The following is a 67,604-nucleotide window of genomic DNA, read 5'->3' on the forward strand; positions in this document are numbered from 1 at the left end:
AGCACAAGAACTTAAGCCTCCAGGACAGAAAAAGGCAAATGGTTATTAGTGAGGTAAAGAACACACTAAACCCATTTACAATTCGTGATGATTCTTTATATTGTCTCAACACTGGGAAGACGTGTCTGAGAGTGTGAAAGACAAAGGTTCTGCATGGTATCAGGAATTTGTAAATACCTGAAAAGATGATTCTGGATGATCTGAAAGGGCAAAAAAGTGCAGTAAAATGAAAAAGTTTCCTCAAGAGGCACTAAAAAAAGAGTTCACTACAAAACACAAACAGGCCCACGAGGCAAAATGCACCAGAGACAATTGGAAGGCTGCTGTACCTAGCAGTAACACAAAGGATTGGCCTTGCTTTAGTGCTTTATCTACTCACTCCAGCACCATTATCATTGTGTCACATCACTTGCGACATAGACAAGACCTGCTTAAGTACATTAATGGACGAGTTAGCAACAGTGGAACATCAAATGACACAGCTGACAAGGCCGATGTGTATATCATTGATCATGTTCTTCCTTCGTACTTTTAATCTACCTGCTACCTTTGGAGCTATGGCAATGAGCATCTTCCAGCAAGCCTGTAGCAATGCAAAGATTGTACGTGTGTGACACTTATCCCGATTTTAGTGGACAGTCTGGAATTTCAAAAAGGATCACAGGCCCTTCATAGAAACAACCACAAGATGTGAACACTGCTTTGCACTCAACAAAATTTAAAATGGAGTTTTTGATATTATTAAGAGATGAATGGACCTCTCCTGAATATGCACCTACTCCAAAAGTGTACCATCTGCACTTTAGGGTGGAGCATTAATGCTACCTCTACTCAGAAGATAATGGCATTGTGGGTAGGACTGAGATCCATGACTTGCAAAGTGGGTATGATGAGGCTGATACATGCCTAATTATCCAAGCAAACTTTATTGATGAAGTTCATCATAAATGCAACCCAGTCATTATCATCTGCAGAAATGATACTGATACCTTTTTACTACTAGTTTACCATACCAGACACCAGTGCTAAAATTTAAATGTGTGCAGGGGTTAACTCAAAGAACACAAGGCGAATGATAAATATTACAGATTTGGCCACTAAACTCACCAGCCCTACAGTATATAGGATGCCCTGCCTAGCTTTCATGCAATAACTTAATGTGATTGCACAGCTTCATTCTTAAGAAATGCCAAGTGGAAGCCTTTTGTAATCATAAAAGGGCAATGACAGGTTTATTGCAGCCATTAGCAAACTTGGAGATCCAGATTTGACAGACAGATATTTCTGCAACAGTTGTAGAATATGTGTACTGTACATGGAGTTCGCGAGTTAGTCAAGGTCAATGATGCCAGACTTTATCTTTTTAGGATGCTGTATGCACTCAAAAAAGCAAAAGATCCACTCAAAAAAAATCAAGGCTTCAGACTCATGCTGTCTGCACAGTGCAACTGAGCATTTAAGCAAAGATTGCTAAGAATAAACTTTATAACATAAATGTGAAAAAATGAGAGAAATTCCAAACCTGTGACACTTGAACCCGACGGACATGGGTGGAAAGTTGAAGGAGATAGACTGAAAGTAATCTGGTATACAGGACCAAATGTTCCTACCAACGCTGTTTTGAAGAAACCTTTTTGCAGGATGAATCAGAGGATGAAAGTAATCAGACGAGCAGTGCGTCCGATGAAGAGGAGACTAATTCTGAATGATTCTGTACGATGTATGAGTAATCCAAATTAATGCCGATTTCCACTAAATAAAATTTTGTCATAATATGTCTATATCACTGATACTAGAGAATTAAAGTTTTTTTGATAGTAATAAGGGTAATTAAGATACACTCCTGATATTAGAGAGGCATGGAAGCATACCTACTTGGAGATGTAAGAATTACATCGCCAGATTTAAATTAATGTCAAAATAGAAGGGCATATCGGGCATTAGTCCCTGCACGATTGCTGTGGGCACCAAAATTTCCAAAAACTGACTAGATGTCTCATTTTTATAATTAATGAGGTTTTTAAGGTATTGGCACCACCTTGGTTGTAAAATGAGGAGAAATATCTCCGTAGTCCAAATTTTAGAGCATATCGAGAAACCGTTGAGCTTTTGACTTCTGTTCTCTATGTGTTGTACTTTATTGAAATAAACTGATATCAAAAGAAGTCTGTTTGTCCACATAAATATCTTGATGTTTAGATATCCACTTTAAAATAAAAATGGGAGGGAATGCAACACTTTTCTCTTACCGGAGCCCAACATTTTTAAGTAACTTGGGAAGTTACATTTCGATCAACAAGGGTTCATAAAAAATCCAGACCCACCACTTTCAAAATGTTAGAGTTCCAGTTTTGAATATCGCAATTTATACCCTTTTAAAAAATACCCATTAAACATCTGGCCATTTCCGGGAAATAAATTGTGGTGGGTTCTTGTACTATAAGGAAAGAATTTGAGTTCTGCGGGATGGAGATAATGATTTTATGAGAGGTAAACAATAAAAAGAAAGCGGAGTTTGGTCAAAGTACAGCTAGAATGTAATATGACTGAACAGCGTTCTGTAAATTTTGCTGCTGTCGGCTATACACGAATTCTCTCTCTCTCTCTCTCTCTCTCTCTCTCTCTCTCTCTCTCTCTCTCTCTCTCTCTCTCTCTCTCTCTATTGAAATAAGGTAAATAAATGTTGCATTGCACTCGAGTTGTTAAAGAAAACACAGTGGTGAAGTAAACAAAAAATTTCCTTACAGCATTTTACACAGGTTTACCATTCTCTTCTCTCCAACTTATGCAATTTAAAAGATTTCGCAATCAAATATGTTAGCTGAAAATAAGAGCTGAAACTTTCATTCAACATTTTGCGTTGAAGGAAGCAAACGAACAAAGAATCTAACGAACTATGTCAGCTGATTGGGATTCAACAATCAGGAGGGAATTCCTACACCTGACAGGTAAAATCAAAATGATTTAAGGATTCGGCTGACCCTAAGCAGTGTTACGAAGAAATTCCATTGTGAATATGGACTAAAAAATGGAAATAAGCAAAATCTTGCCAGGAGGTTAGACCCAGAAACACCGAATCATTCAGCTAGTTTAGCTAGAACGCTATAAGTACGGAATTCCGTTATCTGTTATATTCAGCTATCGGGGGATTATGGAATTCCACTATTTGCATGGCTGTTAAAAATTAGCAAGGGAATTCCTTTGCCTGGCAGGTTTGATAAAAATAAGTAATGAATACTAAAAGTATTAAATTAAATCATAAGAATTGGAAATTGATAACTCTCTTGAGCTAAGTCTTCAACAAGACAATTCGGACGTACAGAGGTACAGAATGCATCCCTCACTAAAGATGTTACGTTGGTCTTTCTAAAGAACTTGCTCTCTGTCTAGGTAATATTCACGACCCAATGTAAAATTAAACACAATTTCAGAAACCTAATAATACACACTGAACCCATATTAAATTTCGGGGAAATCTGGGATATCACCAAAGTTTATTAAATTTACGTCGAAGTTCAGAATTCTGGTACTATCCACAGATTCCGTTTAGGTTATTTTCTCAATTAATAAAATGAATAAAACAACTAAGGATGCTGTAATGACAGAGGATTCAGTACAGAATGTAACGTTTGAAATGGTTAAGAGAATCCTCGTGATGATGAAAAGCTGAAAACCTAATAAAACAAGTAAAAAATGCGTCGTTCTCTGTACAGCGTATAGTCAAGGCTACCGAAAATATATCTGTATCTCGGTGGTCTCGGTATAATGCTGTATGAGCCGCGGTCCTTGAATCAACCACGGCCCAGTGGTGCCATGTCCTATGTTGTTTCCAGACGCACGATTATGGCTAACTTTAACCTTAAATAAAATTTTTTAAAAACTACTCAGGCTAGAGGTCTGCACTTTGGTATGTTTGATGATTGGAGGGTGGATGATCAACATACCAATTTGCAGCCCTCTAGCCTCAGTAGTTTTAAGGTCTGAGTGCGGACAGAAAAGTACAGACGGACAGACAAAGCCGGTACAATAGTTTTCTTTTACAGAAAACTAAAAACGGAATGGGACCATGAGAGAGGGAAAAGGTAAGCCAATACTGATGTGAAAAAGAGGAGAGAATACACTTCATGGTGAAATTTACACTGAAATAAGATTAACTTACCAATCAATGACGATCTCGGAAAAGCTGTGCAGAAGGAAGAGAGCAATTTAGCAAACCTAGGCTTGTCTGTTTAACTGTTTGCTTGGGAAGTAAACAATAAATGCAGTCATTATGATAACCAGACTACAAAACAAGTGCCATGCACTAGAAGACATTTTACATTGCATATTTGTTGATCAAGAAAAGGCATGTGGCAGAGGACTAAGTCAAGGAATTATGAAAAAGGACCAGACAGACTCGCTGAGCTTATGACTTTACTGTACCAAGGCACGACATTTATGACAGGACAATGGCAGGTATATCAAAGAAAGCAGAAAAACAAATCAGGTAAACACTGGTGTCCGGCACGGATCAGCGTTGAGTCATTTGTTTTACCAGAGTAAGAACCTATTCACACAGGGGAGTTTCAACAGCTTGGATCCGATCGAGCAGTTGCAAAGTTACTGACAAAGCACAGAGGCGTGCACACACTCCATGGTTTTATTAACCGCCTAGGCTATCGCACCATCCGAGTTTTCCCTTACTACCGTGAGGCAGTTCGGCCATTCGATATGCACGTGTTGATTGATAATGGCTACTAGAACTGGCGTCACAACATCTAGGTTATTGACGCCATGGTCTCTTTAACACCAAATTTTGGTGAAGTTGAAAAACGTCCACACATTCGGGACATGAGATCAGATGATCATAAGAACAAAGTAGTCAGGCATATGCGTTGGAAGGAAATAGCTGGATCTTTTTCAACTGTGAAAACTCTGGACAAAAAATTTTAGTTAAGTTATTTACACCTTTTATTAAATTTCTAAGTTAACACTCTAGGTACATTTCCTTCAGACACATTTATCAATGGTGCTTGAAAAAGAGTTAACTTCGTACTTCTAACCAACTCTTATCCTTACATGATTATACAAAATGCAACATGCTTGTATTATATATTCTCAGCAAATGACGTGTTAAGATTGAATGGAGTGTAGAATATAATCCAGCACACACACACACACACACACACACACACACACACACACACACACACATATATATATATATATATATATATATATATATATATATATATATATATATATATATATATATATATATATATATATATATATGTGTGTGTGTGTGTATGTGCTTATATATATAGTGCTACGATTCTGCCTTAGATACTTACCGGATTCTGGGCTGCAACGGATGCTCACAGGAGTTCTTACATAAACAAGAAAAAAACTACTATATTTTAACTAAAATCTGACTAATAAGACTAGTTAAGGCAGATCTGTATATGAATCAATCAAAGGAAGAAATGCTGGCTTAGGGCCTTCATTATGTGAGGAAAAGATTATGTAAACTCAAAGGGTTCTCTAAATTAATTATATTTACATAATAAACACAGATCAGAAGCATGACGACTTACAGAGCAAGTAAAATAATTAGGTCCTGCTAAATGAATGAATCCTACACAGGAGAAATATTCTACGCCGATGATGTCTTCATAACTGGAACATCACAGAGGGGTAAACTAAGGGGTGGCATAAGGCCACTGCACATGGGATAGAGCCAAGATTTGGTCCCACAGCCAAGCCGATCTGCAACAAGATGTAAGACGGTTTCTTGCAAAAATAATAACTCACTCAAAGGGAACTAAGTGTTAACTTAGACGGTGCCAAACAACTCAGTTCAAACACTAAATGCACAATTACATTAACACTTAACATTTCAACACAAATTCACTGAAGGAAATTCCACAAAGAAATAGAAAATAAAGATAAATCAGGCAGAGGAATAACAGAATTGTAACAGACTAAAGAAACCTTATTCTGGTACATTACCTTCGTCAGGATGACGTGTTCTTGTTCAATAGGGTATTAGCTGTTGAGGGAGGAAAATGAAGGGATGCCACTTACAAAAGTGTACTGGTTCGAGCCTCGAGGTCGAACATGTGGAGGGAGTACAATGGACAGGCAAGAGGGATGGACGGTAAGAGTACTCAGTGAGGTTCTGAGCGCTTCTCCCCTCAAACTGCTGTGTCATGGCCCATATATAACATCTGGGGATTATGCCTGGGCATCTTTGTAGATGGCGTGGAAGTCAACGTCCACCTTGTTTTCTATAGGGTCATGCACGTGGGGTCCTCTTCCCAGGCGTCATGGCTGTCGGCACATGTTTAGGAACTATGGGCAGGGAGTTTTCTCTTTTGGCTCCTCCTTTGTCGGTTGTCCGCCGCCGACGAGGATTTGCATCATCGAAGGCTGCACCTAGGGATAAGGATCTTAGGCAGTCACTTTGAGCAATGGGGTATTAAGGGTTTACCCATATGGGGAATGAGTGAGAGAACTGGTGAAGGGGCAAATGGAACCCACAGTTCTTTTATTTAAAGCTAAGTAAAATGAGTTTCATTCTTTTTATCTCTGACGTTATTATTATAAAAAGCTGTTGAGGTTGCTAGGAAAAGAAGTTATATATATATATATATATATATATATATATATATATATATATATATATATATATATATATATATATATATATATATATATATATATATATATATATATATATATATATATATATATATATATATATATATATATATATGTATATATACAGATTATATATAAATAAATATTTATATATATATATATATATATATATATATATATATATATATATATATATATATATATATATATATATGTATATATATATATATATATATATATATATATATATATATATATATATATATATATATATATATGTGTGTGTGTGTGTGTGTGTGTGTGTGTGTATAAATAAAGATACAAATAAGTCACTGATTACTTAGTACCAAACCCACTGCACGTGGGTCTATAATAAGTATAATTTTCTCAAAAATATTATGCAAAACCTCATTATACTTCCAAATACTGACTCAGATTGAGTAGGCATGGTTGCCACAGCCTATATTTGCGTAAAGATCAATATTAATTTAAAACTTATGTGTTCCTGCATATGTACAGGTTACAAGGCATATACGAAAATTTTTATGGCAGGCCTCCTGACAAAAAAAAAGAATCAAATACTTTGCAAAATTCAATATAACTGCCACGAGACGTTGTCAGATTTTTTACCATAATTATTTCAGATACAGATTTTATAGTATAATTCATAAAATTTCATCCTAATATTTTCCTTTAGATTTTTTATATTTGTCACTATAATAATAATAATAATAGTAATAATAATAATAATAATAATAATAATAATAATAATAATAATAATAATAATAATAATAATAATAATATTCAAACAAAACCATAGGGCTATTTGAAGTTCAAATGATCATCACCTTATTCGCAGTGTTTTGTGTGTGTGTGTGTGTGTATGTGTATGTGTAAGAACAGGTGTCCATTAATTTTCCCCTTAAGGAACATAAACAGTTCAATTACATAAATAGGACACAGAGAGGGACATTGTCACAACCCGTTAAGGTTAAGATTTCAATACTCAAAGGCAACGTTGTAAAACTCTTCTGCAAAACGATGGTTCTCAGTCGATGGCACAGAGTAAAGACAGGTTACCCCTGCACTTCTAGTCTTTTTTTTTTTTTTTTTTTTTTTAGGTTACGGCTGAGGCCGTGCCAAAATATAGAGCTCTTCCATCAGCGTCCTGATTTTGTTTGTGTTATTATCTTCTATTCTAATTCTACTGACGTTTACTTCATTATTTCTATAAAAATAAGAGACTATTCACATTTAATTCTAAAGAAATATTCTCACATAATGACCAGAAATGAATACTGATTAAAAAATGTCTTAAATAATTCCTTTTCTGTTCTAAAATTCTTTGTCATGGGGCATTCCTTTCAAAATAGCACCCAGCGCAAGGAAAATGTATCCGGATAAGTTCTAAAAAAATTAAGATTTGTGAGGTATTATGGGGAACTGACTAATTTTATTGACTTGCACTTCCTGATTTTTTTCCAAAGGTAACTACTTAAAAAGTTTTTCATTAAACTACACAGTAAAAGACTAGTTAATGACTTATAAAAATACTCAAAGACATTTTCTTACGCAAGAATTTTCATTTAACAGGTCAAAAGACTGCCAAGCACTCTCTCTCTCTCTCTCTCTCTCTCTCTCTCTCTCTCTCTCTCTCTCTCTCTCTCTCTCTCTCTCAGTGGTAATCAAGCTCGCTTCACAATCTAAGGGACATGTGTTCGACTCCTGAACTGAACGAGGAGAGACGAATGGGTGAGTTCCCTTAAAACCAGCGTGCATCCGTCAACCCAAGCATGAATTTGATAAAGTGAGTGGTCGTTGCTCCGTTAAAATGTAGCCTAGACCAAACGTCCAGACCTAGATAAAGGAATCCTCGTCCCCCTGACGTGACTACATTCAAAAAATATTCTCTCTCTCTCTCTCTCTCTCTCTCTCTCTCTCTCTCTCTCTCTCTCTCTCTCTCTCTCTCTCTCTCTCTCTCTCTACGTGTGTGTGTGTGTAAGGAGTGTAGGTGTTTCTCCTTTATATATATATATATATATATATATATATGTGTGTGTGTGTGTGTGTGTGTGTGTGTGTGTGTGTGTGTGTGTGTGTGCTGAATGCCCCTCTTTACATTATAACTGTAGATATCCTGATGATGTGACCGCAGGTCGAGAAACTCGTCGACAATAAATGTATGTACTGGATCTATATATGTTCCTGCGCCCTTCTGCCTACTATAGTGACCCCTGATGTATGGATTATATATATATATATATATATATATATATATATATATATATATATATATATATATATATATATATATATATATATATATATTGCTAAGAGTACTCATGAATACTCTTACTGAGCCCTCTGCTGTTCAGCATTCTTCTTCCCAACAAGTACATATCAAGCAGACCACACAAGAAGCAAGCAGACCTCTTCTGGGCCGCAACTCGCGCAATTACCAAGACCTCTCAATTGTCCCATTTCCTGCTGAATCTTCCTTTCTGCCGAGATGCTCTCCGTATTCCAGGCAAACCGAAAAAGAAGGACAGAACACCTGAATCGCCGGAAGGCCCAAGTAACAGGAATCACGCATCTTGGACCCAAGCTAAAAAAACCTGGGAACCAAAGGCATATAAGGAAGGGGTCAGAGGTCAAACAGAAGCAGTATTAGGCAGACCTCTATAGGAAGTAGACTCCGTGTTGATCGGCCCTTGCCGATCACCCACAGAGAATCACTCTATTCTTTGTTGACCGATTCAGTGCCGCATTTGCGCAAGCCGTTGGTGTCCATATTGGCGAACTCCCCACTGACCCTATCTTCAAGACTTCTTGTCCCAGGAATTCAGGTACTGTGTGGTTTTGTAAAGTTATTCTGGCGGCACCTTCCCCATCTGTAATACCCACTGTCCATCTCCTCCCTTGCAGTCCTCTTAGGTCTTAACAAATTGGTGTTAACATCACATGCGTTAAATTGCTTATGAGTATCACTCTCAGTCTGCATTATATTTTATCTTGAATGACTCCTTCTCTCAGCCTTCAGCGCTCTAAGTAAACTTTACCAATCTCTGTAACAACCCAAAGTGATCGTGTGCATTTTCTATTTTGCAGAATAGGTGCATGTACTGCTGTATCCCTCTACTTTCCCACGGTGCCTCCCCTTTCATCAATCAACTAGTGGCTCTCCACAACCTTGAATTAATTGTTAATACATTCTTGTCATTATCTTAAGACTTTCCCTGATAATTACTTGTAGAATTGGTTGATTGAATGATATGGCTGCATGTGGAAGCATGGTCAGATGCGACCTTCCCTTTCCCTGTGCCAATGAAATTAAGAGCCACATTCACATACAGAAATATATACATATATATATATATATATATATATATATATATATATATATATATATATATATATATATATATATATATATATATATATATATATATATGTATGTATATGTATATGTATGTATATATATATATATATATATATATATATATATATATATATATATATATATATATATATATATATATGTATATGTATATGTATATATATATATATATATATATATATATATATATATATATATATATATATATATATATATATATATATATATATATATATTATATATATATATATATATATATATATATATATATATATATATATATATATATATCACAATGGTCCCGTGGCATATAAAAATAAAAGTGCTCGCAGGAAAAGGTGAAAGGAAAAATCGTAGATCCTGAGCTTTCGTCTTTATCTCAAGACCTGATCACAGTACCAGAGAGGAGAAAAAGTACAATACTGTAACATTATATTCGTTTGGTAAAAAAAAATTACTTACATGAACAAGAGTCAAGATCAACTATCCAATTGCTAGTATTTACAAATTTAGTAAGACATCAAATGGCCCACTGTTATGAAGAGCAATTACTATGTAGTCTTACGAGGGAAAAGGCTCCCTTAACTGTTGGTTCTTTAAATATCTCTTTTTTCATAACATTATCAACTTTATAAAATCCAGGACTGAGGTTCATATTATCAATTTTATCAATAAAACATGATTCTATTATTAGTCTTTCTAAAACATCGCTAGATTTATACAGTGTTGTCGTATCACTCCACTTTATTACATGGCCTTCGTCTCTCACATATATAAAAATGATACTAGATTGGTTACCAGATCGTTCATTATAACGATGCTGGGAAATCCTTGTGCAACAAGATTTCCTAGTCTGTCCCAGGTACACGTTATCACAGCCTGTACATGTAACACAATATACACATCCTACGTCACTTTCTCTAGGTTTGTTCTTTATCAAAACGGCTCTGCTACAATTATCATATTTAAAAACAACGTTTACGTTCAAATATTCTCAGTTTTAAACTCCTTCCTAATCACTGAACCATAAAAACACTTCTTTGCCGTCCTTAATGCATCGTCTAAAAATAAATTGGGTAACATAACTTTTTACCAGTAGCATAGATAGTTGGGATTTCCTGGTCCAAATATTCAGAGCCACATATTTTCAGTGCTGTAAGGAACATACTTTTAAATACAAATAATTTAACAGATGAATGATGGTTCTAGAAATAATACACATATTCATCAATTTGAGTAGGTTTAAGGTAAACTTTAGATTTCAACAAGTTATTAGATTTAATTACTAATACATCAAGAGAAGCAATACAATTATTATTTTCTTCTTCTATTTTGAATGTAATGGAAGGCACAAGGCTATTCAAACGCTCCAAAAATACCAAAGGGATTCCATTTCATGGCCAAAGAACTAGAATATCCTCAACATACTTTATCCAGAACAAAGGAGATCTACATGTGTTTTTTAGGAAATATTCTACGTTCGAAAAATTCCATGTACAAATTGTAAGTACAGGAGACAGGGATTCCCCATAGTCATACCAAATATACATTATATATATATATATATATATATATATATATATATATATATATATATATATATATATATATATATATATATATATATATATATATATATATATATATATATATATATATATATATATATATATATATATATATATATATATATATATATATATATATATATATATATATATATATATAGTATACATATTGTCGTAGAAGATTCCGAATATTTCACGGTTATATAACCTGAAAAGACTTTATGACGTGCTGTTCTTTTCTTCAGGTTTCTAGGAAGTCATCAACGCACGAAATTTATGTTTCCATTTTATGACCAGAAAAATCCGACGATAGTGAGAGTCCGAAGGTAACCAGTGAAATTCCACTAAAAATACTCTCATGAAATGACCGTGGCCAGTGCCATATCTCCAAGCACTTCTCGCAAAATTGTTATTGGAACTCGTATATTTTGAGTTACTTGCTTTGGTTTACTTATGGCACTGTAACTATTAGAGGATATCAGGTCTGGAGAATTTGCGTATCTATTCTAAGTACATTAACTAGGAACATAGCAAAGGTTTTATCTGAAATAAACATACATGAGACTGTTAAAAATATATACAGTATGTAATATATATATATATATATATATATATATATATATATATATATATATATATATATATATATATATATATATATATATATATATATATACATATATATATATATATATATATGTATGTGTGTGTGTGTATGTATATGTATATGTGTATATATATACATATATATATATATATATATATATATATATATATATATATATATATATTTTATATGTGTGTGTCTTTTTTTTAGTTAAAATAAATTAAGAATACCCAGAATTTGATTGTAGAGATTAGTTACAAATCCAATTTCAGCCATAACCATTATACTATCAAAATGGTAAAATAAATCATTCATTTCTTTAGTTCACATTCCGGATGAATAAAAAAGGTAATCATTACGATGTTAAATCGTATCTAAACTTATTTGACGGGTCAGTATTGCGTGCAGGAAGCAATGAATAATTAATTTGTTTCTGGTATTTCGTTTATGATATTCAACATCCGGTGAATTTTAAAAGACTTTGATGATGATGAGAAAATTCTGGTAGATTTACTTCTTCTTCTTTATATTTTTCCATTTCACTTTACGATGTCATAAAAGCCACGCTGGCTTGGAAAGACTACATTAGAAGGAAGTTTATTGACTCCATATTTTGCAGCGGAGTCATAACCTGGAACATACCAATTTCCTGATTGATTGTGGCTTCATTTTTATTTCAGTGTCTTTTTACTTTTTTTTTTTTTTTGCTCGTTTCTTTCTCTAGTCAAGCTGGATCTCTCATGAAAAAATAAGTCTTTCTGAAAAAATAAAGTTAAGCTCAGGATGTTTTAATCCACCTTAACTTCCACCTGGAAACTACCGAGTGGAAAATAAGCTTGCGTGTTGATCACACTAAACCCAAACTCTCTTACAATGTTATGTAAATCACATAATGCTCAATACACAAAATGACTTTACTTATATTTTCTCTTCATGTTTGTGTTCAAGAATCTAGTTTTAGCAGCCTCACTTGGAGTGATAGTTTGATCGGTGGTAACTATTAACAGTCTTCTAAATGCGTGTACGTCGTATGTTACCTAGACTTTTACATAATATTATCTCCAGGATGTAAAATACACCATAATTTTTCCTTAAAAACAAAAGTAGCATTTAAGACAAAATACATGAGTTATTAACTCGCTTTAAAAAAAAACAAAAACTAAAGGAGAGTCTTGAAATGCGAGGTCTTCAGTAAAGAAAAGAGAGTTAGAAGTTTCTGTAACCGAATGAATGAACTAGTGTTAAAACGTGCTTCTTATCATGAATCCCTGGGGCAAAATTTAGTGATAAGAGCTAAAGTCCTAACATTCACCCAGAATTAATGGGGTTAGAAATAAAGTAAGAAAGGTATTGGTTAAGGCCATCCTTTACTCCTCCGGATTATGAAACATGAAATAACTAGTGGTAAATGAGCAAAAGAGAAATTTCTGTTGAAATATATAACATCAATAATTCAGGAAACAATTTTTTTTCGGGAATTTCAGTTTTAAGAGGGGATTGAGCATACCGGCTGTACATGGAGTGTAAAATTCCTTAATATGACAGAAATCCAACGCACCCTACCCTTCCCCCCAAAAATAAGAGATTTTCTTAACGGCAAAGTAACTGAAATATGGATATTTCCATTAGGAAGATGAATGAACAGCATATTGAAATATTGTAGGTTAGAAATGTCCGAACAGGATTTGATCATTTCAGTATGGCTGAATAAAATAGTTTACATTATTTCATTAGGAAGAGGATATCAAAGCCTTGAAACTTCCATCAACATCAAGCAACAGATAAAAATGCGCTTCTTTTATTAATTATGATGATAATAATATAAATGATAACATTGGCGATACTCATATGCAATGCCATGAGTGACATTGAAATTAAAAGTGGCAAGGAGAGGGACGATTGGAATCTCTAATTGATCTTGATAGGATTATCGGGTCTCGATTCCCTTCTTCCCTTTGTACAGTAATCCCAATTAATCGGAGTGATGCAATTACATGAACATAGCAGCTGGATCTGTGTGAGGAGAATTTATTATAGGATAACATTATGTTATGATAGACGAGGGTCAGAAGATTAAACAAAAAATACTTCAGTTCGTGAATGACAATTTCATGGTAAAAGAATGGTAATCGTGTAATTCAGTTAATCATGACTGAAAAACGGACAAATGACCAAAATCAAATTATTTTGCAACATGCGTTACATTTGATAGTCAAGGTGAGGATGATAATAGTCTGAAAAAAAAGGAAGCAGATGTGACATGGTATAAAAAAAAAAAAAGTAGGACAAACAGAACAAATATCTGAAAATTTAGGTTTTGGTTAAAACAGTTCTCCTCGGTGGAAAGGAATTTCAGTTGGGAAGTTTATATTGGGAATTAAAAAAAAAAAAAAAAAAAAGGAAAGCATATTTGGTGTCAGAAGTGGAAGACTCATAAAGTGTACAAGGGAAGTCAAGGTGTGATTCGCTGATCTTGTTATATAGAAAGAAACCGAAAACAAAACTAATCGACGTTTGATTATATCAGTGATATGCGAACAAGGATAAGGAATCAGAAAAAGTATGGGACAGATGACGTGGCGGAGGCACAATAAAGAGGAGGCAGTATACGAAAAACTGTAAAAGCATGCTCACCTTAGTAGCTGTGAATGGTGCAGGTTGGTTCACATTATCCTGGCCTACGCAAGCACAAGCCCTTGCCCTTTGGCAGCCATAAGTATGGCAAGGTGTAAAATAGGTCGGAAGCCTGATGTGGACTTCCGGATTATTCCAGCCAACAGAGAAGAAAGTGAATGGTAAGCCAACAGAAAAAAAAGTGAATGGTATTTGTAAAAAGAAAGGCTACCAAATGGAAATTGATATGGTTCCACTAAAGGTTTAAAGTAATTGTTGACCTGTGGAAGCACTTTAGAAATGAACACCTGGTTCATTAGCAAAGAATAAAAGCATCAATGTCTCTCAATGTCAAGGGAACCAACCTTTGCTGAAATGGTGTTATTACCAATCAGTTCAAGCTGAGAGATTTTTATCACAACTGCGCCACGCTTTCATGGAGTAAGTAGCCAGATGTAGAAGAGGAACGACACTAGCCTTATAGTAATGATACAAAAAAGGGAAAGTAAAGTTCAATGCAGATTCTAATTTCTAGTGAGACTTTTTGAAAGGAATAACAAATATGATTCCAGAAAATGATAAATTGAGTCTCGGACTCAGGTTCTAATCATTCAAAATATCTTATACGCAAGTACTAAAGCAAGGTAATTTTGCCCTTAAACCCGAATTATTTTCTAATAAATCCTAATGGCGAGCGAAGCTGAGTCCGTACGAGACAAGTTTCAAAATCAAAGCTTCAAGTCTTTAGGAAAATAGCAAGAACTTCTATGAAAGCATTGCCCAAATGAATAATTTTGATGTTGCAGTTGTTACCAGTGATAAAAATCAATGCAATCTGTTTTAGGTCATTTGTCCTTCCTTTATTAGAATACTTTTCTCTGGTGTGGGTGTCTGCTTCTGCCAGAGTTTTAACTTTTAGAGAGAGTTGTTCGTGATGGTAGATTTCTGTTTCCTAATATTAGTAGTTATGACTTGGACCGTCGACGGTTGATCTCTTGTTTGTTAATCATTCATAAGCTGATTTTAACAGGGATCTTTAGCATTCACAACTGATCCCTGACCCTCTATTCCTGAAGAGAGCAACCAGATATGCTGAACAGCAGCACCAATATGCATAAACGTGCCTCGCTGTCCAACTTCTCAGTTCCAGAGAGTCTCTATTCCCCACACCGTTGGACATGAGGATGTTGTGCAACTGGAACTTCAAAAGTTCAAACCAACATGCAACGCATTGTTATCCTAAAATGATCCTACTTGTATTTAAAAAATTTACTTACACTTCCATCTATTTATTTACTTATTTGTGAATTTACTTTTTTTCTTTTCTAATAACTGATCTCTTCTTTCGGTGTTTTGTATTACCTTCTGTCATTCTTTCAAATGAACTCCATATTCGTTGGAAGCTTGACTTTCAAGCCAGTGGCCCCTTTGGCTTGTTCCATATGAATAGGGCTCATGATCTGAATAATAATAATAATAATGATAATAATAATAATATAATAATAATACTGTCAAATCAGCATTATAATCAGCATGCTCGTTTGCCATTTCATAAATGCAATAATGCCACAGCGAATGCTCATTCTACCTCCATTTGCGGATTATGATACCTCAATTGCAAGACATGAGTAAAGAATTAGGATCACTCCGTCCTATCCTGTAATGTGAAATATCATCCAACTACTGCCTCCTAATATTAGGAGGTACGGAAACATAATTGCTAATGTTAGTGTTATCTTTGCCATTAATGCGGGTATAGTCATCGACCTGCTTACTCCAATATCCTTTGTAGTTTGTAATGTTCATTTTTCCAATTATTATTATTATTATTATTATTATTATTATTATTATTATTATTATTATTATTATTATTATTACTTTATATCTAGAAAGAATGGCCGTATGGATGCCGTTGAGTATATATATTGTACTTTCTCAATCTCTAGAATGATTTTCTTTGTACCAGCAGGTAAATTTTTTAACAACTGGCCAAAGGTCATTTATTCCTTGATGTTTTGGTAGTTTTCTCCCATTTACAGAAAGGCGAATAAAGCTTTTTTCGCCTCTCAGTAAATGTTAGAGAGAACTACCGAAACGTCAAGGAATTAATGAACTTTGCTCATTTGTAATATAATTTACCTGCTGCTGCAAAGAAACTCATTCTATACTCAACGGCATCCAGACTGCCATTCTTTTAATGATGTCTGTTCGAAAGGGTCTTCTTCTGAGGTATTATTATTATTATTATTATTATTATTATTATTATTATTATTATTATTATTATTATTATTATTATTATTATTATTATTATTTGAAAGAGCTTACAACACAATTGTTCCATTCATATTTCGTTTTCCAGGCATTTGGTCTTTTCACTCTCTTATTTTGTTTTTAAATTTCATTTTACCATAGACAACTGCACTGCAGAGTAACAAAATAATGCATTTCCTCTTACGCTGCTTTATTATAACTGCCTCTAAAAGCAGGTCATCCGACTTTTAAGTAAGTCAAGTCCACACACATTTTCTTTAAAAAAATTTCTCGTAACTCTGGTAACGCTAAGACTAAGATTTATTTTGGTAATTATAATCATCTCAGTCTACTTAATATTACAATAAAGTAAGTCTGAAAATAACTCGATATTTTCATGGTACAGTAAAAGGTGACTTTCAAAAGGATGAAAAACTAGCTTTAACTTTTGACATTAGCTGAAATAACTATTTATGAGTTCATGTTAAGAAAGAGATCAATAAATCTCTATGATATGATGATATGACATTGGAGATTTGGTATGTTTCATTGTGGTACATAGATTTAAGTCTTGTTTTGAAAGTTACAGTGAACATCACAAATAAATGTCCTCCAGAGTTAATGCTACTTCATAATGCTACTTTTTAATATATGTGCATAAACTGTATTCCCATTAAAACTCTCTGTTACTCTGATTTAGGTCAGTAGGTAAAATTCAAAATATAGCATAGATATAAGGGGGCAAGTCCCTAACAGAAAATCAGTTCATTAATTTAGTCACTTTTGTTGGCGGTTCCTTCTTTTACATCTTTATTATTATTATTATTATTTTTTTGCAATACCAATACAGTACCAATATTAAATGAAAATGCAGATAATTTGAAAGATCTTGTGGATGACAAAGAGAGAGAGAGAGAGCAAGTAAACTGGTTGTGCCTTTGTCAGTTTTAACAAACACATCATAAGAGCAAGGGTGGAAAGAAAGGTTGAAACTTAACACCAAAAGAATATCAAGATCCATAGCTTGAGTAATCTTTGGCACTGACCGCCAGTGTCATGGAGTGGCATAACGTGCGCAGTCACTTCTTTACAGGAGTTTATACTTGGATTGAAGACGTGGTAAAGTTTCATGTGTACAACTTGAAGTAGAATAAGAAACCTTAACGACTGAGACTGGAATCAGACATTATGTGTCAAGGAGAGTGAAAAATGTGCCTCGCCTGTAACGTCTTCAGCCCGGCATTAGATGGAGGCTGACTGAAACCATTACCTATTCCCTTCAGGTTTAAAAGCTTCTGTTCACAGGGAAAGTAAGGAAGCTTACTCTAGCAATTAGGCATTTAGCATTTTGGAGTGTGGACCAAAGACTTTGTGGGTTTTCAACGTGCGTGGCGCATTGCTTCACTTATAAAGATTTATGTTCCCCTTTCCTGACCCCCTCGAATAGTCACCTCAGAGGAACTTTGCAAATATTGGTTATTAGAGGCAGTACATGTCTAGTATGAGAAATTCCCGTAACAGCGTTCATGATAAGGACATTTTTCGGGTATCTACACTTTGGAAGCCAAAGTTTATAACTTCCTCTTGGGTCCTCTTAGTGTCAGAAAGAATTAATTATGGTTTGAGTAGTGCAAAGTGGCATTCATTTACAATTCCCGACTGTTCATATCTGTTGTTTATATCTTTCTAACTCATAGTTACCATGTTTATAAGAGTATAGTTGTAAAAGTTAGTACATCACCCAGATCGCAAGGGTAATAATGTGTAAACTGTATGTTGAATTATCATTGGGAACGACTGAAATCGAGCTTAATTTTTATTTCAGTGGTAACTTGTGAAACCAAAGTATGAAGACTCCAATTAATTTACAGTGAACAGGCAACATCTCGTTTTTTTCCTTAACAGCCTCATCTCGTATTACAACTAGTGACTCTCAAATGCAAACAGTCATAAACATGCGAGGAAAGTTCACCGACCTTCTGCACCTGTTTGTCTCTATTGCGTTGAACGAAAAAGTTCATGAAATAATAAACAAAGACCCGTGCTTTGTGTGAACAGGAGATAAAATAGAAATCGCGCCGCAGTTATTTTGTGTAGTTATTCACTTAATGCTAAATCAGTGCTTTTGAAATCAGTACAAAATTAATAACGTCTTGTGGCATTTGAGAAGTGAACCTATGGTTTCTATTAAGGATAAGTTTTAATTCAGGGTAATTTGTTCTGCGGTTACGCATAATTCCATTACGTTGGAATATGAGATTCGTAATTTTTAAGACTTAATAATGTGCTGATTTCAGAAACCATCATTGAAAGCAGGTTTTTTATAGTAATTATTGCATTTTACAGCGAACATAACTATGTTTTGTATGTACCTAACGCATATTTGTTTCATTAGTACGTAGGTGAAATTATATACATGTGCAATATTCAATTATATACATGTGCAATATTCCATAATGTATCTTCTCCATGCTTCTTAGTTTTATTGAGCATTTTAATCAACGAAGAATTCGAAATCTGTTTGGAATATTCATATCCAAAGATTTTATTTTGAGTCTAGATCAAAATAAAGACGTCCTAATGGATAAGAATTAATTGAAAGTAAGAATCACATCAACAAAATATAGCAGCTCTGAGTAAGATATAGAAAAAAACAAGTAAAAAATCCTCCATGTGACCATGTAATGTTTTGCGGCATTCATCGCATTTCAGTGCATAGGTGAATGCCTGAAGATCTGCGGGCTCAGCACAGGGGGTGATGAACGAATGCCACCTTAGATACAACCATGTCAGCGTCTCGTGAGCGGAAGTGCTCTTCAGCATTTTGTCTCGAATGTTCTGGAAGCAGAAGTTCTGGAAGCTTTGTCTGGCTAAAACCCGAATATGGGTGTGCCTTGAAGAAGGGTTTGTGCATTTGTGTGAAATGAGGAGAGGCTTTTAGGGTGAGTGCTTAGAGCTTCTGTAGAAATCCATACAATCGTTTTGGAGGAGCCGAAATGTGAAGACTCTGTGGGACAGGTTCCCTGCTGTAAGGGTGAGTGTTAAAGGTAAACGGTAAATTCACATTTTAGTGGCTTATCATTTTGTTAACGTTTCTTTCTATGTGGTGTAATGATCTTATTGTGAAGTAAGTTGGTGTTATTACTAATGGGAGATGATTTTTCTCTACAGAAGTTTCATGGATAGTCTTGTTCATGCAATCACACCTACAAATGAACATGGCCACTATAAGGCATAGCTACTTAAGTGAACTGGTGACATAAAGACACAAATTAGAATGGAGACTGAATAGTGATTGGGGATTGAGATGGGAAGAATACCAACTATAGTTCTTATTACTAATAAAATGTTTGGGAAGACATTCATTTACCTTTTTTTTTCATTTTAGTATAATGCTTATTTACCATTTTTAACCTGTCATATATGAGATTTATAGAATAAACTATTTTTGTAAACACGGTTTAATTTCCACAAGCTAGATATAGGATTTAGCATTCGTGAGAGAGAGAGAGAGAGAGAGAGAGAGAGAGAGAGAGAGAGAGAGAGAGAGAGGCAGACCGCTTGATTACGTGTACCAATCCTACAGGTAAGATAACTGTAAGATTATTCTGTGTTACATATATATACTATTAGAGGTGGACAATATGTTACATGTATTATTAGAGGTGGACATAAGATTTATGTATTATTAGAGGTGGACATACGTTAGATGTATTATTAGAGGTAGGCATAACTTAGCTCTATTATTAGAGGTGAACATAAGTTATATATATTATTAGGGGTGGACATATGTTACATGTATTATTAGAGGTGGACATAAGATTTATGTATTATTAGAGGTGGACATACGTTATATGTATTATTAGAGGTAGGCATAACTTAGCTCTATTATTAGAGGTGAACATAAGTTATATATATTATTAGGGGTGGACATATGTTACATGTATTATTAGAGGTGGACATAAGATTTATGTATTATTAGAGGTGGACATACGTTATATGTATTATTAGAGGTAGGCATAACTTAGCTCTATTATTAGAGGTGAACATAAGTTATATATATTATTAGGGGTGGACATATGTTACATGTATTATTAGAGGTGGACATAAGATTTATGTATTATTAGAGGTGGACATACGTTATATGTATTATTATTAGGAGGTAGGCATAACTTAGCTCTATTATTAGAGGTGAACATAAGTTATATATATTATTAGGGGTGGACATATGTTACATGTATTATTAGAGGTGGATCAAAGTTTGATGCACAGGTATTATAAGCGGTGGACATACGTTAGATGTATTATTAGAGGCAGACATAAGTTAGCTGTATTATTGGAGGTGAACACAAGTTATAAATATTCTTAGGGGTGGACATGCCTTTCATGTATTATTAGAGGTGGACATAAGTTAGCTGTATTATTAGGGGTGGATATAAGTTAGATGCTTTATTAGGAATGGACGTAAGTTATATGTATTATTAGAGGTAGATACAAGTTAGATGTATTATTAGAGACAGACATGAGTAGTTAGCTGTATTATTTGGGGTGGACATAAGTTATAGATACTATTAGAGGTGGACATAAGTTTGATGTATTATTAGGGGTGGACAAAAGTTATAAATATTGTTAGAGGTGAACATAAGTTATATGTGTTATTAGAGGTGGACATGAGTTAGCTGTATTATTAGAGGTGAACATATATATATATATATATATATATATATATATATATATATATATATATATATATATATATATATATATATATATATATATATGTGTGTGTGTGTGTGTGTGTGTATATATATATATATATATATATATATATATATATATATATATATATATATATATATATATATATATATATATATATATATATATATATATATATATATATATATATCTTGAGGGTACACATAAGTTAGATGTATTGTTAGAGGTGGACATAAGTTAGATGTTTTATTAGGGATGGACATAAGTTATACGTATTATTGGTGGTGGACACAAGTTAGATGATTATTAGAGGTAGGCATAAGTAGTTATCTGTATTTTAGGGGTGGACGTAAGTTATAAATAACATTAGAGGCGGACATAGATTTTATGTATTATTAGAGGTAAACATAAGTTAGCTGTATTCTTAGAGGTGAACATATTATATGTGTTTATGGATGGGCATAAGTTAGATGGCTTATTAGGGGTGGACATAAGTTGTATGTATTATTAGAGATGGACATAAGTTTGATGTATTATTAGAGATGGATATAAGTTATATGTATTAATAGAAGTGAACATAGGTCAGCTGTATTATTAGGGGTGAACATGAGTTATATATACGATTAAGAATGCAAATAAGTTAGAAGGGTTGGTAGAGGTGGGCATAAGTTAGATGTATTATTTTGGGTAGAAAAAAGTTAGTTGCATTATCAGGGGTGGAAGAAAGTAAGATGTACTCTATTATCAGTGGCAAATGTAAGTTAGCAGTATTATTAGAGGTTAACATAAGTTATATATATTGTTAGGTGTAGACATACATTACTTGTACTATTAGAGGCAGATATAAGTTAGCTGTATTATCAGAGGTAAACATAAATGTTATATATACTGTATATACATATATATATATATATATATATATATATATATATATATATATATATATAAATTATACATTATGGGTGGATATACATTATATATATTATTAGAGGTGGACATAAATTAGAAATATTATTAGAGCTGGACATACATTAAATGTTTAATTAGGGATGGACATAAATTATACGTATTATTAGAGGTATACATAAGTAGTTAGCTGTATTATTAGGCGAGGACATAAGTTATAAATATTATTAGAGGTGGACATAAGTTTGATGTATTATTGGGTATGGACAAAGGTTATAAATATTATTAGAGGTAAACATATGTTATATGTATTATTAGAGGTGGACATAAGTTAGCTGTATTATTTGAGGTGAACATATTATATACATTTTTTTAGGGGTGGACATAATGACACATAAGTCAGATGTATTATTAGAGGTGAACATAAGTTATATATATTATTGGGGTGGACATACGTTCCATGTAGTATCAGAGATGGACATACGTTAGATTTATTAACAGGGGTGGACATAAGTTAGATGTATTATTAGAGGTAGACATAAGTTAACTGTATCATCAGAGGTAAGTATAAGTTATATATACGATTAGGGGTGGCCATACATCACATGTAATATTAGAGGTGGACATAAGTTATATAAAATTATTAAGGGTGGACACAAGTTAGCTGTATTATTAGGGGTGGACATGAGCAAGATGTGTTATTAGGGGTGGACATAAGTTAAATGTATTATTAGAGGTTGACATAAGTTAGATGTGTTATTACAGATTGATAAAATAGCAAATAGATTTTGGTAGTTTGTTTTGTCCAAGTGTCCCAAAACATACGTGCGGAAATTAAACAGCACTTTGAAAACAATCTGTTTACATTGGCGTTGGGATTTAACTGTCTAGGCCACATATTGATTATAATGGTAAATTAAGTGTATATCCTAAGTGGTACCATTTATTATCGTTTTTATCGTGTAAATACACTCATTTTTTGTGCTAAGGTTTTTTTTACAACATGCCACTAACTGCAAATAATCATGTTATTATTCAAAGAACTTCGTTCACTTAAGGAAAGAATCTCTTTCACCATTCAATGGGATTTATCAACCATTCGAAATATCCATTTTTTATTAATGATGGTTATCAGATGCAATACAAAACTTTCAGATCATAAAACCAGACGCTGTACTGCTAGGTAATGAGAAGTCAAGCTGATTATACTAATTACCAGAGCTCCTACAAACCTTGGAGAGAGAGAAAGAGTCATTCGTGTTAAGATATACAACACATATACGTTTTGAAATCAATTGAAATCAACTAAAATTTACCACGCCCTGCTGAAACGTTTACTTTATGGTTGACCGACACTTATAAATCTTATTTTATACCTAAGCTAGGCTCAGAGACAAAGTTACTCCTTTTCAATATATAATGAATGTCATGAGGCAACCCTAGGAATCGTTTTGTTTTAATCTTTAATAACCATATTAAACCTTTGGATGCTTACACTTAGCGGTATATCACAGTATGATTTTACGAACTTAAATTTTCTTTTTGCATCTTACATTGCTCATGGAGTTTCACTTGACCTCTTTGAGTAAACTTACGAGAAGTGTGAGGAGCCGTTTGGTCAGTACTATTTGAGATGGATGTAACTGTAATAAATAAAAAGAAACACGGCCAACCTATTCCTAAAAAGGGAGTATGTAAAAAGGAATTGTAAAAAAAAAAAAGAAAAGTCACGAAAAAATGACAGCTTAGGGCTCTTCATTTTCCATCCCAAGAACCTAACAAAATTTTGATATGTCGAGTCCAGCGTGACGTGCGTTACTAGGGGTTATACTGAAGCTGCATTTTCCTCCTCTATACCTCCAGGCTTTACAAAAGCATGCAAATATTTTTCTTGTAAAATCGCAAGACATAAGCTGATGTATTTGAAAATACGCAAATTTGTTAAGGATTCGTGATTTCAGCAAACATTATTGCAAAATAAGGGATAAACAACATCTGTTATGCTGACTTCATAATCTTGAAAATAATTGCTCAACTTTTCGAGATCAAGGACAATAATGATAATAAAGAAATATAGATGTAAAAGAATATATATATACTAGCAGATGTTAGTGTTTATTCCTTGCTTTTCCAACAATTTTCTCATTACTGGAACTGTTACAATGTTCAAAATTATGGGTTGTTTCAAAGATCTGTCAGTTAAAGTTATCAACACCATAGCACACACAACTAAACTGGCACTCCAAGGATGTTTTTTCAAGGTCTTGGTTAATGGCATATCATGTCTCATTATTCAGAGCCCAGTCAAAGTCGTTATGTGCCAAGTTATATAAATCAATAATCAATTAATGAAATTTGTGCGAAAAGGGTGTGTATCGCTCATTAGCGAATAGTAGATGTATCTACGTTTTTTATGTAAGAGATGTCTCATAACTATGACTGAATCAAAACCATTTGGCTGTTTTTGGTGTTCTGGTTAAATTTGAATATTATTAATAAAGGCGCTTAATTAAACAGTAATCAGTGAAATTATGCTGGATTGGAACATATACTATATCCAAGGTAAAGTACATTATGTCCTCAACATAAGCTGTTTATGATTGATGAATGTGTTTCATAGTCATCATCATCATCATCTTCTTCTTCTTCTTCTTCTTCTCCTTCTTCTTCTTCTTCTTCTTCTTCTTCTTCTTCTTCTTCTTCTTATTATTATTATTATTATTATTATTATTATTAATATTATTATTATTATTATTATTATTATTATTATTATTATTATTATTATTATTATTATTATTATTATTCAACAATAACCTCTTAACGTCTTTATTTCGTGACTTTTAAATTGACTTACTAATGCGAACATTGAATCTGAAGCTTATCTTTTTAGCGAAGACTCGAACACACACACACCCACACACACACACACACACACACATTAGATTGACGTCGCCTTTGTCTGCATAGTATTATTATTTTCACTGCTGTTGTTATTTATCATTACCGTAACTAGACGCTGAATCGGTCATCTTTATTATTATTATTATTATTATTATTATTATTATTATTATTATTATTATTATTATTATTATTATTATTATAGTTGTTTCCATGGCATTTAATTTATACGGAGTCTTTCTGTTCTTCTTATTACCTTTTTTTCCTCAGCCTATAGCTGGTAGATCAGGTTTCCCGAAGACGTACAAAGATTTCTGTAAAAAAAAGATAATAAGAAGGGTAGAGAAGACTCTGTATAAGATAAATGCCGTGGAAATAACCATAATTTTTAATGCAACTGCCCTCAGAGAAGGTCTCCTCCTTATTATTATTATTATTATTATTATTATTATTATTATTATTATTATTATTATTATTATTATTATTATTATTATTATTATTATTATTATTATTTTTTAAAAATTTATCTAACCCGCCTATCGTTATACACGTCGCATTTATGGTTAATATTTTCAGATTCTTTGTGAAGGGCTCTTGAACATTAGTAAGCAGCTTTTAAGCTGATTAATTCATGAAAAATACTTTCAAAAATTATTATTTGAATTAACTACACATTAAATTTCAATCAAAATGCATTTTTGGGGGTGTAATTACGCTGTTCAAAATATGTATGAGCTTTAATAATATTATTATTATTTTTATGTCAACCGTGCTTGTAATCGTCCCATCTCATAAAGCTTTACACTGTGATTTTATTTTCCTTTTTGGGACATTATTCTTATACTTAGAACCCTTCCACCTCTATCTCTTTCTCGATAAGACTGACTCATGGATATTTTTTTTTCTTAATTCTTCTCATTCCTACACTTTTCTCTCTAGCAGTAAGACGGTTTCTCTTTTAATTCTCTATATGTAAAATTTTGGCCATTGTCCTCTCGATATAACGCCCTCGGTTTCTCGACATATCTAGCCACCACAAAAAAAGCTAAGCTCCAAAAATCAATATTCTCCATTTGCGATGGACGAAAGCGTAACTACCTTTACGTTTTTGTGTTTTTCAGTCTTCACATATGTAACATACTGTATATACAGAGAGACATATGACAATTTGTTCATAGAAACGTAGGTTCATGCATTTGCGCTATCATTCCACGGCGTCAATAACTTAGATGTTGTAACGCCAGTTTCAGTAGCCATAAATCAATCAGTTCTTTATTTTCCTGGAAACTACTTTGGACTCGAAGGATATGAGGACGTTTATATGTCTGTCATGGTATCATTATTGAGAACGTGCATTCTGAGAGGAAAAAGAGAGAAGAGAGAACCATTACGCAGTATTAATGCCATGAAAAATTCAACGCTTATTATTCAAATCAGATACTTAACTCGCAAACGAAAATTTCTACGTAAGTTTTCGCGTAGAGGATCGCGTGCTAATGAAGGCCATTTGTGCCACAGGTGTTGGGGATATTCTCAGAGTACGTTCGAAGTTACGTCATCAGTCTGGGTCTACTGCCAAGTTCCATATAAGCAGAATCAGCAACGATCTATTCTCAGAGGAAGAGGATCCTTCTGCTGCACTCCTGAGGCTGCCTGGTTTGAGCAACCCTCCGAGAAGATACCTTAGTAGCTTGACCGAAGCCGCGATGGACTCGGTTAGACTAACTTTGGCACTTATTTTTTTGGTAAGTAAGCATCATTGCCTTAGCCATTTTACATGTGCTCAGGTTTCTAACACAGAACATTAACTTGTTTCTTGAATAACTTCAATTTTCGTTCCTGACTTTTACGAAGTTACGCAACGGAATGGGTTTCATATTGAGATGGGTTAAATTCTGTATCAGTAAGACAACACATTTATGCCTTGATTAGATGGAAACAATATAATTTCGTTATTCAACATTGTATTACTTAATGTTTAGTTTTTTATACTTTGTTGGCAGCTTCCAGTCACTGACAATATCTCTAACCTTTGTCGATGGTATAAGTGAAAATATATAGCATAATGTGTATTTAGAAAAAAATAACATAAAACACTGCACTGCACTTTACTGAGTCACAGTTATCATTGTTTAGCTCGGCAGTGCACATCAAGTTTATCCCAGTTCCTGTTTGATCGTAACTTCTTATTACACACAACCAACTTCGGAAAGTCATACAGGGATCTTGTCACCCTATTTCCATAACTGGGTGAAGTAACTTGTTACAGAAGGACCAGCTTTGATATTCTAGAATTAACTTCGGGGCCAAATAATTTTCAAATCGAATAAAATGACCGCTCAGTTGTTAGCCTGTATACCCAGGTATCAAGACATTGATATCCTGTGCTAAATGACTGCCATTTAACAGTAGCTTAATCAACAACAAAAAAACAATGTTTATCAAACGGAAAAATGCCTCTTCAAAACCACTGAAATGTTTTTTTTTTTTGCAGTTTTTATAGAATTTGTGAAGTTTACCTGTCTGAAAAAGAATACCATGGCAAGGAAAAACTTCAGTGATGCCCTATTCTTAAAATGTTCTTATATTATATATATATATTTGTTTTTATTTGAATCATTTAAAAGCAGAATATCTGTTGTTATGTCTATGCTCGTATGTGTGTGCATTGGTAACAACTGGTCAACACTTATGTCAATGTATCATCTCGAGGTCATATCATTATAACTATTTTGCATGCATCATCCGATTTTATTTATCCATCCTTAAGGTATGATGTTGCACATACACACGCCGGTGCAAACATAAATTCCTTCTAGCCTACTTGACTGACTTCATATTTTCAAAAGAATTTCGAATAATGTAGATAGAAATCTTGCTTGATTTGTTACGGCTTCACCATTAACAGACATACAAGAACGCTAAATTTCTTTTGACTTTTAATGTCTTAAAAAAAATTCTGAATTAGATTCCCTCAAAAAAAAAACCGATTGGTCACGAAAGTAAGTCACTTTAGCCTTCTCGAATATTCGATCTTACGCCATATAAGAACAGCAAATTAATGTACCCTGTGTGTTCAGGAACTATGCCCAAGTGTCTTAATATATGCACCCTTAAATATTCCATTATTATAATTCTCTATATGATCTTCCACAAGTGTGTTTTTTAAGGTCTTGGTTAATGGGTAATCGGGTCTCATTATTCAGATCTATGCCAAGGGAGCCCACACGTTTTAGGCTTAAGAGGTTCTCCATGACCACTAGCTCGAGTTGTTTATGCAGTTGTTCTTTTCCTAGTCAGTGTTACCTTAAATCAATGCAATCTCTTGCCTAAATTCTGCTGCCAATAAAATCATGTGCGATCTTGGTATTTTTGAAAGCTAAGAACATTTTAACTGAATAATATGTTATCATATTGACTATGTTCTTGATTCTGCTATTTATCTAAAGAACCAATCGTAACCCAGTCCTCGTGTGGCAATAATGCCTTAAAATTCTTCGATGAACAAAGGATGGTGAACAAAACAAAATTAGACAAGAAAGAGCGACTGTTGCCGCCAATATTGCATTAACGTTAACGGTCTCCGGATGGCCGATACTAGAATTTGTTCATTCCTTTTCAAGTAAAACCTATGTTTCGGGTAGTGATGTAAAGTGCTTTTATCTGACGAAATATCTTCAGGAGCACTGATGACCTTCAGTGTAGAATTCTTAGGGGTTGGTTATGGATCAAGGAGGAATTAATTAGTTTTTTTTAATAAATCACCACCATTAAAGATACCATTTTCATTTACAAATTACCATGTAAATCGTCCACTCTCAACGAATGCTATGAACTCCCTCAGTCTGTTGGTTTCACGCATATTCGCACAAATTCGGCTTTAAAAAGAAAAAAAAATTATGGTGTTCTCGTTATTATAGTTCTGCATTCACTGATTGCTTTCTCGTCATGTTTTTCTTTTTTCTTTTTTTGTACTACTCGTCTTACCATTTTTTTAATAAAGGGATATCTTATTCTAAGGAAGCTTGCTTTGGAAGTTGAAGGTCACTTTGGTATAATAATAATAATAATAATAATAATAATAATAATAATAATAATAATAATAATAATAATAATAATAATATAATAGGCAGACAGGCACCTTGTTGTACACATATAATGTACATAGAGTTCAGTGAATAAGGTAGCCTTTCAATTCTTTGATATGATCGTCTTTACCAAAACATAAAACAATCAGGCAGTAATGTTATCCATTGACGCGTCTGAATACATGAGATGAAGTTTGAATCTTATGTGTGAAAAGATTTACCATAAAATCGCATGGCCAGAACTGATTTTTAATGAGGTTAATGTAGTTGTTGCTGAACACGGTGGTTAAAGTTGACTGATGATTCAGATGATTAATAGTCTGGTGATTGTTGCTCACTGGCATGAGTGTTGCCGGCGTGAGCCAAGCGATTGACTGCAAGGGTGCCTGTTCACTATATGCTTGTAATCACATTTTATAAGCAGCATACCTGATCGATTTTGACCTGTAATTACTTAGACACATATGGGTAAAACTTGCCAACATGCCACAGAAGACATCAGGCACTCGGTAAAAGAAAATTAACCATCTCAGTTGACTGCAAGGCTGCCTGTTCACCAAAACTTGGTGTCGCATTATATTAACAGCACACTTGACTCGCTTTGACTTGTAATTGCTTAGACACATTTCGGTAAAACTAACGTACAACAAGACTTTCAAGCAATGGGCTAACTCAACAGAATGTGAATAGCAAGTCTTTGTCAAGTAATTTATAAGTACTAGTTCTTGGGGTTCGAGCACTGGGGGTCTTAGTCACGTGAGTTCGATGCCGAGACAGAGCTTATGAGAGGTGGTCAAACAGAATGTTTTCCTGTGGTGGTCTTAATCACTATTATTACTGAAAAAAAGAGAGGATCAATGTTTCTAACACTCTTGTCCAAATGGTATAAAAGGGATTTTATATTTTGTTACGTTTCATGCATTCATGAGTAATTCGATTCACAGGGTGTCTGTTGCATTGGCCGCACTTCCGCCTCAAAAGGAAATGAAACGTGAGTAAAATTATTGTTTTAACTTTATTTCCTTAGCTTAAGAAGTTCCTCACAGGTTCATTATACACACATTTGAAGGAAGTAAAAATAACGCAAGAGTTAAAAGTTCAAACATGTTTTCAACATTTTCCTTTTAGGAATAAATTCTGAGTGAATCTACGTTCAGCTCATTATAAGTTCTCAAAGGTGTTAGTTTATAGAGAATGTAGCAAAATCTGAGCGACTGAGACAGAACTAATAAAACAAGAAAAAGCAATAATAAAGAACACCAGAAATCAAGCACAAAGAAAAGAAACTTCAGGAAAGGATACAAAAAATTACAAAAGCCAAGTTGAAAATTTCAACAAACTTTTCCTCGGTAAATGAGAATTATTTGGAACCTTGTACTCGATTCCAAATTAGGAATGTGGTGAAAGGACACAAGGTTAGATCTCTCGGCAATTAGAATATCAGATTTAAGTGTTGCACAACTTTTCACACTTGAGGGTATTGACAGTTTCAGTTATTTTGCAGGTGTTGTGGACTGGGACATTAGGAGGTATTTAACGAGAAATTCTTTTATAAAGGGTATTCGTATCATGTTTATATCACAGCATCATAGCCATTTCTAATCTTCTTCCACATCTCTACTTATTTTCTTTTCTTTTCTTCTTTCACATGTATACTTATTTTCATTTATCTTCTTCCATATCTTTATTTATTTTATTTTCATATCTTCTTCCACATCTCTACTTATTTTCTTTTTTTTTTATCTTCTTCCACACCTCTACCTATCTTCTTTTCTGATCTTCTTTCACATCTATACTTATTTTCTTTTCTTATCTTCTTCCGCATCTCTTCCTATTTTTTTCTTATCTTTTTCCGCATCTCTTCTTATTTTCTTTTCTTATATTCTCCCACATCTCTACTTTTTTTCTTTTCTTATCTTCTTCCACATCGCTACTTATCTTCTCTTCTTTTATTCTTCCACATCTCTGCTTATCTTCTTTTCTTATCTTCTTTTCTTTTATTCTTCCACATCTCCACTTATCTTCTTTTCTTATCTTCTTGTCTTATCTTTTTTCACATGTATACTTATTTTCTTTTCTTATCATCCTCCACATCTCTACCTACTTTCTTTTCTTACCTTCTTTCACATCTCTAATTATCTTCTTTTCTTACATTCTTCCATACCTCTACTAATCTTCTTAAAGGTCACATTTAGTATTCGGCGTCAGTGACCCTGGTAGTTGTGACGCCAGATAACCCACGATTAATCAGTTAATCAATCTTGCTTCAGGTGGATCATGCGGCCTTTGGGCAGAGGATCGGTTGCCCAGCAGCGACGAAATATCTCACATGTTCAGCCCAGGTGGACCCTGATGCCTCGAAACTTCGAGTCTCCCACAAACCAGCCAGTGCCCAAGGAAGGTATTCTCCAAAACTTGAAGATTATTATACCACAACCAGAATAAGTTGATTAAAGAAACACGAATTACACGAACTTCCCTTGACCTAAAATAAGTTTAAGAGGGAGCAAATATCTTTGCGACGTAAAAAGCAAGGTCTTTCAATATATTCCGGGGAAGAATAGATCCAAAGACAATTAAAGTAGTGGACCTCGTCAAAACAATATTTCGTAATTCCCCTGTTGGCTTGGACGAAAAAGAAGCTCCTTAAAACGACATAAATAACCTTTCAAAAGTCAGCCTTACAGAAAATATTATCAGTGAGAACAAATGAAAGTACGTCGTAAGGAAATCAATACCAACATGTATAAAATAGTTTAAAATTCGTAGATTATCAAGGAATATTACTGATTGGAATTAAAATTTTGTGACTCGTTAGTTTTAGAAGCTATAATTGACTGAGGGAAGAGTATATGTATATATATATATATATATATATATATATATATATATATATATATATATATATATATATATATATATATTTGTGTGTTGTGTGTGTGTGTGTGTATTTTTAGTCTGCATTTGGTTTTAGCAAAAACCCCTGTTACTCTATTTCAGCTTTTAGCTACTTGAAACATTAAATTTCCTTTTCATATTAGTTAGCATATTATTTCCTGTTATAGTCTGACATCACCATTTCAGTTAAAAAAATATCAGCCTGAACTCCGTACGTGAAATAAGTTACCTATTAGACTGTAAAGACGAGACAGCTGTAGCATTTGTTCGCATCTCATAATATCTCTTCATTTGTGCAGCTGAAGCAGTGAGCTAGTTATTCCGGATTTCCTGGTAACGCAGTGATACCAAGTCACTCTCGTTGTTATCACGCCTACTGTGTATTATCGGGGAATTTAGTACTCACCTTAGAATCTTGAATATTGCCATTCACCTTTATCCTAAAGGTTTTGGTTCATAGATTTCTGATTTCGAAGAACTGAGAAACTCGTTCTTAAAACTCTCTTGTACTGAAAATTTTATCCTAAAATTTATGGACTTACGATTCAGTTTAATAATCTTAATGTTAGCATGCGATTGAAGCACCGTTATGTACTTTTCCTCGGCTTAGGCATTAACTTTTTTCAGGTCGATCTACCTATGTCTCGTGTGGCTACCATAGTCTTGAACCCGGTCAAACAGTCAGTATCAAATCGAGGAATTTTCCCAGAAAATATCCAAGGAATGAGAACTGTAGATGGACTTTCGAGGTTTGTTTTGTGATGAAACTTTGAATACTGAAAACTTATGTAATGAATAACTCAAGTTAGCATAAACCATTTATTTTCCATATTCTGGAATGAATCTAGCATCAATTCACTAGAGCCACAATACGTTATAGAAAAGGCGTGTTATCACTTAAAAATGACCGTAAAGGCCCCCTAGCAAATATCTGCGTTGGAACGCTTTTCCTTAGCATTGCATTTTTTAGTGTGTTTGCATGCGCTCATTTCCATATATCGTATTACGATGCAGTAAATTGATTGCTGGACACAGTTAGATAGCGTTTTTGGCTACAATAATTTTCGACTAAGATGTACTAATGCTTGACCTCAGTTTATTCTGATACTGCATATGAAATATATAGTACATTACAGAGCTAATGTCATTTTCTCCGAAGGCTGAATTTGTGTTTTGCAGGGAACCTCTCCTGCCTCTACTATAAGTATTTCATGCAGCACTTTCCAGTTGATGGGTTGCAGAAAGTCGTATCTCAGGATTACTGGGGGAAATCTCTATGAAAAGTGAGTCGCTATGTTATGTTCATTCTAACACTTTATCATGTGTTTCCTAGATGTGCCTTAAATGCATATAATTACCCTTGTTAGAGAACATCTTCATAACGCACAAATTATGACAGCGAAGAACAAGAAAAGATTAAAAGGCTGCTCCTCAACCTGAGGTTGCAATTATAGCGCAGAAATAAAGACAAAGATTACCCTAAGTCCTCAACAAAGTGACAACGTGAAACATTTACTTTGGTCATTTTCTACCTTAATCCATTATGAACTTACATCCAATGCCACTGCTCTAACCAGATCAACAATTTTTGGAAAATTTTATTCAAATTTTCCTTTAGTAGTGTTTAACCTTCATCCACGTTAGTAATAATATTTACTCTTAAGAATGGTGTTACTCACTTATCAGGCCAGTTTAGGAGTAGTTATTATTCCAGTCAGTGAGAAATTTGACAAATTCCTTATTATATAAAGAGGTCCTTCTCCATCGGAATAATTTCTTGCAAGTTGCTGGAATAGCAAAATATTAATTAAAAAGTAACAATAGTTTTAAAAATTGCACTTATCACTAATTACCAATATTTTATATCTACGTATATTTCTTTCGTTTTCAGTACTATTTATCTTAGTCACTGATAATGAATTATATTGTATTATCTCCAACCCATATTTTGGAGATGATATTATTATGCATAACCCTTCTACCATAAACGTACATATCACCATCATAGGAAATTTGCACTTTCTTCATTTGCTCTTTTATTTAGGAAACGTCTAAATGTTCGAATTCTCTTTTATGACAATGAAACTGGCCGTTTCTTATGCTTCCGACTCAAGTACTACAGTGGATTTCTATATATTATTGAATTATATATATTATTGGAGACCTCCTAGGAATTCAGATTTTGAATATACAAAACGTGCATCTCCCCTAAAATGACGGAGTCTTTAACAGTCGTAAGTTCGAACTTGCTACCTTTCGAGAAACAATAAAACTGACAAGACCCGGTTTTTACTAGTTACTGATATTCACTTCTGTGCTGAGTTGTAAAGAATGTCAGAAAATATGAAACAGAGTTTTAAAGAATTTGAGAAATATTAAAAAAAAAAAGTGGCATATAATTCATTTAAGTAATACCGATTTTCCTTGGATTTTTATCAAGGCTTTTAAATTGTTATCAGAGATAGGGCTTGTAAGGCATTCTCCAGCATGGTGAAGTTTACTTATCGTCGTGGATAATTAGATCTATAGTTATTATTGCTACTGTTACTATTTATTTTATTTCATCATTCACAGAATTCCAGCTTTCATACGGTAAAATCCTAAAATGTCGTTTTCTGACGAAAGAAGATGTCACAATAGGGAATATCCTTACTTGAAACAAATGAAAAACAAAGTACAGAGAGTAACAGAAAAACAAGAAATATATATTTTTCAAGCGATCAACCAAATACATCCATAATAACACTGATGAAAGAATGTATTTTCATATATGATGAGCAATACCTTTGTCCATGGAACAAAACTGACTTATATTAAAGTAACATGAATCCTCACCCTATGTTGGAAGTAAAGCTTATTAATTAACTAATAATATCATGGGTCATAGGTACTGCGGGGTAATTGACGGACTGACGGCAGCGAGCAGCAATAATTACATGGGAATTCTCTTTAGAACGGGAAGAAGTCGAAGACGAAGAAGCGGTTTCTCCTGCACAGTGTCTGCCTCAGGTGAAGATAACTATCTTCTACTCTTTTTCCTTTAAAAATAAAAGACGTAAGTGATTTAGGCCAAGTGGAATGGACGGTCATGCGTTGTTCCTGTTACTCTTAAACACTAGTCTTCTGCTTCCCGGAGAGCTTGTGATCCAGTCTTTGTATTCAATATTCTGTTTCAGGAGGGACATTACTACAATTTTTAACAGTCAAAAGCGTAATACAAGTTCTGAAATCCGTCTCTTGCTCTCACTTTGTCATTTAATTTTATTTTCTCTAGATTCTCCTGAATCACTTTAAACAATACGTACTGGATTACTTTCGCTCTTCGTTAAAATGGGTCCTAGAAAGGTGCGCATTATGTATTAAACACAAATTTCCTGCCAGAGCTTTGTAAGTCTCCAATAGTATTACTGTTATTTAGTAGTGAGACTAGTAGTACATTGCAGTTTAAACAGATGTCCTAAGACTTGACCACTAGCTTCCACAGAATATATATTTTACATTTTAAAAACCAAGAGGAAGACAGCAATGAATGACATTATAGCTGATAAGAAATATCCAGAACAGATGGCGACGTAAACACCAAAATTTAAAAATGTAACGTAAAGTTGGATAAATGAAGCCCAATAATGTAAGACGCTTCGATATAGCCCAAGGATCGAGACACTGAATACATATGTAATGTCCATTTTGTTCATTTTAGAAGTGCCAACAACAACCACCAAAGCGCCTGCCCCTTCAACAACCACCAAAGAGCCTGCCCCTTCCACATCAGGTTCATCGGTAACAGAAGTAAAGTCTTGTGGTAAGGAAAGTGCTACAACTTTGAGTCAATTTGGCAATAATAATTTTATGAATTATAATATGTATATATATGTATATATATATATATGTATATATATATATATATATATATATATATATATATATATATATATATATATATATATAATATATATATATATATATATTCGTTCAATATCCCTGTTTAAGCTTCAGCAATTCGTCTGGTTACTCAGTAATGAAAAAAGCTCTCTCTCTCTCTCTCTCTCTCTCTCTCTCTCTCTCTCTCTTCTCTTATTAACAGAAAATTAAGATTATAAACAACATTTTATCCACTTCCAATCTTCTTTTATATCTGAACCAGAGCCTTGTGGTACCGTGAACCGTGCCACCCGAATAGTTGGTGGAGTAGAGACTGAAGTCAACGAGTACCCTTGGCAGGCAGCTATCGTTTATGCTGGAACAAACACCGTCTTTTGCGGCGGTTCTTTGCTCAACAATGAACTTGTACTAACGGCAGCACACTGCGTCGATGCGTAAGTTACGGAAGTTCTTTAGAATCCCAGTAGTTACATGAGATTTGGTCATACCTCAGCTTTGTCCAAATTCAACGATGTGTAAAAAAAAAAAGATTGTTTACTCCGAGAGTAGGTGGAGTTGGTGTACTTCTTTTGTTGTGCGCAAGAGTGTTTAAATTGTTTGGTTGCATACGTGAGGTTTTTTACCTAACCTTGATTGTTGACTTATTTATCAGACTAGTTGGAACAGTGCTAGTGGCATCTGCCTTTAAAATCAGCAGAGTAATATGTAAGAGACGGTAAGAAAAATACAACAGCTTAAAGATGTTACTTTGCATAACACTAAGGGCAATTTGAATGATAGATCCGTTGTCTAGTAATGTTCATGGCGTGCTTAGTTCAAGGTGCCTTCAGCAGAATAAAATTTTTGTTATTCTCCTTCTGCTAAAACAACGACCTAGGCAGGAACTATAGAGACCGGTTGTTACCATGGGGGGTTGGCCAGTCTCCCTTAGGTGGAAGTGGTTCCACCTCCTGGGAGCAATAAGATGAATGAGGCAGGTACGAGGGTGAGCCATTGCTTCATTACTCGAAACAACGTGAAACCCTTTTTATTTTTTTCCGCCAACTAAACACTGATGCAACTGTTCTTAGCTTTCAAGGTTAAGCCTCTTACCCTCTGACTAAATAGTTCTCCACAAAGCAAAAAAGCTGATGCCCCTCAGTTTAAGCTTGAAGGCTGTATACCTTACCCAAGTACGATTTAGAGGTAGCTGCAATACACGGTAATCTATCTGTTCTATAATATCTTTGCATCCGGACACATATTCCTCTGGGTACTGTTAGAGCCGACCAAAGTTTGTAGAAACATACAAGGTTCCATATAATTTAAGGTTTTACCTTGATGTAATCGTTTTTATCTTATCCCACTCTGCCTGAAGTGGCCGGCAGGACCCGCACACACAGCAGAATATCCCTGCCCTAAATAGTTGTATTCTGCTTTCGAAACTTTACAACTTGGAATCTTTTGTTTCCGTATTAAAGTAAGTAATGAGATAATAGAAAACTAGAGAATAATACGATATATATATATATATATATATATATATATATATATATATATATATATATATATATATATATATATATATATATATATATGCAAAATAGAGTTTTGAAATAACTTCGGAGTATTAAAAGATTCCAAATTAATTTCTCCTTCGTAAAACTCTAAAAAGCTAACTAAGGCTCGATCACTTTTAGTGAGCGTGTAAGAGAAGGATTTAGCCGAGTGAAAAATCATTCTTGGAAAAAGTAAAAGACAAATGTTACCGATGAAAATACACGATTTTTATTTTTTACATCCAGATATGAACTGATTGCTGTTTTTCACTTTCAGAATATTCAATATATATGCGAACAATCAAGAAGTAGACGTTCTTCTTGGAGTTCACGACTTGAATAACCCAACAACATATCAACAAAGGATTGGCTTAGCTAACGCTGGCGCTTACTATCTTTATGATTCGTCAACACTGGATCATGACACAGGGCTTATTTGGCTTTCTTCTCCTGCGGTTCTCAGTGAAAGGGTGAAGCCTGTTTGCCTTCCGGATGTTTCCAAAGACTACAATGGGTTCATGGCTGTGACATCAGGCTGGGGCTCACTGACGGAAGGTAAAGATATTTACCGTTGACGGTTTTGTCATCATTAGTACCATATGTAAACTTTAGTAAATCCTCGTTATTGCATACTGTTGGTATTATTATTGTATGATTTTATTTACTCTGTGATATCGAGAAACAACTTCATTTTTCTTCTCTTTACAAATAAAAGTTCTCACCTGTTAATTCGAACCTGTCACCTAGATCCTAAGTTTCTTGAAGTATCAGAATAGTCCTGAAATTTCAAAATAACACTCTCTGAACTATGTTTATTTTCGTATCCGAGCAAAGAAAATACATATTAAACAAAAACCAGTTCCCCAAAATCCTTATCAGTCAGCCAAAAATGGATCAGATATTTTTCGGTGAAGTAAAAAAAAAAAAAGAAAAAAGCGAAGTTGGGATGATAGAGATAAAAAATGATAAATCCTTATTTCCTTATGCAAACAAATTTTGCAATAACTAGACTTTGCCTCAGTGTTAAAAGCTTCAAGATCATAAACAATGTCATTTGTTCGTTCAATAGCAATTTACAATGTTGCATAGTGCATGAAAAAAAAAGACATTGAAAGCTGTTCTGTGAAAATCCGAATTTGGAATAGACAAAACCTTAAGGATCCAAAGGGTTGTTAATATTTTTAAAATGAATAACTAAAATAATAAAAACTTATTTTAAATCTATACTCCAATCAGGTGGTTCTCAGCCAAATATCCTTAATGAAGTGGAAGTGCCAATAATAACCAATGAAGACTGCAATACAAGTTATGACGGTAGCATAACAAGCAACATGATTTGTGCAGGGTATCCTAGCGGCGGTAAAGATGCTTGTCAGGTAAGGTTTATGCATGTATGGGTATTTCCGACTTACTCAGGGAACTTTTTATGTGAGCAAAATTTGTAGGACTTAAAAACCATGCAGCAGTTAGTTAACTGCACCTTCCAAAATCATTTTGGTTTTTAAACTTGACCTCTCCTTTTAGTAGCAGAAGTACTCTGCTCTTTTATGACTTGCAGAAGTAACAGTAATGTTATATTCGTCTAAATACTATGTTACATCTTGTTGCATTTTTACATTATGGCAATGAGTGACACTTATTTGGAAACTTCCTGTTACAAATGTGAATGGTATTGATTTAGAAAACCTTAGAAAGGCACTGGCATGTGTGTTTAGTAGTTTCTGAATAGTTAATGCCAATTTAAAAACTGGAAATATTTCTGAATAGTTAATGCCAATTTAAAAACTGGAAACAATTGGGTATTTTGGCAATGGCAGAATTTAGTATGTAGGAAGTTTTTGCTGAGACTCCTGCTCTTTATGGGGGTGGAGTGTAGATGATGAGTTTAAATCGAGTAAAATACTGAAAGCTGTTAAGATAAACTCTTCCTATAGAGCACAGCGAGTAAGCAATGCTGCGAAATCGTGGATTGTGACAGTTGTTATAATTTCCTCCGGAAGTTTCTCTTATCCGGTGAAGGAGAACGGCTCACTCGCTTTAATTCAGTGAGGATAGTCACTGAGGTATTACAATCTACACTATATACTTGACAGCTAACCATTCAAACCTTTATTTTAATGCTGTGAGAACGAAGGTGCTTTTTTCTTTATGTTGTAAAGTGCATGGCTCTACAATGTAAGCTGTTTATTCAACATTTATAATTGAATAATGCGAGTTTAAAAGTATAATTCCTGTTTTACGTATGTGGCTTAGCATAATCTCTAATTCCAGTCACTTTATTTATCCTGGTGGTTCCTTATCCAAATGAAAATAATATGGACTTGCTTCACAGGGTGATTCCGGTGGACCCCTCGTAGTGGAAGACAATGGCAAATGGGTCTTGGTCGGTATTACGTCATGGGGCAATGGGTGCGCCAGACCTAACTACCCAGGAGTTTATGCCCGAGTTACTCGTAAGACATTTGCGATATTTTGGTTTCTTCAGATTCTGTCCCTATTTCTTCAAAGGAACATAAAAATGTCTGTATAAGCTGAATAGAAAGTTGAATATTAAGCTTACAAAAAAGAATGATTTCATAGATGAAGGAGATAAGATTTGCAATCTTCCACAGAGTATGTGTCTGACTTATCAGACGTCATGGGGCAATATGGTGCAAATAATCTATGTAATGGTACGACAGCAGCAACACCAATAGAAACTTCGGCAGCAGCACTAATAAGAACAACACTAGCACCAACGAATGGTCCTCCTCCCTCTGACGGCTGCAGTAAGTATAATTTCCATTAATTAAAGAATTTACTCGTAATGTAAGGAGTCAAAATTACTTGATGCTTATATCTACTGTACACTAACGGCCTGGACACGTATTCTAAAGATAGACCATTATTCCTGCTTTGTATGAAATGCAAATATGACAGTTTGAATTTAATGGGCTTGTTCAAACTGAAAATCATTATTTCTGTTGGCAGTTTTAAGACGTTTCTCCAAATCTTATCCTAACAAGATGTAGCATAGAAAGGCAATGTCACTTTGTTTGCTGTGTACTTTATAGGTCATTTACCCACTCTTGTGTCCTTTTGTCTGAAAAAAATTGAAATGGTTCAGTTTCCCTTTCACAGGTAAATTATGTATTCCTCTTGTACACCAAGTAATCATTCACTTTGTATTTTCCTACGATGATGATACTGTGCAGATAGTGGAAGATTGGTAGCTACATATTTTCTAAGTAAATTCAGAGTTTTTAATGGTGTTCCAAAATAAGGCGTTCCCCAAAAAATACTTGCTTATATCAAACCTCTGATTTATATTATGCAAAAGATTTAAGTTTAAAATTTTAATTTAAACCTTTATCTTAAAAATCACAGTAGTTATTACTCTATTGTCACCACTCTAGTATTTAACACTGAATGAACATTATAGATTTGTCATTGCATAATGCTTTCTGTTGAACATCTTTCATTAATAACACAACAGGAAATTATAAAGAGTACCCTCTTCGGGATAAATATCAACAGAAAGTGGCAAAATACTTATCGACTTTAAGAATTCAATAAGAAATGCGTTATTAATCATTTATAAAAAAAACTAATATTGTTCCTATTATGCAGTTTTGTCATGAGTAGACTATAAAAATTACATTGATAAAAATGAATTATGAAAGAATAAAAAAACGACATACTTGTAAAAATTAATCTTATAAAATAGAAATATTGTAAAATACCTCAATCACAAAAGTTTTGCCATTATCTTAGAGTGTGGCCGAAGAAACCCTGTAACGAGAATTGTTGGAGGTCAGCCAACAACAGTGCATGAGTATCCTTGGCAGGTAGCATTGACAACGTCATCTAGACCGTTCTGTGGAGGGTCTATTATTTCCAAACAGTGGATCCTGACAGCTGCCCATTGCGTCCGTGGGTAAGAAGACTATTCCTTGGGAGGATACTTTGAGTGGCTCAAATGTCTCTAGATCTCCCTTATTGCACATTTATGAAATTTGCATAAATGTGTTTTGATTTGCAACTGATACTGTTCTGACATAACTAACCTGGATCTGTAAATCATATCTATATGAAGATGCTAAAAAAATTTGTTTTGCTCTGAATAAATCATCCTTTATTTCAAACTTTAGCTCTTACTTCAGTATTAGAGAACTTAATCAGTGTTCGTTAGAGTATGACGAACAAAATAATATCAAAATTTATAATAAATGCTCTTACTTATAGTTCCATACTACAATGATGCATATTTCAGTCACTGTTCTAAAAAGCTCACGCAGTATTCTCGATGTCATGCCACTGACTATTTTAGTAAAAACTTTATGTAAACTTAATGCTGGGTCGGCCAGCAGACTTTCATTTGTACTTATACATATTATGAAATGTGTTTTTATATACAATTTCATTATAATATGCAAAGAAATTTGGAGCTGGAACATTCTAGGATACCTTATCTCAAACCTTATCTAATACGCCGGTGCAGATGGTCAACTGCAGTGCAGTAAATATTGTTATTTCCTTTAGCTCACAAAAACCTTTTCTCGAAAAAGGATTCTATACTATGAGTTATATTATACTTGCATAAAATTCCTTGTTATTCTGACAATGATCCAATTCGTCTTTCAGAAGCAGCCCATCTGATTTCACTGTCGTTATTGGGGAACATGACTGGAGCACCACCTCAGAAACGACTGCAACAGAAAGACGCCAAGTATCAAATGTAAGTGTTCAGAAACATTCCACAATCCTGTGAGTCAGTCACCTACTGTTGTTTTAAACTTACATTGTATATGTTTACCCAACAGCAGTATATTTTTATCCACATATATAAAATTTGGTATTTGCTGTCACAGGAAGATGACGATAGGGATTTAACGATCTTAGTCTACTTCACATCTCTGTTTGATGTAAAAAAAAAAAAAAAAAAAAAAAAAAAAATGCTTGGTGGCTGTAGGCACCTAGAAAATGCTCAGAGAATAAAGGAAAAAAAAGGACATAACCAACCTCTCTCTCTCTCTTGCAGATCATCGTCCATCCACAATACAACTCTGCCACCTTAGATAATGACATGGCATTGTTAAAGCTCTCTTCCCCAATATCTTTCCCATCAGACAACAAGATCGCTCCAGTGTGCCTGCCAGATCCAAATAATGATTATGCTAATGTAGATGCCATTGTCACAGGCTGGGGAACGACCACTTCAGGTTGGTATGCCAATGAGCAGGAAGCACTGGTCATTGAATATTGATTAGATTTTAACAACAAGGGATTCTTAAATCATTGTCAAGGCTTGGCCATAAGATAAAAAGGACTCTTGAACATTAATATTATTATCATTATTCATAATAGGCATATGTAGTAGTTGGTGATGCTTAGCATCCAATTCTGTACATCAAGTTGTGCTTAGTCGAATGGAGTATTTATGCCACATCGTGGGCAGCCGACCCATCTCAAGGGCAATGGTTTTGTGATAATGCCTATATCTGGATTTCGTTGTAATCGTTTCAAAACTAGCAAAGATATTCTAATCAAACAGATACGTCATATATGGGAGGAAATGATGGTGAGTAACCGCAAATATCCATAAAATGTGCCCCTTTTGTGTACTAACTGTTGGCCTAAAATCCCCTAGGGTATTTTAGGCCAACAGTTAGTACACTGGGACTCCTAACGCTTTAGCAAGGGATATATACTTCTAGAATGCAATGTTAATAATATTATTACTACTAGCTAAGTTGTAACCCTAGTTAGAGAAGCCATTTGCTTGATAAATAAAAACCATAAAAGCCCAAGGATTCCAAAATTGAAAGAAGTCCGTTTCAGAGAAACAAATACTCAACCAAAGACTACATCAAGGAAGAGAAACGACAAATGAATTAGAAATTGCAAATAATGTCTATATTCTATTAATGTGACTCAGGTTTTCCTTAAAACTCGAATAGCACAATTGTTTGCGTACAGTTAAGTACACTCCTACTTCATTCCATCATCCATGAAAGCAAGTAGCACGTGCATGTTGAACCAGAACGTTTCCTCGCATAATTTCATAGATGAAGATAGTATTTTGAAGGAGAGATGTCATTTAAATTTATTTATGGAACATATATTGATAGACTATATATCCAGATTAATGGTGGATAGCCACTATGTGAGTTATATCATACTGTCTTGAAAACTGTAAAAATATTATGTTATTCGATGTATATACGGTATCCTTATTGGCTCAGTGACTGTTCTTTCCCAGATAAGAGGCCCAGTCTACAGGTACTTCAGTGTTGCTCTTTGAATCAGGTGTCTGCTCTTTAAATCAGGTGTCTGCAGACATGTTGTTTCTTCTTAATATCCCAGTAATGCTCGTTTATGGCCTCTCCGCCTTCTATTCCACATTTGCCTGAAAAGACAGCAAGGAGTATGACAATACTTCTTAGCACTTAAAAATGTCTCCTTAACAAAAGCAGTCTTGGAAATTAGAATTAGTACAGTGAACATGCTAGATTTTCGTCCAAAGGAGAAAAAGACAAAATCTGCATGACCCATCAAAAAAGTTCCTTGAGTGGCATTGTTTTTTATTTATATATATAAAATATTTTTTTCCTGCAAATATATCATCGAAGTTAGAAAATAACAATGGGAGTTGACCAAAAATTTAGCCTTCCTATTTTGGTTGCCCCTGAGAGTTTTTCTAATAAACATCCACTGTTTTCTCAGCTTTGTTATTGCTTTGATCAGCATAATGAGCTGGTGTCGCTCTTTCTAATTTTAAGTCATTATTGCATCTTACCATTTGATCACTTTTGTTTAGAATCTCATTCACAGGGACTCAGTCTAAAGGAAAAGTATAATGCTTGTGCCAGTGGCAAAGTCATGGAAACCTAAACAAATCAACTATCAACTCTGCTCTTTCAAAACCGTCTAACATATCGCTAGTTGTGTGATTACGTCTTACAGGTGGCAGCCAGCCTTATAAACTGTACGAGGTAACAGTGCCAACGATGACTAACACCAAGTGCAACCAGGCATATAGTGGCGAAATTACAAGTAACATGATTTGTGCCGGACTGGATGCTGGAGGAAAGGATTCTTGTCAGGTGCGTACCTTCTTTTGACGCGTTTCCAGACTGTGATCAACAAACAACATGCGAGAGAATCAAAATGGATTTCGATCTCTTAGTCTGTATCGTATCACTGGGTATATCAAAATTGATCGAGAAAGATTAATGTGCCTCAGGAGGTAAGTTGGCTTACTTACTTATCCGTCATAAAAGCCACAAATGTAAGGAGAATATACGAGATAGAAGACTAACGATCTATCATGGAGTAGATAGGAGAAACAAATATACATATAATCACTGCATGCACACACAGATATATATGTATGTATTAATGTATGTATATATACGCATACATATATAGACGCACACACACACACACACACACACACACACACACACACACACACACACACATATATATATATATATATATATATATATATATATATATATATATATATATATATATATATATATATATATATATATATATATATATATATATATATATATATATATATATATATATATATATATATATATATATATATATATATATATATATATATACATATATATATATATATATATATATATATATATATATATATATATATATATATATATATATATATATATATATATATATATTCATCCAGATCAAGGGCAGAAATACAAAAGCATTTATTCCAACGTTTCATGTATATATATATATATATATATATATATATATATATATATATATATATATATATATATATATATATATATATATATATAATTACATTTACAGTATATATATATATATATATATATATATATATATATATATATATATATATATATAATTAGCGTAGACGAAAAACCTCATATTGCAGAAGAGAGATGTGAATCCGATTGAGAATTACTTCTTTGTACAAACAGAAATTTGAAGCACTTGCATTTTGAAAGACTGGAAAAAATGAAACTCTCACTATCACTGTACTTAAGAACGAAGATGAAAGAATATGATTTTCAAACATAGATGAAAGCAGTCAAAGATTACGCGAAGGATTGATAGGTAAGAGTGTATATCATATAAATTAGTTTGATCTGGTAGAATGATTACTACCACGTCGAAGCTCTCCCGCTTTCAATTATGTGATGGTATACAGTACATTTTAACGGAGTAGTGATAGCTTTCTTCCTTTCTCTCCTCGCAAGCTGCAGCCTGTAGCTGTTCGACAGCAACTAGGTAAATACCTTTTAACTTAGATTAACAAACATTCCCTATTAGTCCGATTTGGCGACTGGACGTTTGTCATTCCTTTGTGAACTAAATGCGCTACCACTTGTGCCACGAGGCCAGAGAGAGAGAGAGAGAGAGAGAGAGAGAGAGAGAGAGAGAGAGAGAGAGTGAATAGATAGATAGAAAGATAGGGAGAGAGTTGATTGTGCAATCTGAATCACAAACTATTTTTCAGCATCCTTTATTGAAGTGAAGAAGACCAAGAAACTTTGCATTTGCTATTATAGTGTTTACATTAAAACATCCTTTTCAAATAAAAAAAAAAACTGATCCTTTTGCTTCCTGTAACAATTCATCTGGTGGTTCATTATTAAGGGAGACTCAGGTGGTCCAATGGTGACAGCAGGCAACACAGCTCAGACGTTCATGGTCCAGATCGGAGTGGTCTCTTGGGGTTACGGATGTGCAGCCGCTGGGTATCCTGGGGTGTACGCCCGTGTGAACAGTAAGTAAAAATGAGACTTTTTAACCTGAACAGCGTTCATGAGAATAATTGTTTGCTACGGAGAGTTAATGAACGCATAAGAAAATTGCTAAAGAAATTAATGGTAAATAATTCATGCTTATTATTGGAGCTTCTCAAGAATAGTAATTATATGTAAGTTTCGGTTACAAGTGCTAATAAGATACAAGAATTTCAGGAGTTACAATATTAGCAATAATACAAATATTTTATAAACCTATTAAGACTGACACCAAGATGAAACTGAACTTTCCAAGATATAAACGATCACAAAATGAGAGTAAGATTCTCAAATGTATTTGTAGCCCAGTGATGAATATACTTACTCGCATTTCTGTTATTCTTCTATATATTGATTTGCTCATTATTTTTTCTCTTTCTTTTTTGTAGATTACCTCTCTTGGATATCTTCAAATACAGCAGGCTCCGAAACTTGTCCAAGGCCATAACCGGCATCCACATTTTGAAAGAAAATCAGACGTTCCGATCAAAGTAAAGGTTTCTTATTGGGATCCTAAAATTCACAAATATTGGCATTCTTCTTTCGGTTGTAAGGTATACTTGGAATCTATAAATGTGGTTGTAATCGGTAATCTGGTCTTAAACGTCTAACTCTGATATGGGTTTTATTATCTGAATCCTCTTTTCTGAATAAAAGCTTACAGTGACTAAGTAATGGCTGAATGAATCTGTCAAAGTAGAGGAAAAGCAAAATGGTAAATAATCACTTTATTGAAATTGCAATAGTTTCAAGAACACTGAATAGAGCAATTGATCCATATTCTATCATCACAATTATTTCAGTATGTTTATTAAGCAACGACTATCTCTGTCTGAAAAAAACAAAATGGATAGTAAAATACACTTTAACCATGTAAGTAATTGATAAAGAAATACAAAATTATATTGATTACCTCTATTGCCATACCAACTCTTAGGAGCCCTAATGTAATTGTCTGTCAGCAAAACTGGCTAGTAGCATAACCTTATGATAAAAAGCAAATATGATTTTTGTTGTTTGTTCTCAGTTACTGAAGCAAAATGGATAATAGTTAGTTATACCATAATTAAGATGCCCAGTTGAAAGGAAAGTGATGAAGTCAGATAAACGTGGCTTTATCTTCTCTGAAGGTAGGGATGAGATGATACTTAACATTGACTATGTTCTCTGGTTGAGGAGCAGTGGCGTCATCCAAAGTCCAATGGCGATGATGCTGGCTCTTAGTGTTAAAAATTCCTAGAGTGCTGGGGATCGGCGATTTACTACTAAGAGGAATAATAGCCGATGATGATTTGGATGCTCTAACGGCAAGCGTTCGCAAAGCAAAGCATGTAATCTTCAACTGTCATTCTGCTTGCCGAGGTTCAGGTAATATTCCATAAAGGGGTGGGCATACTGAAAGGACTAGCAGTTGCATTTAGGGTACATGTCTACTTGTTTCAATGAGAACAAACACCTGTATCGGCACATGCTCCCGGAAAAATATTCTTGCTGCACATCACAACAAAACATGGCCATTTATTTTCAAACCTACTGGTTAAACAACTGAGCTTCGAGGGCGTCCACGTTGGTCCTATTTCAGGACTTAAATATGGTCATCAGTATCAGGCAGCAGGGGTTGTTTGCTTCAATATTACTAGCTTTCCACTTATTGCAAATGATGGTTAAGTAGCTCTTCATCCTTGTAGATGAAGACTCAAAAGATTCAGGCAGAATTGTTTAAAGCTTATTGCTCTACTATGTTTGGATTCTTACTATTATGTAACTACACAAAGGAAAATTTGCGGTTCTAAATGAAAATTCCTGTGAATATGAAAGCTCCCATTCTTTGTGGTGATTATACATCGAGACAGCTTGATGACCTCGAGCATTCCAGTAATGTTCTTGTGACTATTCTGAAAGTGCATCTTTCATTGAGACTACGGTATATACCAAACTTGACCATATGTTGAGTTACTATTCTTGTTATATTATATTCTTTCTACATTCTAGCCCCTGAATACTCAAACCAAGGACCCCTTGGGTCAATTTTGAACCGTATTTAAATTTTTATAGATTTCTGCTATATATGCATCAATATTTCATATGTTTTGTCAGGGAGCATTGTGTGGAGGTTACTAGTTACCTTCACCTTCACCTAAACAGCCTATCCCACCCCCTCCCCCTACAGCACTAACTAGCCCACCTTCCATGTTGGGTTCAGAACCGATGTGTGCCAATGTGCTGGAAAAGCATTTTATTCTGCCGTGTTTTTTTACATGTATTTTTGACATTCACAGCCTACTTTTGTATAGCTATTGTCCTTTTCTTGTCAATATTATATTTCTTGACTTTACATGTGCAATATTATTGCGCCCTTGCACTCCAAAACTTCAATAGTCCCCTCCAGCCTCCTTCGGGTCAGATTTGACCCGCATCTAGGTTTGGACAGCTCTTCGCCCCACATGTATGGCCAGGACCTATACGTGGAAGTGACTGTCCTTCAGACCCCTCGCCTAACCCACCAATCCTCCCTTCCATTTTGAGGGTTAGGCTGTTCAGAACCATCGCATGAGATGAATATCTAGCAAAACGTCATACAAGAGGTAAAAGCTCTTGCCCTTGGCAAATTGATAATAGGAGCAACAACAGACAACAGCGCAACATCATCATCATCAACAACAGCAACAGTAACAGAGGCATCAGATTGCACTAGTCTGTTAGCATACAACTAATGCTAACATTATTACTGGCTCACAACTTCTACTACTACTATTCTACAACAACAACAACAATAAGAACAACAACAACTGCAGCAACAACTACTACTACTGCTAATATTATTATTATTATTATTATTATTATTATTATTATTATTATTATTATTATTATTATTATTATTGTTGTTGTTGCTGTTGTTGTCACAATTTTATCACGCGCCACAATTATCAAAATTTCATATAAGGGAATTTGGGGTCAAAAAAGACCCGAGGAGACTGGATGTTACTTTTTTGATTACATAAAACTACTGATAGTATGTTTGCAATACTTTTCCCAGCTAACAACTTCACAAAATAAGGAAAAGTCATGAAGCGCAAACCCTCTATAATGAGTATTAAAGATTTTATGTTTGATTTAAGTAGCTTTAGGTCAAAAAAGACCCTGAGGAGACTGCAAAGGCTAGTTATATTATAAAAGAAATATGCCTTTCGTAAAATTTCGTAATATATAGAATCGATAATGTTAAAACTTCACCTTGAGATCACGAGATTACTTTTTTATAACAGTTTACAGAAGATTATCAAAATAGTATACATACAGAATCTCCGAGAAAACTTCAATCACACAAATGTACACTCTTGTAAATGCATACACACACAGATATATATATATATATATATATATATATATATATATATATATGTATATATATTTATATAAATATATGTATATATATATATATATATATATATATATATATATATATATATATATAAAAGGCAAATGCCACAAAGGAAAGAGTGAAACAACGGAGTGGTTGCTAGGACTTTCGACTACAATGGTCCTTTACTAGCAAACTGACGAGAAATATAAAAGTAAGTTTACAAGAAAGGTTGTATAATTGACAGAGGATGTGGATTATAAAGGAACAGATGCACCTGGAATCCAACGCAGTTGAAGAATTGGGGGACCTACCAAAATGAACGTAAATCTTTGAGACGATTTTACAAACGATTAGGCCTAACGGCTCAAAAGCGGGGAGGAGTCAATTAAAGGATTATACGAGTGAAGAGACTGACCACCAAAATTGACCTTGGAATGAATAAGCTGATTACATATTTATAAAGGTACAGTGCTCAATATATTCTCCTTTTGGTAAACAATAACAATATTGAAAAATGAACATTTTAAAAAAACTACTAACCCTCTCCGGTCCAGACGGGTCGACCCAATTGTTTACGCTCAGGTCTTGGTCATTTACTCCTGGGTGAACAGTTGAAGTTAGACGCATTGGAAGTTTCCACAAAATGCTTTCTAATTTTACCCGTGTCATTTTTATTATCACTAAAGTGGTACCAATGGAAAGCTGAAAGTTTATTCTAGCGTATAATAAAAGTTCTCAGAAATAAAATAACACCTACCACCGTTTTTGATGTGATGAAATAGGACCAAAAATAATTTTTAGCATTTCTTATTCTTTTCCTCTGTCTTCAAAGGTCAAAAAATATACTTTCTGGTTAATCGAATGTAATAAATTTTACGTAAGTAGATAGAACATTCCTTACTTATAGTGATGGTACATATTTCAGTCAAAATAAATGAATATTTTATGAATGACAAGGCAATTAACAGAAGTGACCATCAGGCCCATTACGAGTATCTAGTTTATAATCGGCGTTGGCAGCACTGATGGCTAGGTACAGTACGTCATCGTCCCACGTGGAATAAGTGAAATTTAAAAAAAGTATCAATGAGTTTCTTTTTTAAAGAAACCCAACTGTAGAATTGAGACTCAACGATACATTTTTTTTTTACTTTCACTTATCCCACGTGGGATGATTGTGTGTGTGTATATATATGTGTGTATGTGTGGGTGCGTGTGTGTGTGTATGAGTGTGTGTAATGAGAAAAGCGAGAAAGTGTAATGAAACTGGATAAAATAAAAATGAAAATCACTATGAACCATCACAACTATAATTCGTTTCACCTAAAATAAATATTCATGTACAGACTCTGGGAACAAGCATAGGCTTTGTTTTTTTGTTTTTTTTTTTTTTCTACTTGAGCAGTTATCATCACTTCCTCATCTTGTATTGAACTGAAATAAAAACCCGCAAATTCGTATCACCACCTTTTATATAATGTGAGTGAGTTTTGAATTACAGCAATTTGCTGTTTCCCAAGCCGAAGCTATTATTGGTTCATTGCTTATGTCCGAACTGCCACAACGGCAGTTTGCCCGTGGGGTAACTATCATTGCTTCAGTAACAACTGATGTTCCTACCACAGCCCAGTTAGAAAAGGCAAATTACTGTATATCACAGCTACGGCAGTAAACAAAAGGTGGCGAACGGGAAGTCATGCAATTTCTGTGTAGTTCGGTTAAGTATAACCAAGTGAAGGGTAAAATGTTAAGAATTTCCTATAAGTGAATACAGGACATAAAAAAGTTCGTAGAAGTGATTTACAGAGGATATTGCAGATTACAAAGGTAGGAAAATGTGTTATATACAGTATATTTGTGTGTATGCGTATGATGGGAATGTGACTGGGGAGGGATTTGCGGTTATTTATATTTACAATGTCTAGTTACTTAGGAGGTGGTTAGTTGTGTACATTATATTTACATAATGCAATTCCATTGTGAAACTACTTTATTACATTAGTTTTGCATTCTGTTTCTTGTTCTTATGGGTCTAATAATTTTTTTATTTCTTCTGAAGTATTTGGTTGGGGATTGTTATGGGAGTGACCTTGACCTTGTGTTCTTCCCCTCAGGCAGTTGGTGGGGAGGCCTTGCCCTAACTCCCTCCGTCTGGACGTTCAGCGTCGGCTTGGTTGTTATATACACAGCCGATGTTATTGTTAGATCCCGACATGTGTTGCTTTTGCATTTTATTCTGGTGTTGTCTATCAGCTCTTGTAATGCTGGATTCTTGTTGTGTTTTTCTGACTTTTTCATATTTTCTCACTTCTACATTCAGTCTTTTTTCAAAAATCTGGATAAGGAAAACCGATCTGGGTGTGGTCATAATCCATATTGGCATTCATCTCCTTGGCCGTAGATTCACCAGCTGTTGGCTTTCACCTACCCAGGGCATAAACCTCATTGGTATTTCTTCCTCGGCTTTTGTCGAGTATGTTCATTCAGAAGGCTATAGTGATATGCAATAGTAAAATATTAAAGAATTTATGGTGATTACGAAATCCATAGCTATATATACATATGCAAATGTAATATTAACATGAGCTTTCGCATGTTTCCAAACATACTAACTCATATATACAATGAAATATTAAAATAGTCAAGATTAATTAAGCAGAAGCGAAAAATCAATCTTAAAATGAACATTCAGTAGTTACATGGTAATTCAAAGGTTGATTTGCTATGGATAGTTGCCTAACAAGTATAAATTTTGTGACTATCGATTCCATATCCTCACCGATCTCCGGTCAATATAGTCTATATCGTCCTGATTATCTTGTTCAGTAGTTAGGGGAAGTCCTACTCGGTCAGCATCGGCGCCCTAAGCATCAAGATTGCATTGCAGAATAGTCAATGCTTACTCAATGCTTCAAAAAAAAGCAATCACAGGAATATTTGTGGCTTTTATCAAAATTTACAAAAAAATATGAAATATAACTAATATTAAATCATCTTAATCACATGGATATACAATTTCTCTTTTAAAATCATACCAAATAAACAAGACAGTGTTTTCTCATCAATGAATTTATTAAAAGAAGACAGAATACTTAACTTTATCAAGGAAACTTCACTTCATGCTGCACTGTCTTCATTTTATGTGAAAGTAATATATATATATATATATATATATATATATATATATATATATATATATATATATATATATATATATATATATATATATATATATATATATATAATGTTTATGTATATATTATGATGTATATATATATATATATATATATATATATATATATATATATATATATATGTATATGTATATGTATATATATGTATATGTATATGTATATGTATATGTATATGTATATGTATATGTATATATATATATTCACAAAAGCGCAACATAACATTCCAGTCTCGGTAATAAAATTTTTAAATGAAGGCAGATACTTATCTTAATCATAAAAACTTCGCTTCCCACGCTGCAATGTTTGTTGCACGTGTGGTAACTATCAGTGTTTCAGTAACAAATGATGTTACTGCCACAGCCCAGTTAGAAAAGGCAAATTGCTGTTTATCACAGATACGGCAGTAAACAAAAGGTGGCGAACAGGAAGTCATGCATTTTTTTTGTAGTTCAGTTCAGTATGAAGAATCCAGGTAATAAAGTCACAGATAAAAGTGTCTCAGAAAAAAAGGTGCAATAGGATGTAACATGAACAATAGGTAACTCTCCTGGCGAGGGCTTTCAATAAGGACCAGGTAGGGGACCCTATTCTGTGCTACTTTAGCTTGTTATCTACACATCACCTACTCCCAGGTGCTAGTACTAAACACAGTATGGTAAAGTAGACAGCTGCATCAAGAAATCGTTTATTAATAAAATCTGTTGACCACACGATATAGAGATGGGTGTACATAATACTTCGATCCCCGAGGGGCTAGTACTAACACGGTGTCCCAAGGAGCTCCCACCATGTTTATTACTAGCACCTCGGAGTAGGTGAAGCATAGATAACAAGCCAAAGCTTCGAATCTTACATTTATCTCTATCTCACTGCTTGTGACTTGATTAGCTTGATATTTTGCTAACCAACTTCAATGACCAATGCCCAGGGAGATAATAAATGATGTAAAGCAACATAAGCATTCCTCAGGTTAAATTTCACTGCCTATACGAAATGCAGAATGGTTTATGGTTTGGAGTGGGGTTTCATTTGAAACTTCTTAATTGAGTCGTCGTTAAGTTAGCCATCCAGATGGGGTTTTTTTATTGAGTAGATGAAACCTATTCACAAGGAACAAGCCCACTAGTGGAGCGGGATAATGGGAAAAAAGTGCAAATGGTGATAGAAGCAACAGATTTGGCATGAGAACTCTTATTATCCCCATAAATCAAAATCAACCTCCGGCCACCTCAACATTTGGCTATTTCCAAGATGGCTGACACTTTTCCAAAATGGCGGCAAATTTGCTGTATATTTCAAATATTTTCATTTCATAAGCCTATAAAAGTTGCATATTGTCCATATAATGATTGAATTTGTATTTTAGCATTCTTACTGTCATGAAGAGATAAAGCAAACCCATCTTTCCAATATGGCCACCATATGAACATCATATTTCCAAAATGGCCGCAGAGAGAAAGAGGTATGTATCTCCTGAGAGAAACCAATATGTTTTGTGTATCAATTATTTTTAGCAAGTGCAGCTGCAGAGAGCTGTGCAGCTAAGTCCAGATTTGTAACACTTGCACCTGCCATGGCATTCCTTTTTGCAGCCATGTCCTGCACTTCCACTGGATGAAGGGAGGGGATTCTCATGTTTAAAGTGACCAGGAGGTACATTTGCGTAATATTCAAGAAGAGAAGGTACTTTTTTTTTACTTTGTTCCACTTTGGATGATTTGGATGATTTGGGCCAAGTTTTTGTCCTCAACCTTTTCATCAGTGCTCAGATGCTGAAACAAAGATATGCCTGTCCCATGGAAGGATGTTTGTGCGGTCGTGTCACTTGGATTATGGTCCAGATTGTCAACAGCACAAGTTGTAAAGAGCCCATTTCTTAGTGTAGTGGGACAAACTACTACTTCCTCCACAGCCCTTGTTACAACTGCTTCTCCTAACCCTTTAGTCAATTCCAGAACCCTATCATAGCTAATGCTGATTCCATGGTGATGGAATATATCAATTAATTGATGCTTCCTGGTTTTTGCAAAGCCCAGGAGACCAATATATGTTGGAAACGGAGGTTCTCTTGACTTGGAATGTCTGAAGAATGTTGAAGATGCTGGATTCTTTCAACAGTTGAAGTGCAAAAGTTGTGCTAAAGCTAGATCAGTAGATGATGTTCCATATTTAAGTTGGGATTTTATATCGCCACTGTTTTGTAGCACACTTACAAATTCCAACAAACTTAGTGGCACAGATTCTCTTCTAGTGTCTGCTGTTAAGGTTCCATCAAATTCTGTCTCATATTCAAGCATCTGTTTTCTCAATATCTTAGCTGCTTTGGCCACGTTTAGTGCATCATTGTAGTCACATGCCATTACTAGGGCTTCTCCCATTTTCCTTTTGTAGGCAAACCAAATTTCTCTTCCCTTTTTAAAGTCCTCCAGTTCTGGGATGCAGGCAAGTATCTGTTCTTTCAACTGTGTTTGTTTGTACAAATCATAAAGTTCTACCATTGTAAAATAGCAGCACCCATCTGTAGTCAACTGCTTGTCTCTTATGCACATCTCAAGCTTAGCAAAAGCATGGGCGCATGCCTCTTGTCTGTACTCTACATAATCATCTCCAATTTTCTGGGAATTTAGCCAGGCCCTTTCCCTGTTGTACACACCTGTCAGACAAGATGGGTGATACATATGTTCCTGAGAAACAATATCTCCAGCACTAAGCTTGACCAGAAGTTTCTCATCTAGTAGGTTGGTGGCACATCGTTGCAGTTTTTCATGTGAAGGCAATGTCATGGCCAATCATAAATCTTTGAATGGTGCTGGTTGGTCACAAATACAGCATATTCCTTCTTTCTGGGTTTTCCGACCTGTGTCACCCGGTGAAATAACCTTTCAGCACTTATTTCTAGGTAAAGCTATTGCTAAATATACCAGAGAAAAGCTAAAAAGCTAAGCTGGAGTTACTACCCCCAGTGCGAGCTCCATGAAATGGAGTCGTGTATGAGAAAGGGTGAGATTGTCACAATCACAGGCCTCCTCCCTGTAAACATTCCCAATGTCAAAAGTCCCACCGAGTGAGGTGCCGTTACAAACCGCCGCACCACTCGCGGACTGTAAACAAACCGGCGTCACCCACATTCCATTTTTAGCACGCGTCGCTATTGTTCTGGTTTTGTGTGTGCGCTCTTTTGTGGCCCATTTTTTGTTCAACTATGGCATCCTCCCAGGATTCTTCTTCACCTAAGTTGAGTACCATCTCTGTTTTTTATTTTAGGCGGTTGAGGCTCCTTATTTCCCTCTAATTTAATAATTAGGGAGATTTATAATGCCCGCCTCGTCCACCTTCTCCCGGCCCCATGTGGCCTTCAGTCTCAGTGCGGGATTTTTATGTCGGGGCTTCGTTCCCCTTCATTTTCTTACTATTGTGCCTTTTTGCTTATCCTATATTCAATTGGGAATTTTTAATTGTTGTTTTATTACCCTTTTCTGGGGAAGTTCGGGTCCTTGTCATTTAGGCTACGAGTTTTCCCCCTCGGGCCTATCCGCTCTTTATCAATTCTTATATGTGTTGTATTTTGGACCCTCACTTCCTCCAGTGTTTGGGTATATTATTTGAGATGGTACAGTTATGCTTATTAGGTTTATTTTAGGCCTAGCGCACGGATGTCTTTGATATTTACGGATTATGTCCTTTGTTTTTAATCTTGAAGGTCGGCCATTTTCCCTTCGCGCTCTTATCGTGTTGGGTTTGGTCCTCCTTTCTACATGTGTCCTTATGATTATTTGAATTATTGAATTATTTTATTTTGCCTAGGATAGGTTAACTTTTAGGCTAGTCTGGTAGATACCTTCGCCCCCCTGGACTTCCTCTGTCAGCCAGCCGGCTGTGTTAGGTTAGCCTAGGAGTTAGGCTATGGCGTTCTCTTCCCTTCCTCGGAAGGGAAGGTTAGGTGTGTAGGAGGGCTCATGGTTGGAGCTTCCCTTCATGTGGTGTTATGGTTAGAGGTGTTGGGCCTGCGCTTCTCCCTCTCCCTGTTTTGGCCTTTCCGTTTGGACTATTGAGTCCTAGTAAGGTTAAACTGGAATAGCGAGGGTATCTCGCGTAGCCTACCTTCGTCTGATCCGCACCTTCGGGTTATCCTCCAACTTCATGTATATATCCCTCTCCTACCTCCTTGCTCCTCCTCCGACCCCCCTTCTCCTTGCTCTCTTCCCCCTTGGTTCACTTTCATATACTATGTTAACTTACCAAGGCTCGAGACTTTACCCTGTTCCTTACGCTATAGCCTATATCCCCTTCCTCTGCATTGATTGGTTTGTTCTCTCGCTACTGGGTTCCGACCTTACCCGGTCACACCCGGTCGAGACCTTGATTGGGGACCGGGGGTGCTCCCACACTCCTGTTCCCCATTCCCTTTACCTTTCTTTGCTTATTTGGCCTTTGAGGATTCCCCATTCTCTCCTCTCTTATTATCGTTCGTACATGTTCGTCCGATCGAGAGGGAGAAGGGTGGATCTCATGGCGCCCAAGGAGTGCTTACTCACCCCCTGGACGCTGCTACTGGTCCCCTTCTCATGGCCTGTCCCACTCCCCCCCCCCCTTCCTATAGCGTCAGTGCGTCTTTTTTCCCCCAACCCAAGTGTCGTTCTCCCAGACCGTCATCTCAGGGGGGGGAAAATTTGTGTACATGTTGCCAGTTAGAGTTTCCCACCTGACTGTCTTCTGTCGTATTCACACGCCATGACATTTACCTTCGTTCTATTCATTTAGAACACCTACGGTTCCCTAGTATCTACCCTCCGCCGACTAGCTATCTTTGTGTTTCTCCACTAGGTAGTCGGGCGTTCTCGTCGCCTTCCACTCCGGTGGGTACGGTGTTTGGTCGGCCGGTGCTCACCACAACTCCTCCGCCATCACCGTATTAGAGTACAGGACTCCCCCGGCTCCAAGCGGAAATACTCACTCTTTATAGTTGACCTTTCACTAGCATGCATACATATATTTATATATATATATTTATTTATTTATCTATTTTTCTGAAATTTTACATATCCTTTTGGGACCTTCCTGTTGCTCCGGATTAACTCCGGCGGTCCCTTTAGGTTGTTGATCTTGCATGTTCCAGTAGGCCCCTTAACCTCCCGGTATGCTCCGGCGGGACCTACCTGGCTAACTATCTATTATCCTAAGACACCGCTCCGGCACCCTACTCCGGCAGCCTTATCAGCATACTCATATACCCGTCAACTTACAGATGGTGCGTTGTCAGGAGCAGGGGTGCACGGCTGTGCTTCAACAAGCCAGCGGACATGAGGTATGCAGGTCCCACTCCGGGTGCGCTGTCCACATAGGGGACCAGATCGTCTGGCACCCTGATGGCTGTGAGGTGTGCTACGCTCTCTATGAGCGGGTTCTGGATGAGTCAGTAAGTTAGTTTTTCCTTTCCGATTCATGTTTGCCTTGAGTTTTGTCTCTTATGGATAATTGGAAGATATTCTCCTTTTAGGAGGTTCGGTCGCCTGACTTTCGCCTTCTTCCAGATTGACCGCAGCTCTTGGGACTCTTCGCTGATGACCCTCAAGACCTGGGTCAGTGGCTTCGGGAGGAACGTCGGGGCAGGGAAACCCTACGTTCTTTCGAAGGACATTTGCAGCGTTCTCTTCCCCGGCGCCTGGATCTCAGCTTCAGTTGCGGACGAGGTATACGCCCCTTTGATCGCTGGGATCCAGGAGATGACTCAGCCCTCCCAAGAAGACGTCGCTGCATGCGGAGAGGTCGCCGAGGATGTTGCGGCTCTTAATTTGGACCTAGAACCCATGAACGTTGACCTGGATCTTCAAGCAGGTAAGGGGGTAAGTGAGGCAGGTGAATTTCTGTTTAGCTCTCCTTCTTCTTCTGCTTCTTCTTTCCAAGGATTCGTGAAATCCTCTTGCCTTATGGACGGTGCAAGGTCTACCGTCCCTAAGGTCAAATCAGTTAAGAAAAAGACCTTAAAGTCCCAGAAAGTCCGCTCCGGGGTTCCCTCGAAGACGTCATGGGCCCCTAGCCCCGTGCCGTCTACGAGCAAGGCCTCTACTTCTGGGAAGGGAGCACGACCCAAGCAAAGTAAAGAGGTCCCCCCCCTCCTTCCTTTGATGCAGAAGCATTTGCCGAGCTTCTTATGAAGAAGTTCGACAAAAGAGTTGACGACAAGCTGTCGCAACTCTCGAGTCAGCTATCTTCCTCGAATGCTTCCGTGCTTTCCCTATCACAAGAGGTTAAGTCTCAAGGGACTTTAATCTCTGGGTTCATGAGTGGCGGAGCGGCCAACAGATCTTTCTCCGTTCCGGACACCTCCAGCCTTCCTCCCTTTGATAAAGGAAACTCCTGGCGCCTGACCCTTTTTGCTCCCCAGCATGAGGGTACCCTTACTATCGAGGGCCTAGGCACCCGTAGGCTGGAGGAACTAGAATTCTTCCCTCCTAACCTGCAATCACCTTACGCAGGTTTTGCCAGGCTCACCGAGGAGGCATGGGTTCGGTCCGATAAGGTCCCCAAGGAAACTGTCATCTTCCCGAGGGACCAAGCCCAGTCGGCTCTACTACGGACTCTGTCGGAGTGGCAGGCGGAGAACACCAAACTCACCCCGGCCAAGGGTGCGTTTACGATGTTCTCTTTGGGAGAGGTTCTTCCCACCCCTTGCACCTCCAAAGTGGCTTCCCTCACGAACCAAGCTTGCATGGAGGGTAAGCCCCTTCCCCATCTCCAGGAGACAGATCCCACCTCTCTTGTCTTCCCCGGAGATTCTCAGTTTTGGGGAGGATCCCCGGACACCTTCACGGTTACACGACTGGACCCTGACTGCGCTTCTAACCTCTTCAGTGAACAACTGCCTAAGATCCCGGAGTCGCTCCTGAAGGCTGAAGCTGAGACTAATGACAGGCTTAGCAGGTCCTTAAACTCTCTAACTTTAGCAGAAGCAACGTCAGTGGTATATAGCGAAGACGCTTTATTTCAGGTGCTGACGAAATCTCTCTTAGCGAGTTTTCAGCAGGACCTGTATGACTTTATCAAGGCCCGGTTGAACTGCCAAAAACACATCTTTTCGGCAGCCACCATCCGTCATGAGCCTAACAGGCTCATGAAAAGCTCCATCTGGGGAGCTAATCTCTTCCCCCAGGAAGAGATTGATACGGTCCTAGCTGAGGCAACTAGGGCCAATCAGAGTCTCCGCTCCCGATGGGGCTTATCGTTCAAGAGGAAACAGTCTGAGCCCACCGGAACCCACCCCAAGTCCGGGAAGAAGTTCAAGAAATTTAAACAGCTCCCTACTCAGACTGTCTTGCAGGCTGTCCAGGTTCCCGCCCCTGGTCATCCTTCAACCTCCCAGTCCCAACCTCAACCTCAGTATGTGCTGGTCCAACCAGCCCATCAACCTCTCGCTGCTCCTTCATACGTCTCCTCCCCGGCTTTCAACGCTTCATATGAAAGCCAGGGTGCATTTCGTTCAATACAAAATGCAAGGGGAACCAGAGCCAGAGGATACTTCCGTGGTAGGGGAACACCTCGCTCCTCCTCCAGAGGAAGGGGAGGCAGAGGCTCCAGAGGAGGCAGAGGCTCCAGAGGAGGCAGAGGCTCCAGAGGAGGCAGACCCTCTCCCGCCCAGTGAGATGTCTCAGGTAGGCGGGAGGTTATATCATTTTCGGGACCAGTGGAGCTTCAGTCCCTGGGCCCAGAGCATAGTCTCCAAAGGACTGGGGTGGAGTTGGTGCAAAGGTCCTCCCCCCACAAGTCAGATTCCATCAATCACCATCCAAGGCTCTGAAGGACTTTGTGAAAGATCTATTATTAAAGAGGGCAATAAAGAAAGCGAGGCATCTGAAATTTCAAAGCAGATTGTTCAGTGTTCCAAAGAAAGGTTCCAGTCAGCGAAGAGTAATTCTAGACTTGTCTCGTCTTTTATGAACAGAGGTTTAATCTCGCTTATTCTGAGACATTGTGTGATAGCAATAACGTGAGCCGGCATCATAAGTTATATCTTTCCCTAACTAAAATCTGAGGACTACTGGAATGAGATACTAAGTACAAAACTAAAACCCTTTATTGACAAAAATCAACGAAAAATAACTTCTTAAAAATTACGAAGAATAAAATCCAATGTTTCACATAACTATCAGAAAATCTTCTAAGGAAATAATGCTCCAAAATCATAAACCCCCAAATACCTAAGGGAATACAGAAAATAACTCATCTGTCAAATCATGAACAGGTCAATCAAATGTCATATCACTCTCATCCTTGTAGGAGGGAGAGAGGAAAAAGGAATAGGAATGGAGTGGAACTGAAATACCTGTGAAAGAAGAAATGTCACGTTAAAAATCATAAAATGTAAAAAATTACAGAAACACACATTTCACTGACACAGGAGGTACCGTGTGTTCACAGTTCTGAAAAACAAATTCTAAAAACGTATATGAATTCTTACTCACTCCACAAGTCCTCTGGGACAGTCTCCATGTGAAAAATCACACATCTTCAGACACACATGAATCGGATCTCACAAGTCCAATTCGAACAACGGTTCCTCTCATTATATTCATTATGTAACGCACGAACGAACGTACTTTTGTATGACATCATTCGAGGTCAAAGTTCGGCAAGACACGCCTCTGTACTTCGAGGCGTCACGAAGTACACGTACACACCATACATTATTAAGAAGCATCCTTCAAAAACCGGATTTTGTAACTGGTTCAGCTTCTAGAACGTTCTTTGCTGAAAATGCATTTGCCAGCCCGTGTCTCGTCACCAAGGAGCCTTTTGCGACTTCCTGTGGTATGCGAACTGCTTCAGCAGTTTCCTATCTGCTGCGTATAGTGAAAATGGACCCTGCGAATAGCTGACCCAACTTTTCAAAGGTCACCTTCGCGAGCCTTTACACATGTTTATGTACTCTTTAGTCTTATGGATAGTTTTATATTTATGTACACCTTAATCTTACAAATAAGTTTAAGTATCTTTATTATATATCTAAATACCAATATTTTGCTACCGGGTTAATTAAAACTCTTGTGGATTTATAGTTTTATTTCTTTCCTCTACAAGTTTCCCTTTTTGTTTCAGGATGGTATTTTGATTTCTCTGTTATTATTTCACCGGGTGACACAGGTCGGAAAACCCAGAAAAAGGATTTTGACAAAGGAAAAATCTGTTTCTGGGGAGAGACCTGTGTCACCCGGTGACCCAACCCTGATTCATTTTTTCCCCCCCTGATAAAATACCATTCCAGGATGCGGGTGCTAACATGGAATGTGGGTGACGCCGGTTTGTTTACAGTCCGCGAGTGGTGCGGTGGTTTGTAACGGCACCTCACTCGGTGGGACTTTGACATTGGGAATGTTTATAGGGCGGAGGCCTGTGATTGTGACAATCTCACCCTTTCTCATACACGACTCCATTTCATGGAGCTCGCACTGGGGTAGTAACTCCAGCTTAGCTTTTTAGCTTTTCTCTGGTATATTTAGCAATAGCTTTACCTAGAAATAAGTGCTGAAAGGTTATTTCACCGGGTGACACAGGTCTCTCCCCAGAAATAGATTTTTCCTTTGTCAAAATCCTTTTTCTCAGTCTTAGATTCTTCTGCATCTTCTTCATCTGCCTTCTGGCTACTACCTGTGAATTTTGCTGATGGGGCATCATCATCTTTTGTCTTACACAATGACTTCCTTTTCCTTTCTAGTTTTGTTGTTTTGAACTTCAGCATACATGATTCATGATATGTTGTTTTGTTATTTTCAAAGGTCTGCAGAATTCCATCACTTTCATCAAGCCTTTTGAGATGAAATGGTATAGGCATTGCATTTAACTTATTGAATTCAGGAATGTTTGTAGCAAGGGTAACATAGCCAGCACCAGATGCATCAACTAGTCTATAACATGTGTCCTCTTGGCACAAGCAACAAAGATTCCAATTAGTCATACTATCTCCCTTCAGGAAAGACGTTGACTTCCACGATTGTCCTGCCATTCCTTTTGTTCTGTAGGCCGAGGGTTTATCCTTTTACCACCTATATAACATATATGCACTTTCAGATATGGGATATAACTAGGCTCAGATATGTCATAATCGTACCCCTAGCCCAATCATTCATCCAATGCTATTTAATTCCTGTGTGATCTGTACACCGTCTAGAAGACTAAAGCCCCATCTTCCTTGGCTCGGCTCTCCCGTGCTGGCACATCCTGTCAATTCAGGCGCAGCTGTTTAACTTTGATGTGGGGCTAGCTAAACAGCATTCGGGAAATTAATAACAAATCTCTGCCATTAGCTAGCACTGAACCACATGCTGAGTGTTACAGCTATAGTGTCAACCAGTGTGCCTTGGTAGTACACTGACACTACACTATTACACTTTTACATTAAGCTTATTACCCATTTTTTTTCTAAATGAGGATGAAAATTAACTAACTGGGGATTAATTGATTTCCAACCTACAAAAAATGAACTGATCAGGCTGAAATTACCCCCAAATCCATGTATTACCCGACCTTTAGCTTCATATATGAGCTTCAGTACCAATTTTTGGCATTTTGGCGGACATTTTTCATATAGTGACAGCCATCTTGGATATTTCTATGCAGAGAAATGATGCATCTACATATATATAGTCTTATTTTTAATATTTTAATATAAACTGGGAGTGACTTAGGGATTTGAATGTGATTAATCAATTAAATACCAATATTCAAATATCCACAAGACGCCATTTTGAAAACCTGCCGGCCATCCTGGAAAATGGCAAAATTTTGTGTGGCCGGAGGTTGATAATGAGACCAACGGACAAGAAGAATAGTTGAGCCAAGTTTCATGCTTGTATCACCATTTGCACTTTTCCCCTATTTTTTTGTAGTTAACCAGTCCACTACACGGGGCCACTGACTTGAGAGTCAAGCTTCCAAAGAATATGTTGGTTTCAACTTCCCACCACAGACCTCACACTGCGGCAGTAACTGATCATGATACAGAGCCAGTGATTTTTCAATGCCCTCTTTGGCAGAACTAACTGCAAGGGCTTCCCCTTTTGGGGAGGTGGCTGGTAATACAGCAGTCACAGGAAAAAAATTCATCAGCATGTAGAAAATTTCAAAATAATTTATAAACATCTAAAAACAGGAAAATGTACTAAACATTAAAATTATGTACAAAATATCTGTAAAATTCTAAAAACAGTAAAATTACATAAAGCACTAAAATAGTAAGGTCATTCTGTACCTTATCCTCGCAAAGGACGGCCAGTGACTAAAAGAATTTCATAAAAACAAACAACGATAAACAACTGAACAGAGGAGGATTGTGTATTGAAAGACGGAACTATCTTTATTATCATAATGGGCTCCATTCAATATAGTTGCTAGAGATTGATTCCTAGGGAATCTGATCCTCATCAGGAACAGCCAAACAAGCGCTATAGTCAACATTTTTATTCCACTGGAACGTTTCGGCTTCAACACTTATAAGAGGTTGAGTTGTGGCTTAAGTTTGTGAATATATATATAGAGATTCTAAAATCCTTAAATCAGACAATACTGAACAAGAATCTAAAATTTTAAAATCCCTTCTACTAAGTCTTGCCATATTGCATCTACTACAATGTTCACGAATGGAAGACTGCTGCTTGACAGCTAAGTCTCTACTTGTTCTGGCACTGATCCCTGCTTGCTGGTATCTCGTCCCAGTGGAATAAAAATGTTGACCATAGCGCTTGTTTGGCTGTTCCTGATAATGGGCTCCAAGATTGTTAGGTCGTTTTCATTATGTACTTGACCTATAATTGTAAAGTCCTTATCATCAATATATGTTGTACATAACTTAGAGTGGTTCCTAATATTTAATTGATTTGGGTTTGTTCATCTACTGCCCGTTCTAAAACTTATGCCCCTGCGAGAATCTACTCTCACTTTGAGTAATCTTCTCGTACAACCCACATAACCCGTGATCACATCTCGGGCACCTATATTTATAGATAACATTAGATTTTAGAAGAGGACTAAGGCGGTCTTTCGTTTTAAGCAGAGATACGATTGTTATGGATTTTTTGGAACGATTTTAAGGTTCAACGCCGGGAATTCTTCTTTAACAATTGTCAGGAACTTTTTTCTGAAGAGGTCATCTTGAAAAAAAGGGAAGCTATCAAACATTTTTAATTTTGGTGCTGTCAAAACTGTTGGCACCTCTATGAAGAAAGAGAATATGAAGGGAGGTGGAGAAAAAGGAATGAAAGGGTTGCAGCTAAGAGCCAAAGGGACGCTACAAAGAACCTTTAGTAATCTACAGTGCACCACATGAGGTGAACTGACAGCACTACCCACCTACGGGAGAGTTGAGAAATTGCACAAGCTGAGGATGGCAGACTCAGTAAAGAATTGCTTAGGCCGAGGAATAACTTCAACAAGTATAAAACCTTCGGGACCCAGCTGCAACCCCTTTCATTCCTCTCACTGCAACTCCGTTCATATTCTCTTTCTTCCATCTTACTTTCCACCCACTCCTAACAATTGTTTCTTAGTGTAACTGTGAGGTTTTACTCCTGTTAAACCTTTCAAACCTTCTTACTGACTGTCAGTTTCTGTTTCACCGCTGAATGACCTCATAGGTGCCAACGCTTGGCCCTTGGCCTAAATTCTTTTATCTTACCTATAGCACTTAAGGCGTTGTCCACACGATCGGTTATCGCCCGGTTGCGTTTGGTCCTTCAACCGGCTCCATTTCCCTTGGGTGGCCGGTAATAAAGTCACAGGAAAAATGTCACAAAAAAAAGTCACAATTTTGGCTAGGAAAAAAAATCACAAGAAAAAAGTCACATTAATTTATGGTGGCCGGTAATAAAGCCACAGAGAAAAATTCACAATATCTCTTGAGAGTCATTATCTTTATGATGTTTATAGTCCTTTGTTTATGTTTTACGGTAATCCCCAACGGGCTTTTACTAAACACGTTGCAAGTACATGCCAGGTTAAAAGAAAAAATCCCCAACGGGCTTGTATTAAACACTCCGCAAAGGTGGATATATACCGGATTAAAATCCTTGGGGGACACTATCTAGGAAAGATTAATGTGACTTTTTTACCTGTGACTTTTTTTACCTGAATTCGTCAGCAATTCTTTACCATATTTCTACGGACTCGCCATAACCCATAAGAAAGGCATTCTCTGACTCCCACTTTTGTGAAATTAAGTCTCGTTCATTTTTATTTTATCAGAAACTTAGCAGGTTTGCTAACACATTTCCTAAGTAGTTTATAAAACACGCAGAGGACTCTATTCAGAAATTCTATAAATTAAATATTAAAGTAAACGACATAACGCTCATAAGCCAGGACGCGGAATCATAATTCGTAAAGGTTCCTGTAAACGACATTCTGAATTTCATAAGGGAAAAAATCAAATCCTTACGAAGACCTATTTCCTCTTGGCAGTGAAAAAAAAACATTTAAATTAATCAAGCTTCGTGTAACCAATAACATGCCCTCTTTTAGCTGAAAGTTTTACAAGGTTTTAATGTGGGATAGGCAGCCTGCTATTCCTCTTTAAGCCAATGTCTGCATGTACTTTAATGACTCAATCCCAAAGTGGTTTTGGTGCGACACGTTGATGAAATTTTCACGTTCTGGAATAATAGTTGAGAAGATTTTGATATCTGTTTGCAGCAAAATTAATTCACTTCTAGCATTACGTTCAAAACTGAATGAGAAAAGGACAGGAACTAGCCTTCTTAGATATATCAATAGGGAATCATTCAAGAACAGTTTCAGCGTCTATAGAAGACCAACGTTCTCTATTTCCTGCATTCATTTCCTAACTATCATGACACTACAATTTCAATGAAGACTGAGGTATCAGTGTAATTTTTTCTTGGAGGACCAGGAACCTGTTCTGACGGTTACATAGACAAAGGAGTCGATTTCATCTGCAAACAACTCAACCAGCCGCCTCACTATGTCGGCGGAAAAGCCATCAACCAAGCCAGTAAGATATCTCTTCAAACCAATGGGCATAACAAAAGGGATATACCAGCAAAATAAAACTCCCGTACGTAGAGGCATTAAGAACATGTCTATAGGAACATCGAACCTAACTACCCTTCTGCTTTCATGTCGAAGAATCGTAGAGAATGCTCTTATTAATGTACAACAACATAAAAGAGAATTGTGCCTATACAGCAGAGTTGATGTCAACTTACACCTTTCTTGATGGGTCAATGATCAAAAG

The 67,604-nt window shown here is 35.9% G+C and overlaps 1 protein-coding gene across 1 annotated transcript; it reads left to right on the forward strand.

Annotated features, from left to right (window-relative positions):
• Positions 1–27,235: 27,235 nt before the first annotated feature.
• On the forward strand, positions 27,236–47,424 carry LOC136828569 (transmembrane protease serine 9-like). Its single transcript, XM_067086578.1, has 18 exons — positions 27,236–27,345; positions 30,633–30,679; positions 31,959–32,089; positions 33,214–33,335; positions 33,766–33,869; positions 35,474–35,595; positions 36,287–36,388; positions 36,731–36,902; positions 38,284–38,561; positions 39,243–39,382; positions 40,339–40,459; positions 40,619–40,774; positions 41,760–41,922; positions 42,630–42,723; positions 43,027–43,207; positions 44,952–45,091; positions 46,659–46,788; positions 47,197–47,424. The coding sequence occupies exons 1-18, from the start codon at positions 27,307–27,309 to the stop codon at positions 47,253–47,255; spliced, it is 2,301 nt and encodes a 766-aa protein (XP_066942679.1). The 5' UTR covers positions 27,236–27,306; the 3' UTR covers positions 47,256–47,424.
• Positions 47,425–67,604: the final 20,180 nt, after the last annotated feature.

The sequence above is a fragment of the Macrobrachium rosenbergii genome, chromosome 43 (assembly GCF_040412425.1).
Source record: "Macrobrachium rosenbergii isolate ZJJX-2024 chromosome 43, ASM4041242v1, whole genome shotgun sequence".
In the NCBI taxonomy this organism is placed as follows: domain Eukaryota; kingdom Metazoa; phylum Arthropoda; class Malacostraca; order Decapoda; family Palaemonidae; genus Macrobrachium; species Macrobrachium rosenbergii.

Bases quoted from the DNA above. Each gene is read 5' to 3' on its own strand.
- LOC136828569 (XM_067086578.1), top strand. From the start codon at position 27,307: ATGGACTCGGTTAGACTAACTTTGGCACTTATTTTTTTG. The intron at 35,596-36,286 runs GTGAAGATAACT...TGTTCATTTTAG, and splicing joins CTGCACAGTGTCTGCCTCAG to AAGTGCCAACAACAACCACC. The intron at 45,092-46,658 runs GTGCGTACCTTC...TTCATTATTAAG, and splicing joins GAGGAAAGGATTCTTGTCAG to GGAGACTCAGGTGGTCCAAT.